This window comes from Diprion similis, chromosome 2 (assembly GCF_021155765.1).
Source record: "Diprion similis isolate iyDipSimi1 chromosome 2, iyDipSimi1.1, whole genome shotgun sequence".
Lineage (NCBI taxonomy): Eukaryota > Metazoa > Arthropoda > Insecta > Hymenoptera > Diprionidae > Diprion > Diprion similis.
The window spans coordinates 112,766-184,854 of record NC_060106.1 but is presented as its reverse complement, the minus strand read 5'-3'; the positions used below and the strand labels follow the sequence as shown (position 1 = coordinate 184,854).

The following is a 72,089-nucleotide window of genomic DNA, read 5'->3' as shown; positions in this document are numbered from 1 at the left end:
GTGATTTTTTGGAATTGTCCCTGCATGTAGTTTCTTATTTTGTGTTCTAGTCTGTGTCTGTATTGCGGGTCTTGGAATGTGTATAGTAGGTCAACCTCGAAGTGCGTCCGTGTTTGCCATTTTCCGCGGTTTAGGCGGTACCAATTTTTCGCGTCTCCGTCTAGAACTGGGGTTAAATTGTCTAGTAGCTGTCTGTCCGTCATGTCGTACCCTGTCTGTAATTCCCTCAGATTTTCAATAAATTCGTATACGTTTTCGTTTGTTCGTCCCGCATATGATATTTTCCATGTTTGGATGGTTCGTATGGGTATTGTTGACTGTTGCGTGTTATTCGTGTTCGTGCGGTATGTGTTTATTGGTTGGTTATGTGTGTGGTGTGTCGTTTGTGTGTCGTCTACCCGTGGTTCGTCGAAGTCTATCAGATTTCGAATTCCTTCTAAGTTGCGGTTATTCGTGCCTATAAATGTATCCGCGCCTATCACTGGTTGTGTTAGTCTGTTTTGGGAGTGAGTGGCCCTGTGTCTGTGTTCGTGTAACGGTGTAATTCTTAGTGTTTGTGTAAGGTCAACTGGTTCGATTCGTCTCGGTTGTATCTGTGTACTGTGTAGTGATTCGCTAATTGGTTCGTTTATCGGTGCATCCATTAAACTTATTTCGTGATTCATTGTGTTTCCGTCGTCTCGAAATGGTTCGTGGACTTGCATACGCTGATAAAATGGGTGTTGTGTGTGTGTCATCTCGCCTGTGTTGTGGGTTTCGCGCGCGTCGCCGTGTATCGTATAGTTTTGGTTTCGCGCCCAGGTGTGTGTGTCTGTGTCGTCGGGTGCCGAGCCGTGCGGCATGCTGTGTCTTCTGTTTGACATTGTTTTGTTTTGGTTCTGTGTATTAGTGTATATGTGTGATTTTAACCGATCCTTTTCAAATGTCTCGAATATTCTCGTCGTGCTTCTAGTTTGTTAGACTGATTAATTTGTGTATTGTATCGTTTCTCGTCTCGATTTTTGGGACTTAATGTGGGTGATTTACGTTGGGCGCCAATTTGTGACGAGAGGTGAATCTCGCACTTATTTGGGGGGGGGAAGAGGAGGGAGACGAGAGACGGGGAAGAGTAACTTCACGTGCCGGCGTTGTGGAAAATCAAGTGTATCTTGTATTTAATATGTGACGAATCTTAAGAGCTAATTGACAAAAGGGGTCGGTCCCGCGTGGCGGTTGGTCACGCCCCAGCCGGTTAGCGTGTTTCTTAAATCTAAATCCTTAAAAACTAGTGAATTAGTGCTAATGAACGTGTGAGTGAAAGGGGTGGGTGTGTGTGTGAGTGTGTGGATGTGTATGGGGAGTGGGGGGGGGGGGGGGGGGGGGGGGCGTGTGTGAGGGGATCTGAGGGATATGCAGTGTGTGGATGCAGTGATTGGCAGTGTCGGTGCAGAGCGTGGTTGGTGCACGGTAAAATGGATCTAGATCAGCTGACCTTTTCGTAGCGCTGTTAGGCAGTCTCCAAGGCGTCCGGCGGCGTTGGTAGCTGGCACAAGAGTGTCTTCTCCGGCCGGCCCGGCGCGTCTTCGGGTGCGCCCGGGCCAGTTCGGTATTGTTCGGCCCCGCTCCGCGGGTTTGGGGCTTATTGTGACGTGCACGCGGGGTGCAACGTCACAATTATTATTAAACGTTTCAGTGCTAGAGTTTGGTGTACTATTTAACTCTATTTTATTTTTTGTATTTCTCAATTTGTTTATAAATCTATTCGTGTCAAAAATTTAAAAATTTCGTTTATTGGCACTCTTGTTTTTTATACATTTCCCATTCAGTTCTATTTTTATCTCTATAATTTCATGATCCGTGATTTTTGGTTTATCGTTAATTTCTACATCTATGTTAATATTACTAAATACAAGATCAATCATCGTCGTTGTACCCTGTTCAATTCTCGTTGCACTTGTTACATGTTGTTTCATACCTCTCTCTGCAAATACGTTAATTAATTTTTTCGCATAATATGACTTTTCTTTTAGATTTATATTAAAATCCCCGATGCATATACAGTTACCATCCTCATATAGATCATCCAGTGTCTTTTCCATAAACTCCATAAACTCAGCATCACTGGCACCCGGCGAATGATATATCGTAACTATCGATCCGGTATATTTTAATGTGTTTATGAGTATTGCTCCGCACCAACAATTTCCATTTCTTTTCTTATTTAACCTTAGCCTATAGTTTATTCCATTTTTAATATACATTGCTATTCCCCCAGTTTTCCTATTTTCACCATCACACCTTACTAATTTATATCCGTCTATTTCAATTTCTGAGTCATCCATTTCTTCTGTGGTCCGAGTCTCCGTTAATGCCAGTATAGCCGGCTCCATTCGTTTTACTACTAGTTGTTCTATTTCGCCAATATTTTTATCAAACTCCGTGCATTCAAATATACAATTTTTCCTTTTGATTCCTTTAGAGTCTCCGATGTTCTGCTCGTTTCCATTCCATCTCTAAAAAATATTGATGTGACGGACAATTCTTATTGGAGGTGTCGTGTTGTATATCCCTTTCCTGTAGGTTCAGTTTCTCCCTGTGATCGCTGCAGCTGGCACATTTTCTGGATTGGAGAGAGAGATAGATAGATAGATAGATAATTTTATTATGCCCTAGTGTTAACTTTGGGGCAAATGAATGTATTACATGTGAAGAACATTGCTCTGTGCATAATAGTAACTTAAGATTAATTTAGATAAGTACATAGATTAAGTGTTGAATAAGTACATAAGAGTAAAATTAAAAATAAAAATAAAAATAAAATATGATGTGATTAAAGATTACATTTCTGAATTTGGTAGTTATCATGAACTTGTGCTTAAAATATAACTTAAAATATAAACTTAAAATATAAATCGTATAAGGAAGATCTAGTTTACCGTCTCAAGCGCAAAGAAATAATTAAAGAGAAGAGTTTTAAATGTCGTTAATGTGGGAGCTGACGTAACAGCTACAGGGAGCGAATGCCGTAAGTGGCAAGCGGAAATAGAGAAGGAATTTCGATACGTAGTCGTACGATGAGCACGAATGCTGAAAGTATGAGCAGGAACTCTGATCGACCTCCGTAGCTCTTCGTCAACACCCTGAAATAAGTTTGATATATAACTGGGAACTCGTTCATGTAGAATTTTGTAAACTAGGATGCCTTGAATTAGCAAACGTCGATTTTTAACTGAGAGCCATTTTAGTCGGTGACGATAAGGGGTGATATGTTCATATCATCGTAAATCAAAAATAAAACGAATACAAGTATTAATTATTTTTTGAAGTTTTACATCCAGTTCATCTGTGAGATTGTGATACACCAAGCAACAATAATCAAGCAGCGGGAAAATTAATGTAGTGACGAGCTTGATAAGAGAGAGAGAGATTGATTGATTGATTGATTGATTGATTCGTTTATTATCGCTCTGGGTGTTAGCCCATAAGAGCAAGATTACACAGAATGTATCGCTTATAAATTATAAATATGGTTATACAATGTGAATATATTTCTTTCCTTATTATCTAGGTTTGTCTCTCAATATATTACTTATGCTACGTGGAGGTGTCTCGAGTATATCACCGATATAGGATTACTGCAAAAAGTATCCTGAACAATCCCGGTTGTGATATTTCAAGAATGATATATTCCGGACGAGCGCAGTAAATATCATGGGACGCGGATAGAATTTTTGAACATAGATTATTACGGATGTATACACCAACCCCCCCACCGCCTCGCCCTTCACGATCACGACGCAGCAGACGGTATCCGGGTAGATCAGCTGTGTTATCAGGATGAGAATTATTTAACCACGTTTCCGATATGGCGATAACATCGTAGCCGCCAGTTCCGATTTTAGCACGAAAGTCGATCATGTGAGCGAGTAGGGACTGGGCATTAACGTGCGCAAATAGCAGTGTATTCCTCGAAGGAGGCGCGTTGCTCACGTGTGTTATGGGGGAGGAAATCAGTTGGCGTCATTCCGTCGGCCCATCAGGGTTACGCATGTCGGCGGCAGCACTTCTCCGAATTCTGATGGTGTCCTTCAGTGCCTCAAGGTCAGATTCGTTACGGATAATAACCGGCTGAGAGCGACCCCTAACGGCGACATGCACCGATGCATCCCGGATACGCACCGACTTTATACAGTCATTGGCACGGGACAAAGTACGCACTGCCTTCTGGAGACCGTAGAGAGCCGTTGGCATGTTGCGGTTTATGAACACCCTCCCACCCCCGAAAGCAGCATTCAAATCCGACGCCACGAGAAGCGGTTTGTTTCTTCGAGCGTTTGTGATGACCTTGTCGCATAGTGTCGAGCTCGGTAGTTTGACGAGTATTTTCGCCGGGTTGTCAGGGCGCGACTTTCCCAAGCGGAAACTCTCAATATCGTTAGATCGGGGGAGCTCCGTATGCGTGGACGCGCATACCTCCCGGAATAGATCGTTTGTAGATTCACCCGCTGTATATGGAACTCCAGAGAGGGTTAATTCACGTGATTTTTCTTTTGACTCGAATTTTATGAGGCGACTCGACAGTTCTGCAATTTGGTTTTTCATATCGAGGGTTGCTCTGCTTAAGTCCTCCGTCTCGGCACGTGTCTCAGCGTTGTCCAATTCTATACCGCGATGCGCTTTCCCATATCATTATGAGAGGAGGCGAGATCGGTCACGTCAGAGCGTAGCTCGGCTATACTCTGCTCGACGCCGGTGAGCTTATTATCGATAGATTCGAGTTTGCTGTGCGCGAGGGCACCCACTTGCTGCATTTGCTGCAGGTGGAGCATTACGTCTTCGAGCGTGACTGCCTTCCTTTTATCACTGCTAGTTTGCCCCGTTTTTTTTGGCGGTTATGCATTCGGTAGACGGCGGGGTTCTCGGTGTGACCATCGAGCGTTTCATGGCGCATGTATCACATCGAAAATCTACATCGATTTCAGGGTCGTATAAATGCTTATCAGTTGCACATTTTGGGTGGAAGGTATCGCCGCAGTCACCGGTGCATTCTAATTTCTCTTCAGTTTTCATGTATCGATTGCAAGATCCACAACGTGTCGCCATCTATACGCCGGGTAGAACTCTGCAGTAGATACGCCGCGAAGATCTATACGCCGCGTAGATCTCAGCAGTAGATATAGTCAGCCACGGCCAAAATCCGCGGTCGATAAAGCAGGGGGCGAGGTCGACGGTCAGCAAGGAAACGAGTGAGGCGTATTATCAGAGCACACGCACTCGGAGATTCGCGGCGCTGATGGGGAGATGGCAGCGCGGTATCGTCGAGTAGGGCGAGTTCGGGAGCGCATGCGCAATTTACGCAATGTAGATCGATGAGAGAGCGGTCAAGCAGTCGATATCGGCGCAGTGTTAGTACGTACGTGCAGGAGCTACGGTAATGTGTGATAGCCTACAAGGCGTGAAGTGGTGGTAGTTGATCCGTAGCGCATGCGTGCTGTGAGGTAACCGTCAAACCGCTCGCTCAAGATGGCCAGAGTGTTCAGTGACGTGCAGGAAATTTTTCGAGACCTTTCATCAACGAAATTCACGAAACGCATGCCATTCAACAAAGCAAACGAGGTGATATCGATGAAAGGCAATTTTAGCAAGCCCAGAAACTGAAACAAAACGCCCGAGGGCAGCCCAAAGCAGATTTGTGCACCGAAAACAGGGAGAGCGATAGAGATAGCGTCTGATATACTCACGAGAGCGGAGAGAGAGAGAGAGAGAGAGATAGATAGATAGATAGATAGATAGATATAGTATTTATTATTCAAATTTGAACAAATGTTGCAGCGAGCTGCGAGAATGACGTAATATAATAAGAAGAAAAAGAAAAAATCGAATAAATCAATTGTTGCAAGAGTGGCAAATGAGAATATGTTGGTGCACTCTCTCTTACATACTAATGTATAGTTTACGATTTACAGTTTACAGGTGGTAAGAGTGAGAATTTGTAAATGGTTCACGACGGACACAGCGCTACTGGGGGCAGGTGACTTGGCACCCAGCAGCCGAGCCAGAAAAGCCGGGCCTCAATCAATCGGGATTGTCGTTCGCGGCTTCCAGCGTGGTGAAATGATTTTTTAGCCGAGATTTGAAAGTAGCGTAAGATGGAGACGATTTGACTGCCTCAGGTAGTGAGTTCCAGATGCATGGACCAGTGACTGCAAACGAGTGACTATATGCATCCGTCCGATATTTAGGGATACACAGCTGAGAGTATTGCTGACTTCTTAACAAACGTCCAGCCTCGTAGCTGACTAGCAAATCCTTGAGGAAATGCTGCGATTCTTGATGAAGGAGCTTGTAGGTCAAGCAGGCCACCGCGTGTTTCCTGGAGTCAGTGACAGACAGCCAGCCTAGTCTGCGGCGATAATGAGATATTGGCGCATCGCGAGGGAGATCGTAAATGTACCTTATTCCTTTGTTGACGAGCCTCTGCAGCTTCAGGTCGTTGACCACTCCAGCTCCCAGGAGGACTGGCGAGCCGTAGTATCCTAGAGGCAAGACGAGCGAACTAACCAGGTTTTTTCGAAGATTTACATTGGTGTAATCGCGAAGTTGTCGTAGCTGGTAAAGAACTCTATTGACCTTGGAGGTGACTCCTGCGATGTGATGACGGAAAGTGAGTTTGGAATCCAGTGTGATGCCAAGGTTTTTGACTGAGGACTCGAAGCGAATACTGATGCTTCCATCTCCTAGGGTGGGTAGATCGTCGAAGTTAATTTGATTGATCAGCCGATTGTTCCCCAACAGAGTAGCCTTAGTTTTCAGTAGGTTAAGTCGTAGCTTGTTACTAGATGCCCAGTCCCGAATGGATTTGATGTCGTTGTTCAGCTCTAGGATGCAGTTGGCCAAGGCATCAGGCGGGCAAGTGGCATAGATTTGCAGGTCGTCGGCAAAAAGTAAGTGTTTGGCAAATCGTATAACCAGTCCGAGGTCATTGATGAACAACGAGAACAGCAGTGGACCCAAAACCGATCCCTGCGGAACTCCCGTGTTGGTCGAGATCCAGTCAGTCAGCGATTCACCTTCGTACTTGACCGCCTGGCGTCGGCCACCGAGATAAGACTCCATCCAGTCGCAGGCCTCTCTGGAGAATCCTAATTTACACAGCTTGCGGAGAAGTAAATCATGTGGAACAGTGTCAAAAGCCTTAGAGAAGTCAAAAAGCACGAGGATAGTGACCTGTCGCCTGTCCATTCCGTGGCTAGTGTCATTCAGGAGCTTTAAGAGAGCCGTGGTCGTGCTATAGCCCGGCCGAAATCCACACTGCCACGGATCCAGGACTGAGTATCGCTTAACGTAGGATGATATTTGGTCGAAAATGAGGCGTTCGAGAACCTTGCTGAGGCAAGAAAGCAAAGATATTGGACGATAATCGCTTGAGGTTTTAGGTGAAGCGACTTTGCTTATTGGAACTATCACTGCCCTCTTCCACAGGGTGGGGAACTGGCAGTCCACGACGGACCGATTGAAGAACAGAACGAGGAAGCCCACCACCGCGGTCAGGATCGGGAGTATCATCCGTTTACCAAGACCATCGGCACCTGTTGCATTGGATTTAGTATCTTGTATCGTTTTTACCACAGTAGCAGCAGAGACAGGTTCAAAGCTTAACTCAGGCCGGGTGAGTAGAGGCAGCACAGCCGGAGCCGCGTCGAGACTAAGTGAGGGTTCACTTATAGAGACCTGGGCAAGCGCAATATTGAGCTCCGCAGCTGGAACCACCAAAGGCGGCGAGCAAGTATCTCCTATAAGGCCCAGCTTGCGGAGCTCGGACCACACAGCAGTCTGCGATAGACCGTCGAGCCTTGAACGGTAATATTCCGCTCTAGCGTCAGTCAGGGAAGAGCGCAGTTCATCTCGTGCCGCACGGTAGGCCAATAGGTCCGACTTTCTCTTATTCCTCCTGTACCGTCGATAGATTGTGGTTACCTCGCGCTGAGAGTTCCTGAGCTCCGATGTGATCCACGGGGCATGCTTCAGACTATTAACTTGGAGAGTTGTGATAGGAGCAATGGAGTCGAGGGAGGCAAAGAATCGTTCGTAAAAGGCATCGAGAGCAGTGTCCACTGTGGGGCCATTCGCAAGCAAATCCCAGTCAACCGTGGCGAACAATTCCCGAGCGGATGGTTCAGCCAACCCACCCAGCCGACGCGTAGTTATCGTCTTGGGAAGTGGCTGGATTCGTTGGATAGCAATGTCGACGAAGATCAAGTGATGGCCAGCCCCTAAGGGAGTATCCGATTTGCCCCATGAGTTGACCCGGTCGGACTCATCGACGAGGCAGAAGTCAAACCATGTTTCCGAAACACCAGTAACGCGTGTGACTCCATGGTCGACCAACCTTAGCGACAGATCCTCCATCAGCGTCCTAATATACTGTGCGTCAAAGTTATTACTCAGTTGGTCGGCATTGAAGTCGCCCATGATTACCTTGTGTGCGTAGTTTTCCATCGCAGACGAGAGCTTTTGTCCCAAGTCCAGGGGAGCAGTAAATGCCACGTGTGGCGGCCGATAGACCACCGCTACGAAAACTGGTGGGGATCCGGGTCTTGTAAGTTCGCACATGATGAATTCGATCGTTCCTGGCGTGCCACCAGTATCAGAGACGGCTATGACCGAGGCAGAAAAAGATTCGTGTACATACAGTGCCACACCCCCGCCATGGATGTTGCGATCGTTCCTAAGTACCATGAAACCCGAGAGCTTGACAATAGAATCCGGAATAGATGATGATAGCCAGGTTTCAGTCACTGCTATGACGTGGTATGTCGAGTTGGTGTCGAGATGCTCCTTCCCAGCAAGCGCAGTTATATAACCATAAGCTAACATTTAGTAAACCCAATATAACGCGTTACATAGCTGGTTAGTAGCCAGCAACTGTCTTGTTGCTTGTAATTTCCCATTCAGTTCAACGTCACAGGCACGTAACATCTATGTCAACATGTCACTTTTGGTTATATTGCCAATACTTGACAATGGCATAACAGTTAGGTAACGCATTCTAACATGTGAGGTAACATTGTGATAAATATGTTAGCAGGTTCCTATGTTTTAAAATCTCGATTTGAATCTATTGAGAGAAGTCCGCGCATGCGTTCGAGCGAATATACCTAATGATTCTGTATTATTAATTTGCTGAACTTTTGTGCACGGACTTCTCACAATAGACTCAAATTGAGATACCAATAAACAGCAATGATGTTTCCCACATGTTTATGTGAATTCGGTGGCTTTATTGAATTTATTTTGCTAATTCTTTTTTATAATATAATCGTGTATAAGCTTCCTTTTATACATCGCAGTGTAATTATATATAACATTATATTATGTGTATTTAAAATAATGTGTTCATTATGCATACATTATCACATCACTTACATATATAATCAGTCAGTATAACCTTATATTTTGAATATGTCATCTATATATATATATATATAGTATAATACTGCTAATCATGTATGCATTTGATATCAGAGCTTTTACTTATCACATGAAATGTATAACCTATATATATACACGCTTTATATCGTGTATGTAATACGCTTTGTTAATTATGTTAATTTTTCTTGATAGTTTTCATATTTATATATATATGGTATAATGTCATAATATAATTATTAGGTAGACTTTTGATATTCTTATAATATTTGGAGGAACTGAGTTATATAACTAACTTTTTTCGTTATTTTTGAAAATATTATTTTGTATTATTATATTATATTATATACTATGTACTATGAAATCACATTAAACTAAACTAACGGTATATATATGTACCAAGTGCAATCATAATTTAGTGTTGCTCAATTATTTTAGGTTTTTACTATAAGAATATGAAGGGTAAGGTCATCTGTGATAGGTAAAAGCTTTCAAGTAGATATATATATATATATATATATATATATATATATATATTATATATATATTATAGCTTTCAAGTAGATATATATATATATATATATATATATATATATATATTATATATATATTATATATATCTACTTGAAAGCTTTTACCTATCACAGATGACCTTACCCTTCATATTCTTATAGTAAAAACCTAAAATAATTGAGCAACACTAAATTATGATTGCACTTGGTACATATATATACCGTTAGTTTAGTTTATGTTTTAAAATCATATATATATATATATCTACTTGAAAGCTTTTACCTATCACAGATGACCTTACCCTTCATATTCTTATAGTAAAAACCTAAAATAATTGAGCAACACTAAATTATGATTGCACTTGGTACATATATATACCGTTAGTTTAGTTTATGTTTTAAAATCATATATATATATATATCTACTTGAAAGCTTTTACCTATCACAGATGACCTTACCCTTCATATTCTTATAGTAAAAACCTAAAATAATTGAGCAACACTAAATTATGATTGCACTTGGTACATATATATACCGTTAGTTTAGTTTAATGTGATTTCATAGTACATATCACGCTTACACCTCTCGGCGATGTCTTTGACCAGCAAAGGAGAGCCACTCCGAAGCCACAGCTCCAAATTCTACTTCTGTGTAATCAGAAAATTTTTGGAATATTGCGCCTGTAAACGTCATGAATATTCTTTCAGTATTATTCATATTCTTTGACTAGATATTTAACTTATATTCCAACTAGCCTTTATCTGTAAAATGTACCTACTCTTCATAATATTTATTATTTTCGATCGAAAAATACCATAGTGGTTTTTGAAACCTTTCCAGGAACACTCCACAGCACAACTGTTCGTGAATGTTAGCTTCAAAGCTCGTTGTACGAAGTCGCGTGGTGAATTTCCACTCGTTCTTACAACTCTTTTCTTCTGTAAAAAGCCAGGTATCATGCATCATAGTCACACACATATGCATGCATCATAGTCAAGATGAAGCTGAAGCTAGCAGCCAGAGTTATCAGCCGAACATGCCAAATTTCTCTCGAATGGGAGAATGGAGTACAATTTCAGATCCATAATTGCAGAAAAGTATTAGCTCTCGATGACGTGGATCTATTTTCTTCGTCTTGGGTCCTTAATGTCTCATTTTCATCGATCGAATCACGTTTTGCTGCTAACTCTGGCTGCTAGCTTCAGCCTCATATAGTCAAGTGATAGTCACACACTTATAGCAAGGTAGTTTCTTATATGTTTATTATCACAGATGCAATGCAACATCTAACTGAATGCACTTCTAACTGAATGAATGGCAATAATTAATATCTTTAGTGGCTTACGTCGAAGACGAATTTTCTACACAAATACATTGAGGACCATAATGAGTATAATGAAGTTGTTTCCTTACGAAAGCTTTTTCTGCGTCTTTTGATTTCGTTAGCAGTTCTTCGAAGAGTTTTATGTCTTCGATGGTTTTTAGAGGTAAAAGTTCTTCAGTGACGTCTGCAATATCATTTTCTGACTCATCTGGTTTGTTAGATTCCAATGCCTTCAAACGTCTATCAATACTTCGAAGGGTAATACTCATGCGAGCTTGACAGCTCAACATTTTTACCAGACACTCTGAAACCATGTCAGTGATCGTATTATGTGAATTCTATTCAGAAAATTACAAAGTTACCGATTGCCAGTACTGAATACTTGATGGATCGAGCTGTAAAAATTACCTTTTATGGAATAGGATTCTGGATTGAAGTTCGTGGGAAGCTCGTCTGACCACATGCTTCTCTTACTATTTTCGGAGTTGTTAAAGCAGGCCTTCTTTGTGGCAACAACAGGTGCAGCACTTTCTGTTGCTAGAACTTGTAAAATACATATTTTTTGCTTATTTGCCTATCACAGTGACAAACGATATCAAGACCACACATACCTAAGGGTTGATCCAAGATTATATCTTCAGTTATCGATAATTTTGATCTTGAATTCTTATTAACAGAGGCCCCTGTTCAAGAGGATCAAATATCAGTGCAAAAACTTTGATCGGGCAAAAAAATAATAATTGTTCTATTAATTTGCTTGAATATCACCTTCGCATTCTGCAATAACAATCGGCATGTGTTCGATTTCTGACTCAAGGTTCAGATCTAACGCCCATGTATTGTTGTTCTTCACTTCATTTCTAGCGTCATTATTGGTCATGGCATTATCAGCTACAGTGTTGTTTGCTGAAATATTTTCGAACATTTACACTATAAATGAACATTATATTCATGACATATGATAATTTTTATTTAATTGCTGGTTCGATATTTGAATAATTTTATTGCTGGAGTATAAGTTGCCTCATTATACTTACAAATTGAAAAACTACTCCCTTGAAATGGTTTAGAAGGGAAGGTTTGTTCCAGTACAGGAGAGTGAGCACAGGTTATTACTTGCATTGAATTAGAGAGTTCCGCCTCCTCTACAAAATTTTAAAATTAAACGCACATAATAAATATAACCTAATTAAGGGAACTTACTGCATATTGAAATCTTGTACAAATTGAACAAATTTAAAAATTCGGTCAAATATGTTTGGACTGTATATAAATGCATCAAAGTACTACCTCGTTGTTCTGATGTAGTAGCAGTGGGGACTACCTTCAGTGAAAAAAAATTGGGGCATGGTGGTGGTGGTTTAGATTTGGGTGGTTTCTTATCTGCAAAACATGAACCGCTAATGATTTTAAGCAAGAAATATAAGTATACATGTTGTTTCTAAAAAATTGACTTCGGATTTGTTAGGCACACTATACAGATGATGTTTTGAGCAAATGATGTAATATGGCAAGCTGGTTCTCAAGCAACGTAATTCTTACTTTGAATTTTTGATCGTACAATGTTTTCTTCGTCACTGAACTCGACTGCAACGTTCATAGCCTTTCGCTTACCTCTACCGAGGTTGTCATCGTCAGTCGTATTATAATCAGAATCAGCTGCTGCACTTCTCGCAGATTTTTGGGATGCTATATAAGGATGAATCTTTTTTTATGAAACATATGAGCATTATTCGAATTTATAATCAATAATTATCTCCAAGGAGTTAAGGGGCTTTATCACAAAGAGAATCATAATTACATACGAATACTTGACAATATGTACTAAATGAATGTAATAACGTACAGCACTTGTCTTTAATAATCTCTACATCGAAGACATCCCATCTTGAAGTTGGTTTGGCGCTCTTGGTTATTAAGTTTGTTATGTTATTAGCATGCGAGGGCCATCGACACTGTGTTTTTACACCATTTCCTTCAATTATCCAGGATTTCGGTACTTCCGAAACAGACCCGTCATCCAAAAATGTTATAACTACATATGTTTCCTTATTAACTTCGTTGTTTGGTGAATCCATTGCTAAACGATCCTGAAAAAATCCTACCAGCAGTTACGTGTACATGAAATTGGATTCATTTTCAACACTTACATGTCTTTGAAAATCTATAGATAAATTAAAGGGCGTATATACACCTTGAAAATGAGTTTTTCAAATCACTATGGTATACTTTACAGGAATAATTTATTGACTCAGTTTTCATACAGTAGGTTACTAGTATTCTAAATTGTTATTCACAGCTATTTTGGATTTTAAGGACTTTGCCTCAGATAGTTGCAGGTGGTTGAAGAAGCGTGGGAGTCATAGAGTACAGGTTGTATCAATCATATAAACCTTTTCAAATTTGCAGGGAAGTTTCTACATTCAAGTCATTTTGAGCCAAGGCAATAATATTCAGAAATGAGATCAACTTCCATAAATGGAAACAGATAACGCAGTTTATTCCCAAACACAAACGAAAAAAAAGCTAAAAATCCGAAAATTTTCTATCCAGGAATTGAATTCATCAAATATCATTGATTGGCTCAAAATACATTGAAGAAAATTCCCTGCAAATTTCAAAAGGTTACAATGACAATACAACCTGTAGCCTACGACAACCATTTTTTCTTCAACTATTTGCAATTATCTACGGCAAAGTCCTCAAAATCCAAAATAGCAATTATACTTTGAAATGCTAGTAATCTGCCGTATGAAAACTGAGTCAATAAACGATTCCTGTAAGGCATACCAGTGACTTAAAAAACTTATTTTCAATACACCCCCTTAATTCTACGAACAGCTGTCGATGCAAAACTAATTATTTATATGTAACAGTGGAATTATTACAAAAGTCCCAGTCGTGTTTGGACATTTTAATTTTATACATTTTCTTTTGATTTGATTAGGTGATATGTTTTTGGTTTCGGATAAGGTTTTCTGGGAAATTACTTTTATGCCAAGTTTTGATGATTCACACGGATTACTGTAAAGTGACTCTGTCCTCGAAAAACATTTGACTGAAACGCATGGTACATTATTTTCCTCGAATATGTCAATTACTTCGGCTAACGAATTATCTTCCAGCAAGCAATACTTATTTTTTTCTGTTTTGGATATTATGAAGGTCTTGTATTGCAAATGAGTAATTAATCTATTTGTTGATAATAAGTTTGGATTTGCTTTACAATGAACAACTGGATACTGAGGTTGAATATTGGAAGTCAGTACTGAAATTTTGTTTTCTTCCAGAAGACGATTTGCAAGTTCCTGTAACGGTTTCCCACAGTTTTTAATTTTTTTTTTTATCTTCTGCATTTTATTTTCAAACTTGAAACAACTAAAATTGTCTAGACAGCCAAAAGTTCTAACATCATCTGGAAGGTGTATTAAGTTATGGACATTGTACGACATATATTCTTGCCCATAGAGCTCCCCATATTTTGAGACAAAATCTGATAATAACCACTGTGCATAATCTACTCCAGATAAACAAAGCTCAGGATCAACCAAAATACGTATCGCGACGCTAGGAGATAAAAAGTGGTCATAGTACTCTTTAGACATGTATGGTTTTAGTAAAACAGGTCCAGTATAAAGCAAAAACTGACGAAACTCTGTAGCCTTCCATCTATCAACATCGTCCAATCCTCTAGGCATTCGTGCAAATTCAGGTGTAATGAAAACCTTCATTTGTCTTAAAATTTCAGATATTGTATTTAATACGGCTGTTGGTAATCTAACATCTTTCTTCCCTTTAGTCCAAAATTGGAGAAGACGCTTCATCACACCTAAACACACTAAATGCATATAATCTAAAGGAATGTGTGATACCATGCCGATGTTAAGATGCTCCAGCTTAGAATCTCCTGTATGATGCTCACCCTGAATCCTATTTTTAAATGACTCATCGCTTCGCAGAGCAGAAATTATCTCTGGATAAGTTACCCTATGCTTTACGTAATCACCTTCTTGTATGCATTTCGAACACGCGAAGTAGCCGCAATGGCCTTTGGTATACGTTATAAATGATCTTGCAGGTGCATCACATAATATTGCGTTGATACTGATTTTACATCTACTATAGCTGTCGACCGATATGCCATCTTGCAATACTTCTCTCATTTCATCAACAAAGGGTGTAAGAAATTCGTTCGCATCTCCAGGTTTAGACATGCCATGAAATATACCGATTACAAAGGGTTCTGTATAACAATCAAGCGATTCTATTGATCCCATTATAGGCCAAAATTGGCTACCCGAACTCTTTGATAGTGGCAAACCATCACAATTGATATTCAATTTTAGGTCTTTTGGTACAAGTGTACTATATTTTTTCAACGACTGTTGTAACTCTGAAACGAGCCCAAAATGTATATATTGACCCCCACAGGTCAAGCTTTGTATTTTTGAAGAAATATGTCGCGATGTTTTCATTAAACTGCGCCCGCTCTTGGGTAATTCCGTATGACCGTGTTGTCGCAAAACTTTCAACAACCTATTAATGGTATTATGTGGGACGTTGCATTCTACGATCAACTTTTGTAAGTCTTGCTTGAGACTCGTCTCTTCGTTAGCCTCAGTATTGGTATTCGGGAATTCTAGACTCATATCCAATGGTGTATTACTATCTTTTGAGTTACGATCATTATTTTCTGCAAAAGTTAATTCTGTCGCCGTATTATCAGAAACATCTGAAAGAACAGACGATCTACTCGACTCGGTAAATGTGAGCAAGCTTTCACTTGCCAATTCCAGTTTTGGAGATTCTGTCGGATTAAATTCATGATGATCAAAACTAGTTGACGGAATGCATGATGCAATAGTTGTCCGAGTAAGTTCAGAAGCGATTTGATTTTTACGTCTTTTCGATAAATAGCGAATATCCTTAGGCATTTTGAATCAATTAGTATCACAGGGCTAGAATGAAGGCGACAGATATATGAAAATATCTATGGAAATTGAGGTTAGAATTCCGTCAGCTAATTCTATACAGAAATTATAGGCATAATATAAAATGATAATTTCATTACCTGCGATTATAGTTACTATCAAAACTCCACGACACAGATCGATGTAATTCTCACTGGGTATGGTCAGCTGCACAATTTATTTAATTCACAGTTTTTCACAAGCCGGCCGGTGCACATGTAACACGCTCGGACGCTTGGGGCACAGGCTTGGGGACGCTGCCGGGATGCTTCCACCACGGCACCGCATTGGACGCATGGCCGAAACGCGGGAATACATAATAAAAATGGCGAAATGATCAACGTGCGCGGGCGGCGCGCGTCATATATATATATATATATATATATATATATATATATATATATATATATATATATATATATATATATATATATATATATATATATATATATATATATATATATATATATATATATATATATATATTCCATGCAAATTAATTGGCGCGCTTTCAAACCGCTAGACGTGACGTAACATCAATATAACATCCACCTAACGGGTTTCACATATACTTAACCGATATTATACGTTATTCTGTGGGGCTCTGATTACATAACAGTGTCATTACATTTGTTATATACGAGTGACCACAGCATGTAATATTACATTGATGTTGATGTAAGGTAACAGATGTAAAGTTGCTTTGTGGGTCCCATGATACGTAACGGAGACGTAACGTGTTTGCTGGGTTGAGTACGTCGAGGTGCGACCGCAAAGAGTTAGCATTTAAACAGCAGCAGCGAAAGCTACTTGAAGACGGTTGAGGATTGGCAGTGGCTGGGTGGGCTGGTCGCTGGCGTCATTCTTTTAAGTTAGAGTACAGCTGCGCTATACGAGGAATGTCGGCTTGGGAATTAACGATCTGTACCAAAGCATTGTCGTGAGCCTTGGCGAAGACCGTCGAGTTTTTGCACCAGACGTGCCTAAAGCCGGCCGCCTTTAGAGTCGTCCTGGCCGCGTTCAGGAGCTTCATAGCATGCGAGGTTAGTAATTCATTGATGTTGATAACAGGGTCACCAGCCTTACCCCTGAGAGAATCACTGTTAGCCACGGAACTCATATCCAGCTGGGAGTATTTGAGCACTCCGTAAGCACGCTTAGCCGAGAATAAGCGAGAGACCAGGGCGGCACTGCCACATACCACGGCAAAACTCGTCTTTGCGGTAGCAGCATCAGGCGTTGCAGATGTGCCTGCTGTTGGAGGAGTGGCTTTCTTACGGAGTAAACGAGCACTGAGAAAGTCGCCAGCCCTCAGTTCGATCTTCAGTCTGCCAGCGATCACTGAGGCTAGTTGGAGTAGGGTGTCATCCGCAACGTTGGGCCCGAATGAGAATCCGGAGACGGTGAATTCGGCGTCGTTCCTGTGGTTCGAGAAAGCCCTCTGAATGCAGAGAGCATTGGCATTTGTCGCCGCCGCAAGCCGAGAGAGGTCGGCCGTCGCTGACACGCCAGGGCCAGCCAGTGATAGTTGGTCGACACGGCCGCTGACCTCCTTGAGGGCCGCCCTTAAGTCTGCATTTTCCCTAGCCAGCTGATCAGTCCTCTCCGTCAGAGTCTGCGTTGAGGTTATAAGCTGATCAGAAGTGGATTTAAGAGTAGTCACGTCTGCACAGACAGACTCAACAGTGGCACGGATTGTCGGAATGTCCTGTAGGAGGGCCTGGTTCGTCGTTTGTGTTTCACGAATAGCCCTGAGCTCGTCCCGAACAGCAGAACCCTCCTGAGCCTGAGACTCCCGGAGGCTTACGAGCTCTTTCAAGAGTATTGACATGGTTACTTTCGGGGGTTTTGAGGGTCGCTTGCAGTCAGGTTTGGATACGTCGCTGTCATCGTCGTCGGCGCCCCTCCCACGCTTTGAGGCTCGCGAGGACACAGAGTCCTCCAATCCTGTGGGTGAAGTCGGGCGAGAGGGCAACAAGCCTTCAACCGTGATACGGTCGGATGCCATAATTGGATAAATAAATAAAATAAAAAAATAATTAGATGCGTGGATACCGCGAGGGGGTCGAGGTCGAAGCGAGGAGTGTAAGCAGCTGGTTGAGAGGTTGCGCCTAGAAACGACAACCCGCCAAGCACGTAAGCACTCGGCCAGCAAACAGCAGAGAGAGAGAGAGAGAGAGAGAGATACGTATTTTATTATACTGAGGCTTTGAAGCCTTTAGATATAAAGTAGCCAGCATGTGTGGTTAACATTTGCAACGAGTTACAATCGACTTAAATTTTAACTTAGATTTAACTTAATTTTAACTTAAGGTTATCTTAAACCTATCGTTTGGTGAGCAAGTTCGTCACCTGCAGTGAACGGTATTATGAGTATCTGAAGTACATACTTGAGAAGTAAATAACAAGTGATAGCGAAGTGATAAGATAAAGAAGTAATAATAAGCGAGTGTGATAACAAATTAGTGATGTGATGGCATGAGCAGCGTATGTTACAATCTAATTATATTATTATATTATATGGTCGCGCTTTGTGTATTTACTATCCTAACTATAGAACTACAGCTCACGCTGGGATTAGGTATTTGGTGTACGCATCCTTAAAGATAGCGAGAGAAGGCGCAGTACGCAGGGCCGGGGGAAGCGAGTTCCACAACCGAACTCCTGACAGTTGCACCGCTTGATCGCTAATGTGAGGCTTGAGCCAAGACTCCGATATGAGAATGATATCATAATAATGCGCAGAGAAATATTGAACGAATTCTGCGTATCGAGGGACAAGCGATTGGATATTTATGTGACCAATTCGGAGTTGCGGTGGAGCTGTGGAGGGGGCTCGAGATTGCGGATTAGTCCGCACATGTCATGCCAGCGATTCGAGTTGGTCGGCATGTGAGATGCGAATAATAGGTGAATCATGATTTTTTTAATATTTACCAAACCATCTCTCACCCACACGTGTTGATAGTGTTTTGTCTTCGCCGCTGTTTTCGCCTGCATTAATAGTTGGTGGAGCTCCGATGGTAAAAATTCATTTATGTGAACAAATTGTGATTCCGGAAAGTTCGCATGAATAAGGTTCGCTTTAACGGATCCAATAGCACGCTTTGCCGATATAATAGAGCCACGTAATGCAGGAGAACTGACAGTTATAAACAGGGAGCGTGGTTTATTTGTGGCTTTCGTGGCTTTTATCCGCCTTAACGCTGTAATTTGAGTGTTGTCGATTGGGACCTTTAAGGCGGTGCAAAGAGCAATAACGTGATTGCGATCATCAATGTCTGATTCGGGCAATCCAGAAATTACAAGATCGGAGGCATGAGTGGCGTATTCCAATTGCCTGAGACGCTCTAAAATACGCGTGTCGGCTACAGGCGCGGCAGTAGCCGGAGCAGGTGCCGGTCTCTGTTCGATAGCGGTTATACGGCGTTTTAAATTAGAATTTGACTCCGATAGCGAGGCTGTTATCTCTTCGACATTGTCGATTCTCGATGAGACGTCGTCTAATTTATCAAGACAACCTCGAACGTCCGAGCGCAACTCATCGAGCCCCAACACCTGATCCTTTATCGTTGTTATATCAGTCAATGCATCTTAAAATTTTTCGAGCCTGTTAGATAGGACAGGAATCAACTGTATGCTAGTATCCAAGGTGTCAATTTTCGCGGAGAGACTCGTGACTATTTTCGTGATACTCTCAAGCTGTTGGAAGAGAGGTGGGGTAGACGACATATCGGGTGGGGGGGTCGACGAGCTAGCAGAGCGCCGAAGACACACAAAGCAACTGACAGCTGAGTTGAGAGGTAGCTCATCGATACTCGAAATATTAAGTTTAGCTTTTAGACAAGAACTATGAAATCCGTGCGCTTCGATTAAACATAGTCGTACAATATCGTCAGCTGCAATAAACTTCGAACAGAGTCCGCAATTAATAGCCGGCATTATTGCGTGCAATCAGCGTGATTTTGAAAGCGAAATAGAGTGATTTTAAAAGCGAAAGAGAGTTAGTAGTATAATGTATACACTCACGCGTCGGGTAATGCAGATAGATGTCTAGTAGCAGTGAAATACGTACAACGAGTAGGCACGAGTGGGGGGAGAGCGCGATCCCACCAGCGGGCACAATAGTAGCACGGTACAGGCAGAGAGACAAGGTAGGCGAGAGCCACAATCTTAAGCGATGAGACGAAGACGGCACCGGTGATAAGGCGATGATCGACAATAGGCATGCGCGTTATGAGCACACCTGTGTGGGTAAGCTACTACCACATGTAGCTGTGAGAATGCTTCGATGACTCGTAGAGCGACGTAGCTGGTAGATGGTGAGCGTGGTGTCTGTGATGTGTGTGTCGTGAATTGCGGTAGTAGAGAAGCCAGATAGCACATGCGCAGTGGGTGAGAAACTCGTAACGGCTCAGCGAGGAAGAAAATCGAGACAGTGACAGAAAAGAATCCTCCAAACTTTTCATCAATTATCAGCTTTTATCGATTGTATTACCAGTGGATTATCAGCTCAATTGATGAAAAGCAAAATTGTGCATGCTTACGTCCTGAAACAAAATTGCCCGGAGGCAGAACGCAGCAGTATCGTGCCGAAAAGACAGGAGCGATTAAAATGACGTCCGTTCGTACTTACAGGCAGAGAGAGAGAGAAAGAGAGAGAGAGAGATTGATTGATTGATAATTTTTATTATGCCCTAGCACGCTATGGGGCAAAAAAAAAAAAAAGATAGATAAGTATACATGTGTTATTACATAATGAAAGTATGAGGATTTTTGATAGTATTTATATCGTTTAATCTTAACCTAACTTAATAACTAAACTACAACTAAATTTGGAGTTACGATCGAAATAGACTTAAATTATGGTTACATAAGTAATATAATGAATTTTTACTATAATTACTTTAAATGGAAAATGTGAGAGAATTACAGATAAAACAAAATTCAGAATGAGGTTCACCTTTGTACAAGTTCAGATTGCAGGAGATAGGCGAAGAGCCGCACCTTGAATAATTCTAGAGATGGGGAAGAAGAAATATCAGACGGAAGAGAGTGCCAAAGGTAGGATGCTGATAGTCGAAATGAGCGGTGATAAGTAGTAGTGCGATGGATAGGGATGTGAAAAGTTGAGGACGATTGTGGAAAACGTGAAGGGCGCCGATCGTCGTGAATTACTCGCGGTAGTAGTTCGGCAAGATAGGTCGGGGAATTCATATACAGTATGCGGTATGTAGTTAAAGCTAGGAAGTAGTTCCGCCGATTTTTCACTGACAGCCAACCTAAGCGATGGCGGTATGGCGTGATGTGTTCATCCCGACGAAGATTGAAGATAAATCTGATGCAACAGTTTATTAGCTTCTGGAGCTTCGCATTAAGTTCCTCCGTAACGTCGTGATATACAAGGCAACACGAGTCAAGGAGGGGGAAGACAAGTGTGACGATGAGTTTAGCTCTGAGTTCTGTCGAGAGTACATTTTTGTGGTATTTTAATTTGTGAAGCGTAGCATGTACTCTTTGAGACAATAAGGATACGTGCTTATTCCACGATAGATTAGCGGAAAATTGAACTCCCAAGTATCGAACATCTAATGAGAAAGCCAATGGATTATCGTTGATCGCAACCTGAGACAATTCAGGTAAGTTCAGAGTTCGAACATAAGCTCTGCTGCCGAGGATAAGGGCCTTCGATTTAGCCACATTGAGAGTAAGTCCGTTGATGTTAGCGAAGTCAGATATAACGTTGGCATCATGAGAGACTCTTGCTATCGCTTCATTGAGCTCAGAGGGAAAACAATGTAGGTAGATCTGCGTATCGTCCGCGAAAATCATTCTATTGGTGTACACTAAATTTTTCCCTATGTCATTAATAAATAACATGAAAAGTAGTGGCCCCAGAACTGAACCTTGCGGTACTCCCATCGTTGTGCCAATCAAGTCCGAGAGACGACCTTGCTCATCGATTACCGCCTGAGATCTACCCGTTAAATACGAGTAGAACCACGTGAGAGATTTGTCTGAGAATCCTAATTTTTTAAGTTTGACTAATAGGTTTAAGTGGGGGACCTTATCGAAAGCTTTGCTGAAATCAAAAAGCACTAATATTGTGAGCTTCCCCTCATCTACGCCCTGTCGAATGTCATCTGTAACTCGCAATAAAGCTGTTTGAGTGCCAAAAAATGGACGAAAACCTGATTGCCTGGGATCCAACAAGTTGTGATTTGTGACAAACGACATGACTTGATTGTGTACTAATCTTTCGAAGATCTTCGATAGTTCAGGTAGGTTGGCAATTGGCCTAGTGTCAGAGGGTACACGAGGGGTTTTCACCTTAGATAGTGGTCGAATAATCGCCTTTTTCCACTGAGATGGAAAAAACGAGTGCTCAATCGAGTGATTGAAGATGGCAGAAAGATGCTTTGAGATTGATTTTCGAGCTTTGGCTATGCAGAACAGGGATATCCCGTCAGTACCAGCACTGAGTGATGAGGAAGTAAGAGCATCGAGGTCGTTTACTATGGATTCGGCGGTGGTTGGCAGGAGAGAGAAGACAGGCTCGGATACTGGCACTTGTGCAATGTTTGCAGCGAAATTCTCCGGTAGGAGAGGGGGATCGACACCCGAGATAGAGGCATAGTAAGTGTTGAGTTGATCTGGAGTAAAAAAATGTAATGGTGAGGAGAGTTTCGATTTGATTAGTCCCAGATTCGCGAGCTCTTTCCACATTCGTGACGGATCGTTAATGAAATTAAGTTTTGCTGATAAATATTGGTTTTTTGCTTGCCGCAGGTCGGTCGTAACTTGGTCCCGATATTCGCGATAGATCGCAAAGTTTAGCACATAGTTCGTTCTCTTGGCATGCTTATAAAGATTATTTTTGTTACGGATCCTTGCTTTTAGCTCGGCTGTAAGCCATGGTGTGGGGGGTTTACGGACTGGAAAAGTACGTAACGGCGCATGGATGTTAAATGCCGAAGTTAGCGAATGAGACAGAGAATCAACAAGGTTATCAACCTGATTATGCAAGGGTGGAGGAAAATAGCTTGGATTTGAGGGAGCCGAGAGTAGTGCATCTACAGTGTCGCAGAATTCCCTATCATTGAATCGATTTATGCAACGTCTCGTGATCGTTTGTGCGATGTTAGATGGTATGTCGAAAGCATAGGAGAGCTCAAGTAAATCATGTCCGGCTATAAACGGGGCTGCAGATTTATTGAAAGAGAGAAGTTTGTCTTCGGAGTCGAGGATGATGACGTCAAGTCTAGTGTCGCAGTACGAGGTGTGATAGGTGGCCCCTGACGGGACAAGGAAAAGGGAAAGAGAGAAAACTAGATCGTTAAGAAATTGTGATTCGAAATTATTGGTGAGCAAATTACAATTTAAGTCTCCCGCTATAATAATATTTTTGTAGGCGTGCGCAAGGCGATTAAAACTAACTAAATAATCTTGAAAAAGCTGGCATTTAGGCCGCCTGTACATTGAGGTGAATAAAACAGATTCACCGTTCGGGACCGAAATCTCGACGATGATAAATTCCGGCAAATTCATAAAACGACTGGGCGAGGCGTCAAGTAATTTTGCTTTGAGAGAACAGTGAATGTAACAAGCCACGCCTCCTCCAACTTTGCCCTTGCGATCATTTCGTATTATAAAATAGTCCTTAATATCAATTAGATCATCTAGAATACCTGAATGTAGCCAAGTTTCGGATATGGAAATAATATGAAAAAAATTCGAATAAAAATAAAGCCTGATTAAGTCAATATGCGCGAGCATTGAGTTAGCGTTAAACTGGGCTACCTTAAGGTGCAAGGACAATCCTTCAGGGCGAGATGTTCGGATATTTTCGTTGCGCGACGAAATTTGATCAAGAGCGGGTAGTCAGACAAGTTTTGAGAGTTCATCGGCCGAGGAAATAGTACGAGTTGGTTGACCGTTTTCTTTACGCACATAAATCACACCGTTTTTGTGCCATACGCTATTGTATTTATGACTTTTCGCACGAGCTTTGGTAAGGCGGAGCAGCTTATATACCGCTGCTGGAAGGAATTCATTTACGAAGATGTTACCGTATTCATCCGGGCCAAAAACGTTTTTGATTGATAGTGTTTTGATAGTGCGTTTTTTATTTAATATAAAATCTCTAACCTGTTGAGACTTCAATGTGAGAATAAACGATTTTTTTTTTATATTGCCACTGGGGCCCGATGGAGTTGAAGTAGCAACGTCGCTCGCCGCTGAATTTGATTTTTTGTCTAAACTACGGATCTCTAAAATATCACTAATCAGGTCAGGAACCCCGAGCGCAAAGAAAACCTTGTCAACAATCCCTTGTGGCGTATCGACAATAGAAAGGGGTACACCGGTAATCGTGATCTCAGTAAAGAGGGGGGGGGGGGGGGGGGTAAATGTAGCCGGGTTGCCCGCTTGTAATAAATGAAGTGCGCGAGATAATTCAGTGTTTTGCTCGATCAGTTTTGCATTGCTTGCTTCTAATTGCGTGATTCTTTCATCGTGCGCCTGGAGTAATCGAGTATGATTCTGAATACTTTCCAGTTTTCTTGTATGATCAGTATTCACCGCGGTCTGTTGTGCAAAAAAAGCCGAAAGATTTTTATTCATTATTAATAAAAGTTCTCTGTCCGAAGAATCGAAAGATTGATCGTGAGTCACATTTATTTGCCCCTGATTGGCGAGGGGGGGACTGGCAGGGTTAGTAAGCGTTGAGGGCATATTATTATTATGCGGAGGTGTGCGAGGTGTGATACCTGATCGGTGCATCGCGCAGGGGTCACAGTGAAAATTTGACATTTGATCGTTGGGATCGATATTAAATTTTTTAACCGCGCAAGTTTTGTGAAATATCTCACCGCAGCCGCCGATACATTCGATAGTCTCGCCTCCTCTCCCCGCAAGACGACCACACAGAGCACACCGTTGCGACATCTAAACTCCGTGGTGATGAATCCAATCTCAATTGGTAATCGATACGCACCGCAGTCCTCGAATAAGATCAATGGATAAATGGAGTAATGGTGCTCGATCGATGTATAAATAGAGTGATGGTGCTCGGTGATAATCAATGATCGATAATAGTGAAGATGGGCTGCGCTGCGGTCAATTTATGGTAGATGGCGACAGCGGCTTAACTCGTAGGCAATAGGTTCTAGTGACTGTGCTATCACATGCTATCGGTGGTATCGATGGACGATATAGCCAGGCGGGTGAAGAGAGCGCATGCGCTGATTATGATGACAAGCGTAATCACATCGCCGATCGTATTTAAAGAGTAGGCGAGCACACAGTGATAGATCGAGAGTAGGTGAGCACACAGTGACAGATCGAGAAATAGTGGTGGAATTTGCCCATGCGCAGATTGTCCGAAGCAGGTGAAGAACCGTTGTGACAGCCAAGACCGAAGAAAGATTAAAAGTGATTTTGTACTTTTCATCTAATCCTCTGTGCTGGATACCGAATTGCAGAGATGCAGTTAGAGAGGACGATGAAAAGCAAATTTGGGCGTGCTTTAGCTCTGAAACAAGAGTCGCCCGAAGGCAGAACGAAGCAGAATCGAGTGGAATATTGGAGAGCGATATGAAAGTCAACCAGTAGTACTCACAGGAAGAGACAGAGAGAGAGAGAGGGAGAGAGAGAGAGAGATTGATTGATTGATAGTTTAATATGCCCTAGCACGCTATGGGGCAACATATAATACATAGATTAGTATAAAGGATTTTCATAATAACAATAGATGATAGTACTAATGTAATAGCAACTTAAAACTAAACTTAAAATAATTCTTATGAATATATCAATATTATACGCAAATAAAGCAAATAAAACATGACAGAGAAGTATAGTCTCAGCAAATTAATTTCTGGATAATAATTGTAATTATAATAGTATAAAATATTTGGATATAGAAATAACAAAATAGTAAAGATATATGGGAATCGAATACAGAGTAGTTTGAATTATATAATTAATGTTGAGCTCTTAGGACTAAATTTAAAAAGAATATTCTCACAATAATATCTAGCTATCTGCAGACCTAAGACAAGCCAAGAAGAAATCGAAATTCACTCACAGTGAATTTGACGATTGAATTTATTTTGTCTAAGATCATTGCAAACTCCGCTCTTGCTGCAAAAGATATGCAAAGAGTTGTGATTTGAACAAATCTAGAGTGGGGGATGAGGTTATATTAGCTGGTAAGGAGTGCCAAAGATATGCTGCAGAGAGTCGAAATGAGCGGTGGTATGTTACCGTTCTATGAATAGGGATATGAAAAATAGAGGAAGAAGGAAGTCGAGAAGAACGACGCAGATCAGGGTCAAGTTTGGGAAGGAGAAGCTTTAGATAGAGAGGTGATTTTAAAAAGAGGATACGGTACGTCATTATACCAAGAAAATACAGTCGACGATTTCTCACGTTTAGTCAGTTCAGCTGTAGACGGTAAGGAGTAATGTGTTCATCACGACGTAAATTATAAATGAACCGAATGCACGAGTTTATTAAACGTTGAAGTTTAGTGTTTAGTTCTTCAGTTAGGTCATTGTATACCAGACAACAGTAGTCTAAGTGCGGGAATACGAGAGTCATAATCAATTTAATACGGAGCTGTACAGAAAGTGAGTTCTTGTGATGTTTTAGTTTATGTAGTATCGCATATATTTTCTGAGATATCGAAGAAATGTGGTGATTCGATGATAGATCATCATCAAGGAGGATACCTAGATTACGGACATTCGATACATAAGGTAGGGGATTGTTGCCAATGGAAATGGATGATAGAGTAGACAAATCAAGGTTGCGAACATATGCATTGCTGCCAAGAATAATAGCTTTCGATTTTGAAATATTTAAAGCAAGACCATTCGAACGTGCAAACTCTGCAATGACCTCGGCATCGTGAGAAACCTTAGCAATCGCCTCATTTATCTCAGATGGTAAACAGTGCAAGTAGATCTGAGTGTCATCAGCAAAGATCATTCGCTGACAATAACGCAGATTGTTTCCAATGTCATTTAAGAAAAGGGTGAAAAGCAGTGGGCCGAGCACTGAACCCTGTGGTACCCCAGCTGTAGTATTGAGCCAGTTAGAAGAACCATCCCGATCATCTATAACAGCTTGCGATCTACCCGTCAAGTACGAGAAAAACCATGTGAGAGCTGAATCAGAAAAGCCTTACTTCTTTAGTTTTGAGAGAAGTTGTAAATGAGGGACCGTGTCAAAGGCTTTGCTGAAATCAAATAGTAATAAAATAGTTAGTTTTCGCTCATCGATGGCTAGCCTGACATCGTCAGAAACTTTTAAGAGCGCTGTTTGAGTGCTAAATGAGCTTCGGTAAGCTGATTGTCGATTATCAATGATGTCATGTAGTTGAAGAAAGTTAACAATCTGGCTATGAATTATTCTCTCAAAGAGCTTGGAAAATTCGGGAAGATTGGCGATTGGTCGGGTGTCGGACGGTGAGCGAGGTGTTTTAATTTTTGATAATGGTCTGATGAGCGCTCGCTTCCAACTGCTCGGAAAATGAGAGTGGTTAATCGAGAGATTGAAAATAGATGTAAGATGTGAAACTAACTTAGGTAGCGCTTTGGAGATACAGAACAAGGAGATACCATCCGCACCGGACGCAAGTGAGTTAGGTAGCTCAGAATGAAGATATTGAGACACTGTATCAATAGAAATCGGCGTAAATGAGAAAGATAGGAGCGACTGGGGGATTTCAATGAGCATAGCTAAGAACGATGGAAATGTTAACGGAGGATTTACTCCAGAGACTGAAACGAAATGGGTATTTAACTGTTCGGGAGAAAAGAAATGAAGTGGAGAAGAAAGGGTAGATTTTGTGATACCTAAGTTTGCAAGTTCCCTCCACATTCGAGCCGGCTCATCAATAGTGCTCAGTTTATTATAAAGGTACTCATTTTTTGCTTGTCTGAGGTCGGTAGTCAGCTTGTCTCTGTATTGACGATAAATCGCGTATCCTAAGAGACTGTTCGTACGCTTCGCATGTTTGAAGAGTTTATTTCTATCACGTATTCTTGATCTAAACTCAGGAGTGAGCCATGGTGATACTTTTCTCTTTGCGACGAACGAACGATTAGGAGCATGTAAGTCGAATGCTGAGTAAAGAGATAAAGTCAGTGCCTGCACTCGTGCATTTACATCAATTACAGAAGTAATCGGCTGAGGAAAGAGAACAGGTTCGATTGGAGGTAATAGATTCTAGATTGGAGATAATAGAGCTAGATACGCGTATTGAGAAAATCTCGTTGACTAAAAGTTTTGATGCAGCGCCTTGTTATTTGACGTTGTGAAGGTACAGATACATCGAACGCAAAACTGAGTTCAAGAAGATCATGGCCTACAGTGAAGGGAGCAGACGACTTAGAGTATGATAAAAGTTTTTCTTCACTATCCAAGATCAACACATCGAGCCAAGAATCAGAGTGCGAAGTATGAAATGTAGCATCAGAAGGGACTAGAAAGAGGGAGTGAGAAAAAACCAAGTTTCTCAAAGAAAGCGCTTCGAAATTGTCAGATAGAAGATTACAATTTAGATCGCCGGCTATAATAATGTTTTTATACGCATGCGCAAAACGATCAAGGCTCGAGGTGAAATCATGAAAGAGATGACCTTTCGGTCTCCTATGTATAGAATTAAATAAAATAGATTCGCCATTAGGTTGAAATATATCGAGAATGAGGAATTGAGGTGAGTTTGAGAATTGACTGGGGGAGGCATAGAGGATATTAGCTTTGAGTGAAGTATGAATATAAACTGCCACTCCGCCCCCTTCTTTGCCTTCCCGATCGTTTCTGATAATAAAATAATTATTAATATTAATAAGATCATCATGAATATGAGAGTGCAGCCATGTCTCAGAAACAGAAATAATGTGAAAGAAATTTGATTCGAAAAACGATCTGACAAGATCAATATGAGCAAGCAAGGAGTTGGCATTGAATTGAGCAATTTTTATATGAGATGATGCATATTGAGTATGCGGAGAAAGATTTGATATAGACTTATTCTGCTGAGGCAGTCAAATAAGTTGCTCGAGATCATTAATTGTGCGAATAATGAACGGTTGCTGACCATTTCCTTTCTTAGCAAAAATCGTTAAATTTTTAACCCAAACATAATCGTAAGAGGTTTGTTTCGCACGGGCTTTGGTCTGGCGCAAAAGTTTATACAAATCTGCCGGCAAGAACTCGTTAACAAAAATATTACCGGAAAAATTTGAGCCAAGAACTTCGCTGATTTTTAAGTCACGTTTAGCGCGCTTGCTGTCGATAACTGCTTCCCTGACTGCAGCAGAAGTGAGGGTAACGACAAGAGAGAGAGACGTACGTGTTTAATCTAAGAAATCATTCGAATGTCGCGCGCTTTGTGCAGAAAGAGAAGGGAAAAATGTACGCACTAGCGCCAGTGAGGAGAAGAAAAAATAAAACAAGATGGCTGCGAGACACGAACACGAGCTGAGGCACGTGGAAGCACGCTCGAGAAAAAATATATATATCCGCGAAAGAAACGTAAAATGTAATCAAAATTTTTATTAAAGTAAAGTGACATAAGCAACTGTGTAATATCATTTCACGTAACCTCCGTTTACCTCATCCAAGGGTAGACGAAACAGTACGCATGGATGAATTCGCGCCGGACGGAAGCAGCTCACGATTTGTCGCATTGTTTTTCTTTTGCATTACTCGAACAGCAAGGATATGGGATATCAAGTCGGTAACGCCGAGCGCGTTAAAAACTTTTTGAGCAAGAGAAACCGGAGTGTCAAGTAAACTCGTGGGAAGGCCAGCTACAACAATCTTGTTTGACGTATCATTTTGTTGAAAATTTAGAGCTTCAATTTTCGAATTTAACTTCAAGATCTCTTGATTTACATGAGCATTGGCATTTTCCAAACGGACTATTTTTTCAGAATGCACAGTGACAGTTCGAATAAGTTTTGGTATTTCACTCACTGAAGTATTGATATTATGAATTGCTTGTCTCTGTTCTGTTGCAAAAGCAGCAAAATTCGCTTCAGAATTTCGTAACATAGCCATAATTGACTGAAGTGTAACTTGATCATTCTGTATAATCGGTGAAGGAGTTGTAACTGTACCAGAATTAAGCTGAGATGAATTTGAATTATTACCAAACATCGTAGTAAGATAAATTAGACAACAGCTATTCACTGATCGGTAAGCTAGGTAACTTTTACAACAGCCTGGATGAAATTGACGGCCACACTGAGAGCACGATAACGATTGATTTGCTATCGACTTCTTACACTTAAAGCAGAGAGGGGGAGACATACAGAGTCTCTGCGTGACGCTGTTGCAGTAGAGATGGTAGCTACGACGTCGACACTATAGATGGCAGCAGCAGCCAGTCTTGCGGATCATCGAGTTTATCGATAGATGAATCGATGAGCAATTAGTAGTGTTGCCGGATAGTATAGCCGTCATGCGCGGAAAAGCAGTACCGAAAGCGCATGCGCAACGGCTCTCAGGGACATTGAATCCTCTTGATAAATATGGCCAGCCAAGATAGAGGTTAGGAAAAGTGACAAACTTTACATCCACAAAACTCACATGCAGTTAAAGTTTCAGCAGAAATAGTGCAGTTATAGGATGAAAAGCAATAGGTTGCATGCTTCGAACCTGAAACAAGACGCCCGTAGGCAGAATGCGGCAGAAAATAGTTCGAATAGCAGGAGCGAAAAATAACGTGTCCAGTCCTACTTACAGAGAGATTTGATTTGATTTGATTTGTTTATTTTATGCCCTAGTAAACTTTGGGGCAACAAAAAGCATTAGCGAAATACATAGTAATATAAAACAAGAAACGACGAAGAAAATACAACAATCAAGATCGCAGTAGAAAAACATTGAAGCACACAATAGAGTGAAAATAGATTTTTAACGAAGCATATGTAAAGCATTATATGAATTATATGTAAAGTAATATTTTAACTGCTACTCGATTGTGCTTAAAAATAAATACTTAAAGTTAATTAATCGATTACCACTATGACTATTTTCGTTACTATTGACGCTTACTCACAGCACATCTAATATAGTAGATCGACGATTACATGATTAATATACAATATGACTTCACAAACTCTCTCAAATACATTCTCTGCGCAATATTTGGTGCGTGGCCTGTTTTATATCGATACTAAATTTGATCAGATATTTATACATATACGCTGAAATTTGAGTCTTATTTCTAAGCACTAACCTAGGGCAGATATTTCCATTCGAAACAAATACGCGAATAGCCTGGTTTTAAAGAGTTCGATTGAGGAGGCAGACACCACCTCTACTGGTAGAGAGTGCCATAAGTATACAGCCGATAGGTGGAATGAATTTCGATAGGTAGAAGTTCTGTGTGGCGGGATGTGGAACGTTTGCGGGACAAAGCGTGACGATCTACGGAGCGTTATATCAGGACGCTCAAAGAGTTCCTCTATATACGATGGCGCATGTCCTTGTAGCATTTGGAAAGTATTTATCCCTAAAAAATAGTTTCGTCTACTTCCGACCGATAGCCACCTCAGCTGGTGCCTGTACGGGGTGATGTGTACATCTCTCGTTAAATTGAATATGAATCTAATGCCACAGTTTATCAGTCTTTGCAATTTGGTGTTGAGCTCGTCCGTTACATCATAGTACACAAGACAACAATAATCTAAGATGGGAAAAATGAGAGTTGATATTAGTTTAGTTTTGAGCTCAAGTGAAAGTGCATTCCGGTGATATTTGAGCTTATGGAGTGTGAAATGCACACTCCGTGAAATGGTTGAAACATGACTTGCCCATGAAAGATTTGCACACATCACGACTCCCAAATTTCGTGCTTCACGCACATAAGGCAAAGCTGTGTCATTCAGTGCTATACGAGGAAGTGTTGTAAGGTCAAGTGAATTTACATTGCCACTGCTGCCCAATATGAGGATTTTTGATTTTTTTAGATTGAGTGTCAGTTTGTTGACTTCAGCGTACTCTGCTATTGCGACGACGTCTTGTTCAATCTTTTGTAAGCCCAGATGGATCTTAGACGGTTCACAACTCAAGTAAATTTGAGTGTCATCCGCAAATATCATGTGATTGGAATGTTTAAGTGAATTACAGATGTCATTTATGAATAGGGAGAAAAGTAAAGGTCCTAGGACTGATCCTTGAGGTACCCCCGATGTAGTCGATCTCCATTCTGACCAAACTCCATCATCATCTACCACAGCCTGAGTGCGTCCCGAGAGATAGGCAAAGATCCAGCTCATAGCTGAATCACTGAAACCATACCCTCTAAGCTTACGCATTAGGAGAACATGAGAGACCTTGTCGAACGCTTTACTAAAATCGAAAAGGACAAGTAATGTGACTTATCCCTTATCAATAGCCCGTCTCACATCATCGCAAATACGAAGTAATGCGGATTGCGTGCCATAGCCAGACCGATAACCCGACTGGCGTGGATCAAGTATATTGTTTGCGTTTAGAAATGCAGTTATTTGCTCATGAGCAATTCTTTCACACATCTTCGATAACTCACAGAGATTAGCGATCGGTCGAGTGTCCGATGGAGAGAGGGGAGCATTTATCTTAGAGAGCGGACGAATAAAGGCTTTCTTCCATTGAGTAGGAAAATATGAAAATTCAAAGCAATAATTGAAGAGAGTAGCCAAGTAAGCACTCGTCTCGGACAACGACTTTCGAAGTACAAAAGCTGAGATTCCATCAGGTCCTGCTGAATGAGACAACTTTGCCTTAGAAAGAATAATTGTTGAGATTTTGTGTGCAGAGACATTACGAAAATTGAACAATGCACCTGGGGGATGTAAGGTATTAATGATAGATCGTAGATCGTCCGCAGAACAGGGCAATTGAGTATTGGATATAGAGACAAAGAAATTATTGAGTTCATCGGCAGAAAAGAAACGGAGTGGAGAGGAGAAGGATGGTTTGACAAGTCCAAGGTTCGACAGCTCTCTCCACAGTTGATTAGTATTTGTTATGCTCATTAATCTCTGGTTGTGATATGTATCTCTCGCTTGTCGTAAATCAGTGGTCAACGCATTTCTGAATTGCCTATAGATGGAATAACAGAGTACACTATTCGTGCGTCGAGCATGCTTGTAGAGAGTATTACGTTCCTTTATCCTATTTCTCGGGAGATTTGTGAGCCAGGGCGCCGCAGGTTTACGCACTTTTAGAGGTCACAGAGGTGCATGAACATCCAAAGAATCCAATAGAGAATTATTTAAAACATTGAGAAACTCATCGATGTCTGATGTGCTTGATGTGCAGGACAGAAAGTCGAGACCATTATCGATTACTAAATTTCGAAGCGATATGATAAACTCGTTTTCATCGAAGTTTCTGAAACTACGGCGCACAATATTTTTTGATTCTTGCTCAGGTCTATTTATTTTGAAAGAAAGTGAGAGTAGATCGTGACCCGCAATAAATGGAGCACTAGATTTAGTAAATGATCGTAATTTTTCTGGACTATCGATAATTAATACATCTAACCAAGAGTCGGAATATGCTGTGTGAAACGTAGTGTCAGATTGCACTAAGTGCATCGCAAGCGATGTCACGACCTCTCTGAGGCTCCGTGATTCAAAATTGTCTGTTAACAAGCTGCAATTTAAGTCACCACTGATAATAATATTTGAGTACGCATGGGAGAATCTAGCAAAAATCGTTAAAAAATCGTTAAATAATTGTGCCTTGGGTCGCCTGTAAATAGACGAAAAAAGTATCGAGTCAGAGTTTGGAAAAGAGATATCCAATATCAAAAATTCAGGAGAATTTGAGTACTGACTAGGAGACATTGCAAGAACTTTTGCCTTCAGCGACTTATGAATATAACAGGCAACACCGCCGCCTTCTTTACCTTCACGATCATTGCGAATTAAAAAATAATCACTAATTTGAACTAGCTTATCAGAAATATGTGAATGAAGCCAAGTCTCAGAAATTGAAATTATGTGAAAAAAATGATGCTCGAAAAATATTCTGACTTGATCGATATGTGCGAGTAGAGAGTTGGCGTTGAATTGAGCGATATCTACATGATTTTTCACTTGGGGTTGATGCAGCGCTTCTTCTCGGATTGGAAGTCATTGCAATGTGTTCAGATCAGACTCGCTGCAGATTTTAATTGCAGGTTGTCCATCAGATTTTCGCATATATATTTGACGTGATCGATGCCACACATACTGAAAACCAATGCTCGCAGCTTTAGCTTTTGATTTCCTTAGGAGATTATACATCGCTGCCGATAAAAACTCATTTACGAAAACGCGACCACGCTGATTTATACCAAAAACTTCTCGGATTGAAAGTTCTTTGACTGAGCGTCGCTTGTTAATTATGAAGTCTCGTACTAACGATGATTTTAGTTGAATAATGAGTGATTGTATTGAAGTTAACTCGCTGGTTGACGCTTGAGCGTTGTTCGGGTTAGTTTTCTTTGTTACTGTACGAATATCTAAAACATCACTCATAAGTTCCGGAATGCCCAAAGCTTGAAATACTTTAGAAACAATCGAGCGTGGTTCATCCTGAACAGCTACTGGGATGCCTCCAAGTATAATTTCTGCAGATAAAGTCATGGAATTCTGAGGTAAAGCAGTGCGGAAATTATGGAAATCTTTTTGAAGTGCAATTTGATTAGCTTCGAGGCGTAGGATTCTCTCCTGATTTTCTTTTACAGTTTTCGAAAGATTCTGAATATCAGCGAGCCGCTTTGAAATATCGACATTTACTTCTCGCTGTTGAGCCATGAAAGTTTTGAGATCTGCGTTATTCTTATCAAGTTTATCACTAAGGATTTTGAAAAACTGTTCTGCCATGTTTTCTTCTTCGTTAGGCTTAGTAGTAAAATCTATAAAATCTTGATCTGCTATTGCGTTGAGACTCGACTCAATACTAGATAAATTTTTTATGCAGCAAGAATTTGCGCTCTTGAATTTCAAATAGGCTTTACAACAACCTGGATGAAACTTACGTAAACACGATGAGCAGCTATCTACCTCACCGGCTATATTGCGATTACATTTAAAACATAAATTAGACATGAAGCACGTAGTCTATTTAACCTACTGATGCTAGAATTTTATTGTTATCGGCAGAAGATATCTGACTGTATTTTCAATAAGGATAATCCGTGAGAATCATAATATTAAGCAACTAGCCACTAGAGCGAGCGTTGAGCAATACGAAAGCTTCTGTAGGTCGCCAGAAGTATTGCCGTGAAAACTCAAGAACCAATTAATTTAGTGCGTTCTCTGCGCATGCGTCTATAGTCACAATCGATACTCGGGTCGATAATCACTCACAGAATTATGCGTGGTGCTGGTAGTGTCGTTGTCCAAGTGGAAAGCCTTCGAGTGATGTGCTTGTACTATACACTAGATAAGCAGTGTGGTGGTGGTAGAGCCGTTATCCAAATGGAAAACACAGAAGTGATGAGCATGCGCTGTACACTAGAGAAGCAGCCGTCGAGCGAACAACACACACGAAGCTAAAGGCGCAGAGAACAGCTGGCCAGTAGTAGCAAACCTCCACGAGATGTCCACGATGTGTGAGCCGTTCCTTGTGACAGGCAGCGCATGCGTGGTAGGCGAAAAATCCCGTAACGGCTCGGTGAGGAAGAATGATCCAAAGTGCCAAAGAAAAATCACCCAACGATTTTTCGACTTATTTATGCTTCCATCAATTATTCTTCCTATGGATTATTAGCTTAATTGATGAAAAGCATAGTTTTGCGTGCTTTCGTCCTATAACAAAAACGCCCGCAGGCAGAAAGCAGCAGAATCAAGCCCAAATTGACAGGAGCGATGTGAAAGACGTGCGTGCGTACTTACAGAGAGAGAGAGAGAGAGAGAGAGAGAGAGAGAGAGAGAGAGATTTAAGAGATTTGGTAGCTTTCGCTACTTTGATTATTACATACATTATTTCTACTTTACATCATCTAATCTTACATTAACGCTTGTTCTTATTCTAGTTTTACATAAATTTATATATTGTTACGCAACTCTCCTTATTTCTATTTTCAATAATCTTTTAAATTCCAATATGTTTCGTGCGGCTTTTGTCTCTTCACTAAGTTTATTGTACATTTCAAATCCTTTGTACGTCAAGCTCTTTTGCCCTTCACTCGTTCTGCTAAATTTTACATTTATATTGCCTTTCTGTCTCGTATTGTACTTATGTCTTTCCTCTATTAATTTTATTTGCTCACACAAATACCTTGGCATCATTTTATTTACTACTTTAAAAACAAATAAACACACATTATATTCCATCCTCTGTCGTACATTCATAAAACCTAGTGCTTCCAGCATATCATCTATTCTTGTATATCTGTCACATTTTAAAATGGCTCTCATGGCCCTATTTTGAGTTTTTTGTAAAATGTCCATCCAGTATTTATTGACATTCAGTAACAATGTATTACAATATTCGAAATGTGGTGCAACAATACTTTTATATATTGTAACTAGTGTATTCGAACTTACATATCTACTTACTCTATACATAAAATTTATTTTCTTCGCAATTTTTTTAACCATATATGCCGCCAAATTACTAAATCTCATATTCTCGTCTAATATTATACCAAGGTACTTCATTTCCGTAACCTCATTTATTTTATCACCTTTTACTCTTATATCACAACTATTTTGTATATATTTTTTCCTCTCATCCCGTATCATCATGAACTTTGTTTTTGTCGTATTTAGTGTGAGTGCATTTACTTGTAACCAGTTCGCTATTCTTTCCAAGTCTTTGTTTAACTTATTTTCTATAATACTGCTATCTTTGTCACTTACGTATATTATTGTATCATCCGCAAAACACTTACATGACGCGAACTCTAATTTCTTTATAATGTCATTTATATATATTACAAATAGTAAAGGGCCAAGGACCGATCCCTGTGGAACCCCATGTCTCGTATTTTTTTTCTCAGATTTACTATGCCCAAATTTTACCTCTTGCTTTCGATTTGTTAGGTAAGATTTTATCCATTCATAAACTTTACCTTTTATGCCATATTTATACAGTTTTTTCATCAATACCTCCCTATTTATTGTTTCAAATGCTCGCTTAAAATCTAAAAATACCACTCCTATAAATTTACTTTCATCCAAAGCTTTCCTCCACTCAATTACCGTATTTTGCAACGCTGTTTCGCAAGAGTAATTTTTCCGGAATCCAGACTGGTCATCAATAAGAATATTGTTGCTTTCAATATACTCTATTATTTGATTTTTTGCTGCTACTTCTAATATTTTTTCATAAATTGGTAACATATTTATCGGTCTACGATCTTGTAATTTTATACTTCTCGCTACTTTTGGGATCGGTAAGATTGTTGATGTTTTCCACCTTTCTGGAAAAATTCCTTCTTTTAAAGATTTATTTACCATCGTTAACATTATATTCCCAATACTTTTCCATGCTAGTTTTATAAATTTCGTGCTAATCCCTTCATCTGTTCCTTTCCTATTTTCCAAATTTCGTATTATCAAATCTATTTCCTTTTTAGTTACCTGTTTAAAATTTTCGAACGTTGTTTCTGTCTCTATTTCTATTTCATTATTTTCCCCCGCTTCCGTTTCTTTTACTATATCATCTATACTTTTTAGGAAATACTTGTTAAATTTGTTTGCTATTATTACATCGTCAGTATATATTTATCCATTATAACTCACACCTTTTGTATTTTCCTTTTTATTTCCTATTAGTTCTTTTAATGTACTCCACATTCTTTTAGGATTTGTTTTTACCTCGTCAATATTTTGTTCATAAAAATTTCTCTTACTTCTTCTAGATAATGCTACTGCTATATTTCTCATTCTTTTAAATTCGTCCCACTTCCATCGTAAATTAGTCCGTACTGCGTTTTTGTATGCCAAGTCTTTTTGTTTGTTTGCTTCTCTCACTTCCTTTGTAATCCACGGTTTTTCTTTCCACCGTAACGGTATTATTTTAACTTTTTTTGGTGCTACAATGTCTATCGTTTCAACCATACATTTTATAATACTGTTTGCTAACTCATTTGTGTCACTGTTTCTATCACAGTTATTTTTTATCATATTTTGTAAAATAGTTGTTATTCGTTCTTCATTTAAATTCTTAAAATCTCTTGTTTCATATTTTATCATTTTATTCTTCGATGTCTCATTTGTTAAAATGTTTATCTGTATCATCTGATGATCAGTAATTTTGGGTGCCATTAACACTTCCGTTTTTACATAGAAGTTTGAGAATACTAAATCTATTTGAGTTTTAGATATTTCTGTTATTCTTGTATAATTATCTACATATTGTTTCAGCCCTAGGCATCGTAAATTTTGAATAAGACGCTTAGAGTAATGACCTTCCTTGCTCACATCAATATTAAAATCTCCCAACACTATTATGTGTCCTCTATCAACTATTGTTTCACATTCTTCCGTTATTTTCTGTATAAATTCTCCATCACTTTTATTTGGTGAATGGTACACATTACAAATTATTAAGCCTTTATATATTCCCAATAACTGAACAGTACTGATCCAGGTATTTTCTTCAATATTTTTTATTGCAACATTTTTATATTTTATATCTCGTTGAATAAAGGTCATTACTCCACCCGTTCTCCTATTTGTCGAATCACATCGTATACACTCATAATTATCTATTTTTAACTCTTCATCATCTATATCCTCTGTTACGTGAGTCTCTGTCACACACAATATTTTTGGCCTTAAACTTATTACCATACTTTCAATTTGATCCTTGTTATTTATAAATCCTTGTGAGTTTAAGAGTAATATTAAAGAACTTTTATTGTAGCCTATATTATTTTTTGGTTGCTATTCTTCACCATATTCGATGTTTCTTTTATTTCTGTTTAATATTCTTTGGTATGACTCACAGTTTATATTAGTCGCTTCATGATCCATTTCAATCCCATCTAACTGAAATTTAGTTACCATTCTACAACAGTTTGCGCAGTTCTCTTTTTCCGACGTACAATCTTGAACTTCGTGCGCCCCTCCACATCTTCTACAAGTTATTTCGTTTTGACAATCCTTTGAGAAGTGGTTGAAACCCCAGCAATTAAAACAACGCAGTACACTTACGTAGTCGTAGACCGGACAGTTTTTCCAGCCTACTTTTATCCTCGCTTTCTCGGTGAAGGACTTGTGGGTTTCCGGATCGACTTCAACTATTATTGTTGATTCTCTTTTATTTTTTGCATGTCTCTTCACTATCCTCATCTTAAAGTTTTCTCGTTGCATATGAATCTCATTTTGTTTCCTCACTTTATCTATAAATATTTCTTCTTCTTCCCGTCTTATTTCTTCCTCTACGCCGACAATTTTCATCATGGGTAATCTCTTTTTTGGAGCGTAGATTTTGTACTGCGTTCCGATGGACTCTTTTAGCGCCCCTGTGAGTAAATTTCTGTCACTTCTTTTCTGACATCCTACGATGACTTTTCCATTTGCTCCTTTTACGATATTATTTACTCCTACTCCGAGTTCCATTATATTTACGTTACTCTTTATAGTTCCTACTGTCTTTTCACTCGTTTGTTTCTCAATCGGTTTTATTATTATTTCTTTCCTACGACTTGCCTTTGCTATTTTTGCATACGATTTTTTTTGGGTTTTTTCTTGTTCTATCTTGTCCCCTACCACTTTTTCAGTTGCGAGCTTTCTATTTTCTTGTCTCATTTGTACTATTTCTTCGTGTAGCTTGCTTATTTCCTTTGTGAAAATTTTTACGACTTTTTGAATTTCCTCTTGTATTATTTTTCCGATCGTTTCTTGTACTCTTTTGTTTACTATTGCCGCAATTTCTTCTCTATTTGTTTTGATCATACCGTCCCATTTAACATGTTCCTTGGTTCCTACCTTCACCTCTTCCCCTACTCCTTCGTATTCGTTTAGGTCCTCATCTATTCCATCCCCACTCTTTTGCCCCTCTTCACGCCTTCCTTTTCTCTCATTTTTCTTTCCTTCGATTATTTCCAAGACTGCTTTGCATGGTACAAGCTCTTCTTTATGATTCAAAACGTTATGTCCGTGTGTACAGCCCGGATGAAAATATTTTATACACACCGGACAGTATAGTCTAGTTTGCGATATTTCTTTTTTGCATTTACTACACTTTGGATTGCTCATTTTGCTTTAATACATACGCAGGACACTTTTCTCACACCTCGGAGCACGGACTCAATAAAATAGTGTACCCAGTTTAAAAGTCCAAAAGCGCAGTCACGATGTATAGTGTCTTTATTTTGACTTCAAAAGCAAAACAAAAACAATAACATATGGTGAGATATCGTCTCTGCTTATTCGGTGACAGGTTTACGGTATGGTACCGGTGATTTAGGCGCACAAATCACATAGGCGATTTGTAAACACAGTTTATATCCACGCCACGGCTTATACCCATACACCAATGTATCCACTGTTCACACAGATGTACACCTACGTATATACACGGTGCGCGGCAAAGCAGCGCGATCACTTTAACGGTTTATTTGGGATACCCAGCAAACTTAACGATGATACAAACGTCATTTTAAAGTTGCAGAAATCACACTACTGCACAATTGCAGGGCCACGAAACTGCGGCCACTGCCTCTCACGACTTTTATCTTTCTATCGATGCACTCCGAATTTATTTTTTACTTATTTGACTCAGCGTACCTAGATTATAGCACGGAGCTCACTTTGACACATCCGACCATATCTCATCAGATTTAAGAGATCTCATCAGAGAGAGAGAGAGAGAGAGAGAGAGAGAGAGAGAGAGAGAGAAAGAGAGAGAGAGATTGATTGATGGTTTATTAATGCCCTGGTTATACCTTGGGGCAAATTATAATATACATTTTGTAACAATATTGTTTGAGAAATTATATGAAATTTGATATTACTAATGATAATTATTTAGTGCGGATTGATAGATAATTGAGTGCGCCGAGCGACGAAGTTTTTCAGATTTTAACTCTGAGATTCTCTGACTTAAACCTAACTTAAACTAAATTGCGATTAATACAGTAGAAATTATAATCATATAAAGTATAATGAAATAACAGAATCGTAGAATAATAGAATAATAGTGTAATAGCATAATAGCACTCTCACAATGTGAAGTGAATAACTTTTTCAATTATCTTAAGTAGTAACGCTTCTGGCAGCTTAATCATATCACAATTTTTAGCACAGCCTAGGTGACAACGTTGCCAACTAGAATATTATAATTTAAGATCTCAGATTCAAGCAAATGGGCGAACAATCTGCTTTTGAGGACTTGCAGAGTAGGAGACGATTTGATAGTTAGAGGTAGAGAATGCCAAAAATACGCTGCCAATAGGTGAAAAGAATTTCGGTAAGTAGCAGTTCTGTGGATCGGAACATGAAACGTTGGAAGAGCACGACGCTCCGATTGACGCAGTCCTTCAGCTGGCCGCAGGAAGAGTTCACTAATATAAGTTGGCACTTCACTCTCGAGGATTTTAAAAACAGTAATTCCCAAAAAATATAATCGCCTGTTTTCTGCCGATAACCATCCTAGTCTAAGCCTGTAAGGGGTAATGTGTTCGTCTCTCCTGAGATTGAAGACAAACCTGACGCTAGTGTTTATCAGACGTTGTAGCTTCGTTTTGAGTTCATCAGTAACGTCATTATACACCAGGCAGCAATAATCTAAGAGAGGGAAAATCAAAGTCGTGACGAGTTTGGCCTTTAGTTCACGAGATAGAGCATTCCGATGATACTTAATTTTGTGAAGTGTATAATGGACTCTGCGCGAGATGGTTGAAACATGTCTAGACCAGGAGAGATTCGAACACATGACCACTCCCAGGTTTTTGGCTTCATTAACATACGGGATAGCTACTCCGTTGATGGCAATAACTGGTAGAGAGTTAACATCTATGGCATTGACGTTTGCCCCACTTCCCTGAATTAAGATTTTTGACTTGCCCAGATTAAGGGAGAGTTCGTTCGCTGTGGCAAACTCGGAGATGGCAACTACATCACGCGTAATTTTTTGTAATCCCACGAGGATCTCGGCTGGCGAGCACTGCAGATAGATCTGAGTGTCGTCAGCAAAAATCATGTGGTCTGAATACTTGAGCGAAGACCCGATATCGTTGATAAATATGGAGAACAACAGAGGCCCCAAAACCGAGCCCTGCGGAACTCCTGCTGCAGTAAATTGCCATCTAGAAGTACGACCTGACTCGTCTACTACTGCCTGGGATCTGCCTCATAGATACGAAAAAATCCACGCAAGTGCTGTGTCACCAAAACCACACATTCTAAGTTTTCGTAGTAGGCGAAGATGCGACACCGTATCGAACGCCTTGCTAAAATCGAACAAGACTAAGATCGTGATTAGGCCCATATCAACACCTTTTCTGACATCATGACAAATGCGAAGTAAAGCAGATTGGGTGCTGAACCGTGTTCTGTAACCTGATTGCCGCGGGTCTAGAATAGAGTTACGTTTAATGTAATCCGTGATTTGTTTTTGGGCTACTCTCTCGTATACCTTGGATAGTTCACTGAGATTGGCAATGGGTCGCGTGTCGGATGGTGTTCGCGGAGCGTTGACTTTAGATAACGGGCGAATATAAGCTCGTTTCCATTCTGACGGGAAATAGGAATTAGAAAAACATTGATTGAATAAAGACGTGATGAATGTCTTGATTGCCGTTAATGACTTACGAAGTAAGAACGACGAGATTTTATCTGGTCCCGAAGAGTGGGATAGCGTTGTAGACGAGAGAATGATATTAGCGACTTCGTCAACGGAAACATTCGTGAACGTGAACGGGTGATCGTTACTAGGGATTATGTGGAGAAGATTTTCAATTTCATTCCATGTACAAGGCTGTTGAGAGTTAGAGATGGCTACGTAATGATTGTTTAATTCGTCTGCTGAGAAAAAATGGAGGGGTGATGAAAAAGCTGAACGAATTAATCCTAAGTTGGATAGTTCTCTCCACATGAATCCTGTGTCGGTAATATTTGACAATCTTTGCAAGTGGTAGTTATTCCTTGCCAGCCTTAAGTCGTGTGTCAAAGCATCTCTGTAATTTCTATAGATCTGAAGACCTAATAGACTGTTCGCCCTTTTTGCTTGCTTGTATAGAGAATTTCGCTGTTTAATTCTATTTTTTAACTCAAGCGATAGCCAGGGGGCCGTTGGTTTATGAACTTTGAAAGTACGTAATGGCGCATGATTATCGTATTCAGATAATAGAAGATTATCTAGGCTATTGAGGAGAGAGTCAACATCACATGAGTTACAGTGATTAGGGATCTGCAATTTCTGTACATCCATACAACGACTGAGCGATGTGACGAATAAGTCATCAACAAAGTTCTTGAGAGACCGACGTTCGATTTGACGCTCGATATTGGGTAGTCTCGCAAATTTATACGCTAAAGAAATGAGGTCGTGTCCCGCAATGAATGGAGCATCTGACTTATGAAAAGCACATAATTTTTCTAAACTGTCTATGATAAAGACATCGAGCCATGAATCAGAGCTCGCCGTGTGATACGTTGAGTCCGACTGTACAATGTCCATCGCGAGAGACGACACCATTTCTTTTAAGAACGACGATTCATGGTTGATAGTTGATAAGTTGCAGTTTAGATCTCCTCCTATGACAATATTAGGGTATGCATGAGAAAATCGTGAAAGTGTGTTGAGATATTCATTAAAAAGTAAACCCTTAGGGCGCCGATAGATGGATGAAAAAAGAATAGACTCAGAGTCGGATAAGTGTATATCAAGAATTAAAAATTCAGGTGAATTCGAGAATTCGCTAGGGGACATAGCAAGAACTTTGACTTTTAAGGAATTGTGTATATAACATGCCACACCGCCTCCTTCTCTACCCTCTCGATCATTTCTTATTAGAAAGTAATTGTTTAACCTGACTACATCGTCTGATATGTACGAATGCAGCCATGTTTCGGATATAGATATAATATGGTAAAAGTTTTGCTCGAAAAATATTTTTATTTGATCGATATGGCCGAGAAGCGAATTTGCATTAAATTGCGCGATATTAATTTGTGAAATGCGTTGCTGCTTTTTCAAACTTGTAGGAGAGTATTGATGCTCGGATGACCGTCAATTTATTTTAGCCAAATCTGACTCGTTAGAAATGGTTACTGCTGGTTCTCATTCGCCAGAGAGAGAGAGAGAGAGAGAGATTGATTGATTGATTGATTGATTGATTGATTGATTGATTGATTGATTGATTGATTGATTGATTGATTGATTGGTTTTATTGATGCCCTAGCTAACTATGGGGCACAAATGAAGAACAGCGATACAACGGAATGAAATACATGGAACTTGCAAGTCACATAAGAGGGTGTAAGAGTTGGGAGAAAACCGCATCTTAAGCGAGTGTACATTATGAAATACCAAAACTAACAGAATAGAGGTGGTGTACAATTAAACATAAACTAACTAAATTTAAGGTTAAAATACAACAAGTGCTGTAATTGCATATATAAAGTCGATGAGATAAATAAATAAATGGGATAAAGTATAATATAAATATAATATAAATATAAAATATAAAATATAAAACATGATATAAAGTATAAAATATAAAATATAAAATATAAAACATGATATAAAGTATAAAATATAAAATATAAAATAGGTGACACTATGAGAAAAGGATGGACGAAAACAGGTATAAAAATAAAAACAGAAAAATTGACTGAGCTACGCTAGGTCTTATCTGGGTGCCAATGCTAAGGAAGAACCAGTTTCAAGAGAGAAGAGATAGGAGTGAAGGTCAACTTTGAAGGAATTGAAGGCGAGAATAGAAACGAGAGAAGGGGGTAGGGAATGCCAGAAATAGATAGCAGATAGAAGAAACGAATTGCGATAGGTGACAGTTCGGTGATTCGGGATGAGGAAATGCGGAGAAGGTGCAGCAACGCGTTGAGGACGGCTAATACTGGGACGGATGAAAAGCTCAGAGATGTAGGACGGAGAAACTGAGTTGCACACCTTAAACATAAAACACCCGAGAAAATACAGTCTACGGCTGGTGACATTTAGCCATCGTAATTGACGTCTGTAAGGCGTAATATGTTCATCGCGCCTGAGATCAAAGATGAATCTAATCCCGCAATTCACAAGCCGCTGTAGCTTTAAATCAAGTTCAGCTGTGGTGTCGTGGTACACAAAACAACAATAATCTAAAATTGGAAGAAGAAGCGAGGATACCAGCTTGATTCTGAGGTGAGTTGACAAAGAGTTTTTATGGTATTTAAGTCGGTATAAAGTCAAATTGACACGCTGTGAGATGTGTGAAACGTGACCATTCCACGACAGATTGGCGCGCATGACCACACCAAGATTCCTCACCTCAGACACGAACGGAAGCCTTACGTCATTGACGACGATGGGAGCGAGATTCACCAGGTCGACGGAATTCACAAAAGGAGTACTACCACAGATCATCACCTTGGACTTCGAGAGGTTAAGAGTCAAACCATTGACGGACGCATAACGTGCAATCGCCTCCGCATCTCTAGCAATCAAGGCAAGACCAGCAGTGAGCTCCGAGGGATAACAGCTAAGATATATCTGAGTGTCATCGGCGAAAACCATGTGATTGGAGTGAATTAGTGATGCCGAGATGTCGTTGATGAATAAAGAGAAGAGCAATGGCCCTAAAACTGAGCCCTGCGGTACACCAGATGAAGTAGGTTGTGGGGATGAATAAAAGTTTGTATCGCTTGCAACGACTTGTGAGCGACCAGTAAGGTAAGAGTGAAACCAAGTCAAGGCTGAGCTGGAAAACCCAAGTTTTCGTAGTTTGGTAAGGAGAATGCGATGCGAGACAGTGTCAAACGCCTTACTAAAATCAAAGAGAATGAGGATAGTGATACGGCGTTCATCAATATTTCTCCTGATATCATCCAAAACTCTAAGCAAGGCCGTCTGTGTGCTGTAGCCAATCCTGTAACCCGACTGGCGCGCGTCCAGAATGCTATGCGTGTCAATAAAGTGTGAAAGTTGCTTGTGAACGATTTTTTCGAAGATCTTAGAGAGCTCTGGAAGATTAGCAATGGGACGGGTATCGGAAGGCGATAGAGGCGACGGAATCTTTAACAATGGACGGACGACGGCTGTTTTCCATGCGCAAGGGAAGATCGAAAGCTCGATGGATTTATTGTACACAGATGTTAAAAACTCAGCAATCTCCGGGAGAGCGCTACGTATGCTGAAGAGAGAAATTCCGTCGAAGCCAGCGTTAAAAGACTGAGCAGGCAATGAATCAATGAGCTGGACCACGGCACTACTAGTGATCGGAGTGAGAGAGAACTCATGGAGTGGAAGAGCAACAGAAGAGAGGATAGTAGAAAGATCATCTGGGGAACAGGAAGGAGAAGAGTTGGAAATGGAGGAGTAATAAAGATTGAGCTGATCGGCGGTGAAGAAATGAAGAGGAGAGGATAAGGTGGATTTAACTAGTCCAAGCCGTGAGAGCTCTTTCCAGATCTTGGCCGGATCATTGATCGAATTTAAACTGGTGTACTGATATGCTGCTTTGGCCGCCTTGATGTCAATCGTAAGACGATCCCTGAACTCTCTGTAAATCGCAAAGCCGAGCAAACTATTGGCTCGTCTAGCACGTTTATACAAGGCGTCCCTGTGGTGCATACGGAGTCTAAGTTCATTAGACAACCATGGAGAAGGAGGTTTGGTAACCTTGAAGGAACGGAGTGGAGCATGCTCATCTAATGCAGAGTAAATTACACGTGTGAGCGAGGAAACAAGGCAGTCGAAATCGTGGTGGGTCGAACAATTAAGCATCGAACGAATGTCTAAGGAAACTGCATTGGATCGCACTGATACGAGGAACTCGGGTAGATGCAGTGTTCTGTAACTCAGACGAACTATGCGTTGCTCTACTGCCACGGGGGAATCAAATCGATAGGTTAAATCGAGACGATCATGCCCCGCTATAAAGGGAGAACATGATTTAGAAAAATTGACAATTTTATCGGAATCGTCTACAACAATGACATCGAGCAAAGAATCAGAGGTAGCCGTGTGGTGAGTGGGTTCAGAATTCACAGTGTGTAGAGACAGAGACGACACCATGTCACGAAGATAATTTGACTCGAAATTGTTGCGAAGCAGGTTACAATTCAGATCACCCGCTAGTATTATATTTTTATACAAGTGCATGTGCGACGTAAGCTTCGTAGTGAAATCATCGAAGAGACAGCCTTTCGGGCGTCGGTAAATTGAGGCAAAAAGTAAAACGTCCTTTGCAGACACGCGTATATCCAATAGCAGGTACTCCGGTTTATTATCGAATTCGCCAGATGATGCTGCGAGAATGTTCGCGGTTAACGTGTTGCTGATGTAGCAAGCAACACCACCACCAGTTTTACCCACTCGATCGTTACGAATTAGAAAATATCCAGGGATCTTGACGAGTTCATTGGAAACACGAGAGTGCAACCAAGTTTCAGAAACAGCGATAATATGTACTGGATCCGATTGGAAGTGCAGTCGAACAATGTCAATATGAGCCAGTAATGAATTAGCATTGAACTGGGTTACACGTAAATGAGACTGTCTAGTATTGCAGGGCCGGAGTGTTGGAGACCGAGAAGAATACGACTGCGGTTGTAGTCAGGAAAGCTCGTTTAGGTCACGTTCAGAGTCGATGAAAATTATCGGCTGGCCGTTGTCCCGACGCACAGAAATGCGCCCAGACTGAACCCAAACAAACTTGAAGGAATTAGCAGCAGCCTTGGCTTTCGTGCTTCGCAAAAGTTTATAAGTTTCTTGCGGTAGGAGTTCGTTCACGTATATTAAACCAGATGAGTTATCCGAGAAGACATCCGCGGCTCTGAGATTTGGAGATTTTATTTTTGCTGCAATGATGAAGTCACGAACAGGCGCAGATTTTAGCGTAACCACATAAGATATTGTTGTGTTTCGTGCATCCGACATCGAGCGCGACTGGTCACGTGACTCCCGCCTCTTAAGAACCCGTGCACTAAGAATATCTGATACCAGATGCTGCACATTTAATGCTTGAAATATTAATTGGGTGATTACGATAGGAGTGCACGTAGTTGTGGACGGAATGCCTGACAGAATGAGTTCCGTGGTGGGAGGAGGCAGCAGAGGTGTCACCTGCCCCGTACCAGCCGCATCACGAGAAAGACGCTCAACCCGCTCGTCGAGATTTCGAATCCGCTCGTCATGTTCGATTAATTTTGTAGAGATGTCTGATAAACAGTCAAGTTTTGATGAAATCTCAGCATTGATTTTCTCTTGCTGCGTCATAAATTTGTCAAATTTATCGCTGACCTTGTCAAGCTTATCTAGTTTAGCCAGAATTTTTTCAAGTAAAACGTCGGTGTTAGATGGAGGGGTGGAAGAGTTTCCAGAGCTCGGCGGAGAGCGCGAAATGTTCGGCATAGCGAATAAATTAGATTGACAACACACACGGGCAGATTTGTATGTTATGTAGGATTTCCCGCAGCCAGGGTGGTAGGCTTTGAGGCAAATCGAGCAAGTAACTTTATCCTTTGCTATGGACTTACAACACTTGTCGCATAAAGTGTCAGACATTCAGAACAGAAAGTTTGTAATCTTAAAGATAGACAGAAGCATAAGTAACTCCCTCTCTCAGGTTAACGAGTAGACACACATGAATGAAAGTAAATAGTGGGTAATGTAGAGACAAGAATAGTATAAATACGTGTGGGCCGATTCGGATGATAACATAGACGAAGGTCGATGAAGTAACTATGGTTGTCAGCCGCGCCAGGCTGAGGAAGACACTAGAGCGGTGTTTGTTGTCGTCCGTCACAGGCGCGAGGGCAAATCCCCAGATTTTGCTTACGTAGAGACGAACTCAGCCAGAAACAATGAACACCAATGATTGAACGGCTCCAACGGACTACGACGATATGAGATGGCAGCCGAACCAGTCGAGGAAGAATAACCCGCCAGAAAACATTGCAGGTTATGTAGGACCAGTCTTCAGTTAATTGCTTGCATCCCGTAGCTCTAAATCAGAGCATCCACAAGTTAAGCTCAAAAAGTTGCCTGAGCGACGGGGCAAGCAAAGAACCTAAAATCAGAGCCCGAAAACGGGCAGAAAGCAACAGAAAAGATCCAAAAACGCGGACTGACAGAAACACGTAGCAAAAGTACTCACAGAGAGAGAGAGAGGGAGAGAGAGAGAGAGAGAGAGAGAGAGAGAGAGAGAGAGAGAGAGAGAGAGAGAGAGAGATTGATTGATTGATTGGTACTTTATTTAGCCATTCGGCTACTTTCATCATTACATTCTTTCTTCCTCCCACTTATTGCATTAATATCAGATTTTATATCCTATTCTATCATTTCTTATCTTACTTTATTATCGGCGCCCTTGTCTTCACATATATGCTCAGTTCTCTCTTAAATCCACACATCGTTTCTTCTACTTTTATTCCTTCGGGTATTTCATTGTACATTTTGAAGCCACTATATATTAAGGATTTTTCCGCCGTTTTTGTTCTGCAGTATTCTATATCTAACGCATTTCTATTTCTTGTATAATACTGGTGTCTCATATTTACTCTCTTTATCGCTCTGTTCATATAATCTGGGGCATTTCCTTTTACCATATTATGTACCATTATGCACACATTGTAACACATCCTTTGATACACACTCATAAAACATAAGGCATCTAGCATTTCATAAATTGGTGTATATTTATTGCACCTCAGTACCGCTCTCATTGCTCTGTTTTGCACTTTTTGCAACATTCGCATACTGTACCCATTTAAATTTAACAATATACTACTGCAGTAGTCAAAGTGTGGCGCTATTATTGTCTTGTAAATTGTTACCCTCGTGTATATTGATATATGTTTATTTATTCTATATAACCAATTTACTTTTTTTGCCACTTTCTTCGCTACATATTCTGTGTGTTGGTTAAACGTTAAATTTTCGTCTATGATTATTCCCAAGTATTTTGTTTCTTTTATTTCTGCTATTCTATTCCCATCTATACCTATATTACATTTATTATCGACTATCATTTTTCTTGGGTCGCGTATTAGCATAAAGTGTGTCTTCTTAATATTTAATTTCAATCCATTTGCCCTTAACCATGTTGTCATATTCGTCAAATCACTGTTTATCTTATATTCTATTCGGTCCGAGTTATCGTCGTTTATATATATAATCATATCGTCGGCGAACATATTACACTTACAATGATTTAATTTTTGCTTTATGTCATTTATATATACTAGAAATAGAAGAGGTCCAAGGACTGATCCTTGGGGCACCCCATATTTAACAATTTTCTCTTCCGACAGTACTTGTTTATAGTTAGTTTTTTGTTTTCTGTTATTTAAGTAAGATTGCAGCCATTTAAGTACTTTACCTCCTATTCCATATTCGTTTAATTTTTCGATAAGCTTTTTCCTATTCACCGTCTCAAAAGCTCTTTTAAAGTCTATATATACTACTCCTATCATTTCACTTTTGTTTAAACTATCTCTCCATTCTATTAACGTTTTTTGCAGCGCCGTTTCGCATGATAGGCCACTTCTGAATCCGGATTGTTCTTCGTTAATTATTTTTTCTCTTTCTAGATATTCTTCTAATTGCTTCTTAACGACCTTTTCAATGACTTTTTCATAAGTGGGTAGTATGTTGATAGGCCTATAGTCTTCTGCCTTTTTGCTACCTTGAACTTTCTTTATTGGTACGATGGTAGAAGTCTTCCAATTTTCAGGAAAAACTCCTTCCTCAAGCGATTTATTTATAATAGTAACTATTTCTTCTTTTGTCGCTTTCCACGCCATTTTTAAGATTTCCGTTGTTATTCCTTCTTCTGTTCCTCTTTTATTTTCCAGTTTTGTGATAATTTCATCAATTTAGTTAATTGTTTCATTCCTTACGTCCTCTTCTCTATCATCTGTTTCATTTACTATTTCATCGATACTGTTTATGAAAAAGTTATTAAATTGTTCTGCAATATCAGCCGCATCTGCGCATCGTATCCCATTAAAAATAATATCCCCGTCCTGTTTTATTTGTTTGTTGTTGCCGATTATTTCTTTCATTGTCTTCCACATCTTTTTTGAGTTCGACTTATATTTATCAATGTTGTCCTCATAATATTGTTTTTTACTTTTTCTTATTTCTTGTACTACCTTATTTCTATTAACTTTATACTGTTCCCAATCATTGCGGTTATTTGTCCGTATTGCTTTATTGTATGCTTTATCCCTATTTTTACTACTATTTCTAACAGATTCATTGATCCATGGTTTATTTTTCCATTTCGCTTTGACCATTTTTTTGGACAATGGAGCTATCTCGTTTATTGTATTTTTTACTGAGTCAATGTATTTGTCAGCAAGGTCATTCGTATCGTCATTATTGTCCATTCCTACTCTTTCTAGGTGTCTTTTTAATGTTATTTCAAATAGTTCTTTTGTCATTTTTGTATAGTCACGTTTTAAAACCTCCATTTCAATTTCGTCATTTACATTTTCATAGGGCATGTCAATTTGTACAATTTGGTGGTCAGTAATTTTTGGTGTCTGTAATACCTCCGTCTTGATATAAAAATTTGAGTATGCTAAGTCAATTATCGTGTTTGAGTTTTCAGTTATTCTTGTCGGTTTTTTTACAAATTGTTTCATTCCTAAGCGTGCGAGGTTTCGTTCTAGCCTTTTTGCGTATCCTGTTACTGTTGTCATGTCAATGTTAAAATCCCCCACTAAGATTACCCATCCTTCATCCACATTATTATCACTTTCCTCCGTAATTAAATCAATAAACTTTCCATCGTCGGTGCTTGGTGAATGGTATGTATTACACACTATTACCTTCTGCTCATTATATAATACTTTAGTCGTGCATATCCAAGTATTTTGTTCAATATTTTTGGTCGTCATTATTTCATATTTTATGTCTATTTTTATGTACGTTAAAACCCCTCCCGTTCTACTGTTGTTAGTGTCGCATCGTATTACATTATAATTTTCTATAGCTAGTTCATTATCATTAATTTCACATGTTATATGTGTTTCTGTTAGGCATAATACGTCTGGTTTGTTTGTGATTACCATATTTTCTATTTCATCCTTATGTTTTAAGAAGCCTTGCGCATTTAATAGTAACAAGAATGATTTTTTGTTTCTTACCGAAGAATTCCTTCTTTGCTATTCGTACTGTGTATTTCTTTGCGCTCTTTCCCTCATTCTTTTGTACGTTTCACAATTTACATCGTAAGCTTCATGGTCAGTCGCTATGTCACTTAAATTATATTTTTACACCATTTTCAAACAATTTATGCACATTTTATATATTTCTCTACATTCTCTTCCATTATGGTTTCCCGCGCATTTCCGACAGTTAGTTTCATTCCGACAATCTTTGTACTTGTGGTTAAAGCCACAGCACTTGTAGCATCTCAATACGCTTACATGGTCGTACACTCTACAGTTTTCCCACCCAATCTTTATTCTACCCGCTTCAATCACTTGCTTGTGCGTACACGGATCCATTTCCATAATCATCGTTCCCTGCCTTCCTTCTGCCTGTAGATATTTTATTATTTTTATCTTGTAGTCAGATCTGTCCGTTTCTAGTCTGTTTTGTATCCCAATCTTTTTTATCAATTCCTCCTCATTTATTTCATTTAGTTTATCCCCAATCCCCACTATCTTTACCTTTGGGAAATTCCGCTTTGGTACATGTATTTTATATTTTTCTCCTAAATTCTTTCTTAATTCTTCGCTGAGTGTTGTAACAGATTTTTTTGTTTCTATTACAACACTAATGAAATATGATAAAAGAAATAAGAAAAGTATAAATAACATGTATACCATATATAATTTTATTTTAATTTTTCCATTTATGATTACTCTTTCTTTATTTTTTTTATGTTTGGTTTCAAGATGAAAAAAGCTCAATAAATCAGAAAAGAAAACACAGTATTAATAATATTAATAAATAAGTCGGTTTTATATTGTGTTAAATATGGTGTAAATTGGCGAAAATATGTATAGAGATATGTGTATATGAGTGTAAATAAGACAGGTTTATGTATATAGATGTGTGTATAAGTGTAAATTAACAAGGTTGTATATAGAAACGTGTATATGAATGTATATAAGCTAGGTTTGTATGTAGATTGGTGTATATGGGTGTAAATGTTTTAAAAATGTATAATAAAGAATAAATGTCGGTGAAAATATAGTATATAAATGTAGAAATAAAACTTATCGTTGATATGCCTAGCAGATTTGCGCCTCGTTATCGTCCATTAATATTCGTTTAATTTCCATTATGTTCTCTCGTTTTCGTTTTCGTAAATCGTTCAATTTTGCGTCGTTTTATTATCCTCGTTCGTTTTGATATATTTATATAGCACTTTTATAAAAGGTTTTGAATATTTTTCGTTAACTTTCAAATAAATTATTAAGATATGTTATGTACTTTTCGTTTTCGACGAGCTCACTTAATATGGATGGTTTCACATGTTATTATATCAGGCGTCGACGAGAGAGTGAGAACGAGGAACGGTCACGACGGAACTCGTGAACACCTGACGACAGTGATCAAATTTGGCTTAAAATCTACTATACTAGTCATTTATATTAGGCGGGCTTATTCAAACCGTTACAGTGTTTCTCTATCCTCTTTTCGTTGGCAGTCAAGGATAATTCTCCCTCCAGGTCCTTTAGCTATTCTTTCTACTCCTATCCCCAATTCCATAATGTCGATTCGGTTTTCTATTTCCCCTTCAGTTTCATCACTCGTCTGTGCCCTGGCCGGTTCAACTACTACCTTTTCCTTCCGATTTTTCCCTGCTTTCACTGCATACGTTTCTTTGCCTTGTTCCCGTGTATTTTCCCACCTTATATTTTCATCTCTTTTATCCCCCCTTCCTGTTTCCCTTTTATATTTTTCTATTTGTACTTGCACTTCACTCGTTACAATTTTTTTGATCGTTATTTCCATATCTGTTTTCACTTTTATAATTTCTTCTTTAAATATCGCTACCGCTTTTTGTATTTCTTCTCTAACAATTACTTCTAGTTTCTTCTTGATTTTATTTGCTTCATATACCTCTACCTTTACATTCTGAACAGTTTTCAATATTACATCAATTTTTTCTTCCATACTCCACTCTTGCTCTCTTTCGTCTTCCTCTCTCCTGTCATCTCTTCTTTTCTTCACTCCCCTCTCCTCGCCGCTGTTTGGTGCATCTTTTCGTTGATTTTCTTGATATATTTCTATTTCTCCATCACATTTTACTAATTCATTTTTGCTATTGTACGCTTTATGTATTGCCGCGCATGACGGGTGATAATATTTTAGGCACCTTTTACACTCGTGGTATATCGTCTTTATTATTTTCCCACACGGGCACTTAGGTTGATTTACCCCCGCCATCTCCAGCTATGCCTATCATACATACGATGTTTTTGCTCGTCGACCGAGAAGACAATATACAGCTGATTTGTGTATCGTCTGCGTATCAATCTTATATCGTTGTTATTATGATCACAAGATAGTCGTCTGTTTTCACTGTGATTTATACTTTCGATTACATAGGCGAATAGTAAACAAAGTTTATACGCACACACCGAGTAACATATTGTTCACACAGGTGTGCACAAACACTTGTACAGGTTGCGCAATGGTGCGGCGCGATAACTCTCACGGCTCATCGGAATACATACTCGTTTAAACGTGTATAATATTAACGATGATGCGCAATGATTCTGCGCGTTAACCGAGAAACCGTCACTGGGTTTTTCTGTTCCGAATTCAGTCAGAATTGCAATATAACCGGCTTTGTAGTTGCACTATGTTCACATTTTTCACAGTCAGTGCACACCAGATCCACAACCATCCTTGTGGCTACTTAGCTTAATTTTTTGTGATGTTTTGACACATATAATTTGACAATTTACGGAGCTCCATCCAACTCGCGTCTACTCACTTCTAGAGAGAGAGAGGGAGAGGGAGAGGGAGAGGGAGAGGGAGAGGGAGAGGGAGAGGGAGAGGGAGAGGGAGAGGGAGAGGGAGAGGGAGAGGGAGAGGGAGAGGGAGAGGGAGAGGGAGAGGGAGAGGGAGAGGGAGAGGGAGAGGGAGAGGGAGAGGGAGAGGGAGAGGGAGAGGGAGAGGGAGAGGGAGAGGGAGAGGGAGAGGGAGAGGGAGAGGGAGAGGGAGAGGGAGAGGGAGAGGGAGAGGGAGAGATTGATTGATTGATTGATTTATTACTTATGCCATGGCAAGCCTTTGGCAAAAAATAAGATAACAAGAGAAAAAAAAATGTATAAAGATAGATAGAACATAGAATATGATTACTTATACTAGAAACTAATACTATACTAGAAACTAATACTATAAAGAGAAGTTTAGAGCTGTTAGATATTCTCTCACGGTTGCATGAAACAGTAAATGGTTGATTAGCACGAAAATTACAATTTAAATAAGAAACTAAAATTAAGATTAAAAATTATAAATTAGATGCAAATAGCAGTTTCTTAGAATTAGAGCATGAAACCTCGATAATGAGAAATTCCGGTGCGTTGGAATATTGACTGGGTGACTTAGCTAATATTTTCGCATTTAGAGACTTGTGAATATAGCAGGCCACCCCAGCCCCTTCCTTGCCTTCCCGATCGTTACGTATAAGGAAATAATTATTCAACCGAACTAAGTCATCTGAGACTGTAACGTGGCATTTTTTTTTGATGCTCGTTACAAGTGGCTCCCCGAACCTTAGGAGGGACTCTAACAAGGGATTTCGCGACAAGAATGATTATCTAATTCCTAAAGAGCGCCAGGACAAGGGTCACGCATCCGAAACACTGAGAGGGGACCCTTTACAGGCTAGCGAATAGAGTATTACAGGGTCTTTTTGTTTGATTTTGTTTTGAGTATTTGCGACACCAACCAGGGAGATAGACGACGAATTCGAGAGTGTGGAACCGGCCGTAAAGAGAGACCTCAACGAAGGATACACCGCGAGCGAAGGGTCCCACACGAGGCTACGGAGGGAGCGCCAACGCCGAGCTCTGCCACGAGGGAAACCAAGGCGGACGAGAATCCCGCTGTTGGCCAGCGAACCGTAGCCTGCCTTCCTCGCGATACACCATCATGCCAACGATCGTGCTGCCTCTACGCCACTGACGAGGACTGAACACCGGAGAGTCCAACGACCAATCTGCGAGCCGTGACAGCGGAAACCGACGTTAGCGATAGGCTAGAATTTAAGAGACGCGTAATTCGATACCCAATAAGATTCGTCAAATTTCGGAAACGACAACGCCTCGGTTTGAATTCTTGGCTCGGTGTGACGGAGCAGGACACTTGCGTCCTGGTGCTGAATCTAGCGAAGGCTGCGAAAATTTTGTAAAGATAGTTTTTTTTGGGTTATTGAGAGAGTCGAGCGATTGGTGTTAAAATTTTGGGATTCGCGGAAGACGGAACCATTGTCCAATTATCGTGACGGAGATTTTTCTGGTCTGGATTCATTGCGGTAAGCGCTATCGCTTTTCTGCGGACTAATTTCGAAAACGAGTTAGAACGGCGCACCGAGTAACGGTTGGCCATTGTAAGACTGGATTGCGAAATTACTCGAAATTCGTTTGCCGACTTCCTTGTTGGTGGCCGGAGCTTGATCTTGATTTTGTTTTGTTTTGCGATAACGTATCGAGTCAATTTTGGCTATTGTACATGTTGAGTAGAGTCATTCGTTTCGTTATTTGCGAGCAGCCCAAATTCCGCTGCACAGGGTCAAGTCACGTTCGCGTGTTCAGAAAGTGTCACCTCTCGTGTAGGTCGCGTATCGCTAAGTGTGAGCGCTCTGTTTGGCTGGGTTCTTATTTTTAGTTTCCTTGTTTGATTTGTTTCGGAAGATAGTGAAGTTTCGGATGCGTCACGATTAATCGCCTCAATTTAAGTTGTTAAGTAAGAATTACTGTCGAGTACTTGTAGGGTATGTTTTGCGATTAGCGCGATAACTCTGTTAGGGTTTGGCGAATAGCGCCGATATTTATAATTAAAGGAAGGACGATCACGAGTAGCGTGTTCGTATTGTTGTCGATTTTCTGTATTTTGATTTTTGTTTTGTTGATCCCGTTGAGACGAGGAACGCGACTAGCGCACGTAGATTTAAGGTTTAGTTAAGATTTGATTTTCTTTCTATTTTGTTTGTGGAATCGCGGGAGGCGAATTGAGTATCTGTTTCTTTTTCCTTTTGTTTTGTGTCGCTTCGAATTTTTTTTTAATATATTATTTTATTCTATTTTGTTAAATTCTGTATCGTGTCGAGTGTCCGTTCTTTCTCTCCGCAAAACTACCCACCCCCCTCTCCGCGGTACTGAGCTACCTGGCATAGAGAAGGATAGCCGAGGAATTGCGAAGGTAAAGATTCGAGGCGTGTTTATCACGCCAGGCGCCCAACAAAATTTCGCGATAGCTTTGGTAAGCTGCAGAGTGCATCGCGGGTTGCCGAATCATTGTGCACCAGGTTAACTCTTGGGAACTTCTCCGGGTGAACAAGAGCGGCAAAAAACCTCGTCACAAATTGGCGCCCAACGTGGGGCCTTCGAGAAATTTCCGCGGTAAATTTTCGAGTTAGATAGTAGCGTTGTGCGCTTCGGAAATTTCGAGTTGGTAACGTCGAGCGTAGAGGTAGAGACAGCGGCGGCCGGAGATTAGGAGAGAGAGGTCGCGACACGCCTCGGTCAAGTTGTTGATGTTTGGGATACAGCTGTAATGTTTCGTATGCTTGGCAAGAAATAAGACCGTATACAAAGGTTGACGAATAATACGGAATATTGCGAATTTAAAAATCAAGCTGCGAGGTCGCGAATGTACCGGGTGGTATTTAAGTACACCGCGTACATTCACGCATCCACTATCTGCTTGCGATAGATCAAGCTTGGCGCACCAGTATTATCACTATTATTTTTGCCTTTGAATGAGGTTTTGAATTTGGATCTTTCTTTTTTTGTTTTGCAAAATTTTTTTTTTGGGTTTTGTTTGGTTGTGGTTCATTTATTTCAGGAGTGCGGTTGATTTTTTTTTGTTGCGGGTGCAACAAACATTTTTTTTTCAGCCCGAGTCTTTTACGTTATTTGTGTTTTGCTTATCCGATTATTTTCTGTTATTGTGCTTTGTATCCTGTTCGAGTAGCCGCGTTGTCGGCGACAATTTCTGCCTATTGGCTTATGCGAGGGAACACCTCCCTCACTCTCTACTGCTGCTCTGGGGTGGAGACTAATAAAATAAAACTTCATTCTATCATCATCGCGCCTGCGTGAACTGATACCGCTTTGTAAGTTGACATATCGTTGCGATAAATAAAAGATGGCAGAGGTAACTGTCGGAGCATGGTTGTATGAGATGACAAATGACGAATTAGAGGCGGCATTAGTTAATGTGAGGGTAAACTCCACGGGTACCTTGCTGGTACGTCGCGATCGTTACCTACGACACCTCCTGCGGGATCGCGGGGACTTGACAGTGACTTGGGAACCAGAAGATGAGGATGTTTTCGCGGGTTTTGCGGATTTGACAGCGGCATCGAGACCAACGGGAGGCGCGCCGCGTAGAGCTAGTGACTCTCAGCTCCTGGAGCCGAGGAATATTGCGATCTCGACGCGGCTGATAACCGCAGCGACGACGAGTACAAGAACGAGCGTGGCGGTATCGACAGTGACGACGACTACCTCCGCGATTTACGGAAGCACCGTGCGGCCGACGGCGCGTCAGGTGCCCACACAAGCGCAGCTGTACCCCGTCCCCGTAATAGAGGCGCAGCGAATTCAGGAACATTGGGGGGAAGCCTCCCCAATTTTGAGTCGGCGACCAGGGACAGGGCCGCCGATAGTCGACTCCACACGATTGGTCGGCGGAATTTCAAGGCCGCGTTTTGAACCTCAGTCATTGCCGGTCGACCCTCCCCTGGAGCCACGTGGTCTAGCACCCACCGCGACGTCTGTGTGGCACCGGGACTCGGGGTTGGACTCGCGATCGAGGGTTAGGGACATTCCGAAGGCATTGCGTGGGTGGAATTTAAAGTTTTCAGGTAGCGGGGAGCCCAGCGCTGAAGATTTTTTGACGCGTCTAGAAGAGTGGCGTGAATTAGCGGATTTAAGTGAGGCGGAGGTTTTAAGCGCTCTAACTATGGTTTTTTCGGGTGTGGCTCTCGAATGGTTGCGGTGCGAGAGAGACAGCTGGTCCTCGTACGGGGAGTTTCAGGCGGCGTTGCGACAATGGTTTGGGGATGTGACGGTGGGAAGTAGAGTGGAGGATCAGGCGAAGTCGCGTACACAGGGACCAGGGGAACCGGTAACGGAATACCTATCGTGTATTCGCGGACTGTTGCGACGCATGTCACGGCCGTATGCCCTAGACCATCAATTAGATGTCGCGTTTAGAAATTTGCGTCCAGATATTCGGGAAATGTTGAGAAGGCGAGAGTTTCGAACTTGGAGTGAACTGGTGAGTCTCGCGACCGAGCGGGAACGAGACCTCGCGTTGTCGAGGGAATATCGCCCTCCGCCCGCGCCAAAGGACTCCTTCATTTCAGAATTAGCGTGCAAGAATAAGGCGCCGACACCCGCTCGCGGAGCGCCCGGATTAGCTGCGATTGCGGAAAGTGGAGCCGGAAATCTAGAAAAGTCGGTGACGAAGAATTTAGAGAAGATGTTGTTGGAGCAGGTTAAAGCGTTAGAGGAAAAGTTGATGAAGACAGTAGCGGCAGCGAGTCTGGCGGGGGGAAGCGGCAGTGCGCCGCAAGGTAGCGGAGCTCCGGCTCAAGCGAGGCCAGTCGCGCGGCGACAACCCGCCAGCGGTACGGGGGGAGTAGCGGCAGCATCAGCTGGCCGACCGGCATCGAGCGTACCGCGCGCGGTACAGTTTCGCGGAGATCCCGTGTGGGATGAGCGGCTATGCATGAATTGTCTGTTGTCACCGCCCGGGACACAAATTCAACAGCTGTCCCGATCCTTTGCGTGTATTCTGTTTCGTTTGCGGTTTGGACGACGTCTACTCAACCGATTGTCCGCGGTGCTCGGGAAACTAGGGCGGGCAGCCTCGCTAAGTGTCGACGCGGCGCCCCGCTCTACAGACACCAAATTAGGTAGCGTTCGCGATGATTTAGAGTCATGTTTTCCGTTGCAGACTATAGAGTTGGGTAAGAGATGGTTTTTGGGAGTTTGTATTGGGAATAAATGGGTTAGCGCGCTATTGGACACCGGCTCGTCGCGAACATTTCTCGGGGCAGTCGGAACGAAATTAGCTTTAGAATTTGGGCGGCAAGTTAAACCACCGCGTTGTTCAGGCGTAGTTTTGGCGAATGGATCAGTCGAGACGGTAATCGGGGAAGTAGAGCTTCCGATAACTTTACTGGGCATCGCGCACGATTTTTCGATGCGGATTATTCCCACCTTAATCGGAGATTGCGTCCTCGGCATGGATTTCATTCGAGCCTTCGGTTTGGTGATTGACGGTGCGCGCGGGTCATGGAGGTTAACTGAACTTCCCGAGTATGAACAAACTTTTGACGATCATCGGGAAATGTTTGTTGAGGAGGGTGCAGGGTGTTGCGGTATCGCAGAATTAGCGGATTTTGAGACTCGCGAGTTGCAGGAATTTTTAGCGAAAGAATTACCGAAAGTTTCAGGGAAATTGGGTCTTACGCACCTCGCGGAACACGCAATTGAAGTACAGGGGCATACGCCAATTAAACAGCGATACTATCTCGTCTCTCCGAAGGTACAGGAGGCTATCCACGAAGAGGTGGATCGTATGCTTGCGGACAAGGTCATTGAGCCGTCACAGAGTTCGTGGTCAACTCCCATAGTAATGGTGAAAAAGCCAAACGGGAAGTATCGATTTTGTTTGGATTTTCGGAAAGTGAATAGCGTTTCAAAGAAGGACGCGTATCCTATTCCATTTATGAATGGCATTCTCGATAAGTTGCGATCCGCGAAATATATATCGACTATTGATTTGAGTCAGGCTTACCATCAGATTCCGCTAACGCCAGAGAGTCGCGAAATCACAGCCTTTACGGTGCCGGGTCGCGGATTATTCCAATTCGTGCGAATGCCATACGGACTTACCGGAGCCCCGGCCACATTTCAGCGATTAATTGATAAATTAATCACCCCTGAAATGGAACCGCATGCCTTCGCGTATCTGGACGATATTATCGTCGTAACCACCGATTTTAAATCACATTTATTATGGCTTTCTCGCGTTCTGGAACGAATCGTACTCGCCGGGCTAACCATCAACCCGGAAAAGTGTGAATTTTGTCGCGATGAGGTTCGATATTTGGGATTTAAAGTCAATCGGGACGGATTACAGGTCGATGCGGACAAGATCGAACCGATCCTGAAATATCCCGCGCCCAGGAACTTGAAGCAGTTGAGAAGGTTTTTAGGTATGGCCTCGTGGTATCGGCGGTTCATTCCGAGTTTCGCGAGTGTAGCCGAGCCCTTGACGCGGTTATCAAGGAAAGGTAAGAAGTGGGAATGGCGGGATGAACAGGAGGAGTCGTTCGAACTGATTAAGACCGCGTTAATGTCGGCTCCAATCTTAGCGTGTCCCGATTTTGAATATGAATTTGTGGTGCAGACTGATGCAAGCAGTTTTGGTATCGGAGCTGTCTTGACACAGACGATTGACGAAGTAGAGCGTGTGGTCGCGTACGCGAGTCGAACCATGTCGGACGCGGAGAGGAAATATTCTACGACCGAACAGGAATGTCTCGCGGTAATTTGGGCAGTAAAGAAATTTCGAGCTTACCTGGAAGGCTATCACTTCACGGTGATAACCGACCACGCGAGCTTGAAATGGTTGAAAGAATTGCGGAATCCAACGGGTCGGTTAGCCAGGTGGGCGCTCGATTTACTCGAGTATGATTGCGAAATTCTACATCGAAAGGGGGCGATGCATCACGTGCCGGATGCATTATCGCGGATGTACGAAGGCGAGGAAGAGGGGACTGAGCAGCTAGCCGCCCTTGACGTCGCTGGAGATGACGGACCAGGGACTGAGCGTAAGGCCGCCTGTGAAGTCGTCGACGATCCGTGGTACCGGCGTCGCGTGCAAGACGTCGAAAACTACCCGCAAAAGTTTCGCGATTGGTCAATAGTCGAGGGGCGTCTGTATTTCCGGAGAACCGACCCGCTAGTTGAGCCAATACTTGGCGAATTATCGCCATGGAAACTAGTGCTTCCCGCAGAGCAACGGTCGCGTATCTTTGCGGAAATTCACGAAAACCCACAGGCGGGGCATCTTGGAGTAGAGAAAACTTACGCACGGGCAAGAGCCGAGTACTATTGGCCGGGCATGTATCGCGATATCGTTTTGATGGTTCGAGCTTGTGAACGTTGTCAGGAAGGCAAAGTGCAGCAAGTGCAGCCAGCCGGTCTAATGGGTCGACGAGTTGTCGACAGGCCATGGGCGGTGGTTGCAGCTGATGTTATGGGTCCCTTTCCTAGGAGTCGCGCCGGTTACGAATACTTATTGGTTTTCGAGGACTTGTTTACGCGATGGATAGAGATAGCTCCGATGCGAAAATCGAACGCGAAAAATATTCTGGTGGCGTTTGAAGATCTCGTACTTTCGCGGTGGGGTACCCCGGAAGTACTTTTGACGGATAATGGGACTGAATTTGCTAATCGAGCAGTCAACGACTTATGCGCAGCGTATAATATCGTCCACACTCACGTACCGCCGTATCACGCACAGGCGAACCCAGTGGAAAGGGTTAATCGCGTTCTCAAGACTATGATCGTGGCGTATATCGAGACAGATCACCGTGACTGGGACGTCCATGTCCACGAGTTTCGTTTTGCGCATAATACCGCTCGGCATAGTTCGTTAAAGGTAAGCCCCGCGTTTCTGAATCTCGGGCGCGATCCGAAACCGCGAATGCAGTTGCGTCGGCAAACGGAGGGTCCAGCGGAGATTCCGGTGCCGCGTCCAGAGGCCTGGACCGAAAGAATGAGGAAGTTAGAGGAATTGCGAGATTTAGTGACGAAACACCTAGAGGAAGCTCACGACAGGCAGGCGCGATATTATAATCGCGGGCATCGGGACGTTCGCTTCGAAGTGGATGATTTGGTATGGAAGAGGAATCGGGTTCTGTCGTCAGCGGCTCAAAACGTTGCGGCGAAATTGGCCCCTAAATTCGCGGGCCCGTTTCGCGTCACAAGAGTACTTTCAGATGTCGTCTACGAGATCGAGAATAGCGACGGGAAGGATCTTGGTAGACATCACGTCAAAGATTTGAAGCCGTATATGGAGTCGGACGAAGCATCGAGTGGCGACGAAGAGTAGCGTAGTTGTCGTACGATTTCAGGTCCACCAGACAACAAGAGCGTTCACAACGGCGCAGATGCCGCTGGAAAAGGGACCAGTACTCTACGAGACATGACCCGGAGTCATAGGTTGAGAAAAGTTTTAGTAGATTCTTGGTTTGGTATAGAAGTTTAATTTTTTTGTTTTGTTTGTTAATATTCTGAATTGCCGTATGACGCATGGCCGTCAATGACTATAAGCTAGCGGTCACCTCGAGGAGTTCGGCCCGCGGGATGTAGCGCTGGCGCTCTGTCACCCCACGTTCCGTCTAGGGGGGGGGGAGTTGTAACGTGGCATTTTTTTTTGATGCTCGTTACAAGTGGCTCCCCGAACCTTAGGAGGGACTCTAACAAGGGATTTCGCGACAAGAATGATTATCTAATTCCTAAAGAGCGCCAGGACAAGGGTCACGCATCCGAAACACTGAGAGGGGACCCTTTACAGGCTAGCAAATAGAGTATTACAGGGTCTTTTTGTTTGATTTTGTTTTGAGTATTTGCGACACCAACCAGGGAGATAGACGACGAATTCGAGAGTGTGGAACCGGCCGTAAAGAGAGACCTCAACGAAGGATACACCGCGAGCGAAGGGTCCCACACGAGGCTACGGAGGGAGCGCCAACGCCGAGCTCTGCCGCGAGGGAAACCAAGGCGGACGAGATTCCCGCTGTTGGCCAGCGAACCGTAGCCTGCCTTCCTCGCGATACACCATCATGCCAACGATCGTGCTGCCTCTACGCCACTGACGAGGACTGAACACCGGAGAGTCCAACGACCAATCTGCGAGCCGTGACAGCGGAAACCGACGTTAGCGATAGGCTAGAATTTAAGAGACGCGTAATTCGATACCCAATAAGATTCGTCAAATTTCGGAAACGACAACGCCTCGGTTTGAATTCTTGGCTCGGTGTGACGGAGCAGGACACTTGCGTCCTGGTGCTGAATCTAGCGAAGGCTGCGAAAATTTTGTAAAGATAGTTTTTTTTGGGTTATTGAGAGAGTCGAGCGATTGGTGTTAAAATTTTGGGATTCGCGGAAGACGGAACCATTGTCCAATTATCGTGACGGAGATTTTTCTGGTCTGGATTCATTGCGGTAAGCGCTATCGCTTTTCTGCGGACTAATTTCGAAAACGAGTTAGAACGGCGCACCGAGTAACGGTTGGCCATTGTAAGACTGGATTGCGAAATTACTCGAAATTCGTTTGCCGACTTCCTTGTTGGTGGCCGGAGCTTGATCTTGATTTTGTTTTGTTTTGCGATAACGTATCGAGTCAATTTTGGCTATTGTACATGTTGAGTAGAGTCATTCGTTTCGTTATTTGCGAGCAGCCCAAATTCCGCTGCACAGGGTCAAGTCACGTTCGCGTGTTCAGAAAGTGTCACCTCTCGTGTAGGTCGCGTATCGCTAAGTGTGAGCGCTCTGTTTGGCTGGGTTATTATTTTTAGTTTCCTTGTTTGATTTGTTTCGGAAGATAGTGAAGTTTCGGTCGCGTCACGATTAATCGCCTCAATTTAAGTTGTTAAGTAAGAATTACTGTCGAGTACTTGTAGGGTATGTTTTGCGATTAGCGCGATAACTCTGTTAGGGTTTGGCGAATAGCGCCGATAGTTATAATTAAAGGAAGGACGATCACGAGTAGCGTGTTCGTATTGTTGTCGATTTTCTGTATTTTGATTTTTGTTTTGTTGATCCCGTTGAGACGAGGAACGCGACTAGCGCACGTAGATTTAAGGTTTAGTTAAGATTTGATTTTCTTTCTATTTTGTTTGTGGAATCGCGGGAGGCGAATTGAGTATCTGTTTCTTTTTCCTTTTGTTTTGTATCGCTTCGAATTTTTTTTTGATATATTATTTTATTCTATTTTGTTAAATTCTGTATCGTGTCGAGTGTCCGTTCTTTCTCTCCGCAAAACTACCCACCCCCCTCTCCGCGGTACTGAGCTACCTGGCATAGAGAAGGATAGCCGAGGAATTGCGAAGGTAAAGATTCGAGGCGTGTTTATCACGCCAGGCGCCCAACAAAATTTCGCGATAGCTTTGGTAAGCTGCAGAGTGCATCGCGGGTTGCCGAATCATTGTGCACCAGGTTAACTCTTGGGAACTTCTCCGGGTGAACAAGAGCGGCAAAAAACCTCGTCACAAGACATAGGAATGAAGCCAAGTTTCTGATAAGGAAATAATATGAAAATTACAATCGAGCAAGGTCGATTGCACGATCTCAATATGACTACGGATAGAATTGGCATTGAATTGAGCGATTTTTATGAAAGGCAACGAGGGGGTGGGGCGTAAATCGTTACAACGAGCAGGTGGTAGTCAAACTAATTTATCGAGGTCAGCCTCAGAATGTATGATGATAGGAGTTTGGCTGTCGTTTTTCCGTGCAAAAATGGTACCAGATCGATACCAGGCGGATTTGTATCCGTTGCTACTCGCTCGAGCTTTAGTAAGACGCAGTAGATTGTAAAGCGGAGCCGGTAAAAATTCGTTAACGAAAATATTAACGCGTTCGATAGTACCAAAAATCTCTCTCGATGATAGATCTTTTATGGCTCTCTTTTTGCTTATGATATAATCTCTGACCTGATGAGATTTTGAAGTGATAATAAAAGATTTCTTTTTATTGTTATTGCTAGTGCTAGACGAGGGATGCGAGGCGTTGACTGGTGCATTTGCTGTATTAGATTTCTTATCAAGACTACGAATTTCGAGAATGTAACTAAATCGGGTATTCCGAGAGCATGGAAGACTTTGTCGACTATCACTTGAGGTGAGTCGACAACAGACAACGGCACTCCGGAGATGGTGATTTCAGCGGAGAGTGGCGGGGTAACCGACACAGCCGGAGCGCCGGCTTTCAAAGATCGTATCTCGCGAGTCAATTCGGTATTTTGTTCGATTAATTTCGCATTACTGACTTCAAGACGCGTGATTCTTTCGTCGTGAACTTGAAGGAGCCGTGTGTGATTTTCAATGTTATTCAATTTATTCGTGAGGTCTTCGTTTACCACGGTTTGCTGAGCGATAAAAGATGAGAGATTATAACTCATCGATAAGAGAAGCTCACGGTCGGAGGAAAGGGAGAGGGAAGGTTGACGCGCTGACTGAGAATCATGTTGATTTGAGGGGGGAGGGTCATGAGAGTTGGACAAGGAGGGGGGTGAAAAATTATCTAGCGGTGGTGTACGAGGAGTAATGCCTGAGCGGTGCGTGGCGCAAGGATCGCAACGAAAGCTCGTGTTAATATCACTAGGGTCGAAGGAAAATTTTTTGATTGCACAGTCTGTATGGAAAACACCGCGACAATCCCCTGTACAACGAACGGTCTCGCCTCCTCGATCTGCGAGTCGACCACACGAAGCGCAACGTGACGACATCTTTTCGCTTAATCACTAAGTCAGATCTCAGGTGATAATCAATAGATCGTAATTGCAGTATACGATGGATAACTGAATACGGAGATAAAGTAGGCTCGATAATAGATCGATAAGAGCGGTAGCGGTGATATGTGATTATAGCGAAGACAGACGGTAACGGTAGATGGCAGTAGTAGGATGATTGATCGGCGATATGTAAATTTTGTCATAGACGTGCGTGAGAGAGAGAGTAGTATACGTCACTTGGGCGAAGAGCGCGTGCGCAGCTTGTGTGGAAGTGAGCAATCGACGTCTGATCACACCATAGATCACAGTTGCGGAATAGGAGAGAGTGTAGTGACGTGATAAGAAAAGAGGTGGAACTTGCCCATGCGCATCACGATGAAAGCGGAAGAACACCGTTGATGACAGACTGAGACCGTAGAAAAGTAGAAATTGTTGTTGTGCTTTTCAATCGATACCTCGGTAAAAACAGTTGGATAGAGCCGTTCTAATTATCAAGGAAGATGAAAAGCAGATTTGTGCATGCTTTTGAGAGAGAGAGAGAGAGAGAGAGAGAGAGAGAGTAGAATAGAATAGAATAGAATTTATTTCCATGGGACATGTCCACTAGGAGGCGTAACTTAGGTCAGTACAGAAACATCGAAAATGAGGAAATAATTACAATACAGAAATTATTGACCAAAGAATATCACAAAAATAATCAACGCGTAATAGATAGGATAAATTGGACGTACAGATGTACCCAACTGTAGTATATAGAGATAATGATCACCTACAGCGGGAATGTCTTATCGTAGAAGTACAGCTAATCAATTAATATAGTGTTTGTAGGAGATACGATTAATCATCATGAATTATGATTACATAAATAAATTAACATAGTTGGCCAATAATGCGACGTTCTTGCGCAATCATCATCTCTTTCTCATCACCTTCGATTTCGGTCAATCATATATTCTATTATATTTTATTTTATTTTTATTCTTATATTTTGATGTTCTGATTGTATTGTATTTCTTTTATTACTCATACTCTACCTTAAGCATTATTCGAGTTTAAGTTAAATATTATTTTATCCTATCTCTATACGCATTAATACTCTTTGTTATCTTTACTTCTAATTCCAGCTTATCTATATTCTTATTTTAGTAGTGTTACTATTATATTGTTTTATTTTTATTTTTATTTTAATTTTATTTTCATTCGAATTTATTCCAATTATTACCAAAACTATTCCTGCTAAGTCTTACTCTTCTCTCGTATTCAAAAACTGTAATTCTGTATTTTAATCTTTGCCTCAAGGTTTAACCAAGGCATAACAAACGAATCAAATCAAATCAGGTGTGAGTACAGTTTGGATCTGAAGGTTGGCAATGATTTACATGAGGTAATATCTGGAGGAAGAGAGTTCCAGAGGTAAATCGCAGTTACGCGAAAGAGTTCTGGTAAACTGAGGTCTGGCAATGGGGAACAACAAGCTGGTTTATCCGCATCGAGGATCGTGTACTATGATCACGCTCATGCTGAGGTGATTGAAAGGATCGTGACAAGTAACTTGGCCTACCACTATTGAGTATGCAATAGAGGAGGCAGCCTAAAAGGTAAAGGCGGCGATTCTTAAGTGTAAGCCAGCCTAATTTGAGACGATACGGCGTGGTGTGCTCCCTGCACCCAGCACCAGTTACAAAACGTACACAAGAATTTACAAGGCGTTGGAGCCTCAGGTCAAGAGTACCTGTGAGGTCATTATACACACCAGAGCTATAATCGATATGTGGGAATACAAGTGATGTGACGAGACTCTTACGGAGCTGAGGTGATAGCAGGTCCCTGTTAACTTTCAGATGGTGAAGTGTCATGTTAACTTTTCTAGAAATAGCTGTAATGTGCTCATTCCAGTTGAGCTTGCAGTTCAAAAGGATACCGAGATTACGTACAGTAGTTACAAAGGGAACGGCTACCCCCTCAACCTCAAAGGACGGTGAAGATATCAACTCCAGCTGATTCATCACCCTAGCATTACCAAAATTGTGGCCTTCGTTTTGCTACTATTTAGTAATAACGAGTTGGCCTTAATCCAGTCGGTGATTGCCCTGACATCTTCATTTATACGCCTGATACCATCAGCCAAGAGGAAAGCCTCACAGGACAGATATATCTGGAGGTCATCAGCATAGTAAATGTGCTTACAGTTTCGGAACGACAGTGGGAGGTCATTAACAAAGATTGAGAAAAGAAGGGGGCCGAGCACAGATCCCTGAGGTACTCCAGTGGTCAATTTTCCCCACGAAAAAAGCGAGCAATTTGGACCTCGAACCGCCTGCTGTCGATCCGAAAGGTAGGAACGGAACCAGTTCAAGACAGAAGCAGAGCAACCAAGAGTCTGCAATTTAACCAGCAAAATATCGTGACGCACCAGGTCGAAGGCCTTCGAAAAGTCGAACAATACGACAACAGTCACCATGCGAGCATCAATAGCGAACCTGATATCGTCAGTAAGCTTAAGCATAGCTGTTTGGGTGCTATAACCTTTGCGGAAACCGGACTGCATTTCATCAAGTAGATTATTTTCCTCAAGGTAGCCTGTGAGCTGGTGATGAACGATCCTTTCGAGGACCTTTGATACTGCGCATCGAATAGAAATAGGACGAAAGTCAGAAAGCTCTTCGGGGTGTTTGACTTTGCTCACTGGTTGGACTAATGCCTTTTTCCAGGTAGTTGGAAAGATGGAGTTAGCCAAGGAAGTGTTAAGCACTTCAAGCAGGAAGGGGAATATGACAGGCATGACGAGTCGCAGGTAACTGGTAGGCATTAGGTCAATTCCACGAGCTTCAGTGCTATACATAAGATTGATTGATTGATTGAATATATTTCGCTCTGGGTGTTAGCCCATGGAGCAGATGAGATGTGAAATCAACATTGGCGATTATAATTTTACTTACATACTATTTACTTAGGTGCTACGATGTTTTGATTGAGCTGAGAGTGTGACTATATAGATCATATTTCTTACATACCACTGACTGACTGCTGACTTAGGTGGCTAGATGTATTAATTTAGATACAGTTTTTTGATGTTCGAGATATGACAGTGGGTACAGAGTAGATAACAAAGTAGATAACAGGGTTAAGTGGTAGTATGTTATACATTTATATTTTCGTTTCCTATAGTTATATATTCATTTCGCTTCTTAGTAAGTGAGCAAGGAGCCGATTTTTAAACATATTTAGGGACGTTGCTGAGCGCACAGATAGGGGGAGACTGTTCCAGAGCGAGACAGCTCTGTAATCGAAGGAGCCTTGGCCTATGACTGTTCGATAGTATGGCAAAGAGAGGTCAAGGCCTGTGCCGCGAATGGGTCGGTTTACCACCTCATTGCGGAACAACAGTGATTCTCGAAGATGAGACGGGACGGAACTTTGTAGCACCGAGCACGTCAGAGCGTCGGGGTGATCTGGTTTTAACCAGGATTCAGATACAGCGATGATGTCGAAACTATCGTTTTCCATGTTGATGCAGAAATCTGCGAGATGGCCGAGCAGTGACTGAGCGTTAACGTGGGCGCATTTGAGTGTACGATGGGTAGGTCGTGCCAGTAGTGGTGAGGACGGCGTGGGGATCGGGTAGAGTCAGCTGCTAGACGCGGTTTCATCTGCGAAGTCGGCCTTGAGGTTGTCGAGGTCACTCATGGTTCGAAGGACAATTTGCTCAGAGTTTCTCAGGTATACTACGTTACTCCGAAATCGAACCGACAAGATGTCCGGCCGAGATCGAGCCCAAGAGCGAGCAGCTTTTTGCAGAGCATATACGGCGCTCGGCAAATTACGATTTAAGAAAACTCTGGCACCACCGAAAGCACTATCTACGTCCGAGGCGACGAGTGTCGGTTTATTCTGGCGAGCGCACGCCATTAGTCGGTCGCACAGATGACTGTTTGCGCGCTGGACCAGAATCTTAGCTGGATTTTGAGGCCGAGAAGTCTCGAGTCGAAAGGCACTGAGTATGCTGTTTGAGGAAATGTCAGCTCGGGCAGCAGTGCATATACTCTCAACGAGATCGTAAGCTGACTCCCCCTCAGCATAAGGCACTCCAGCAATGGTAAGCTCGTTTGATTTTTCGTGCGCCTCAACCGTGTTCAGCCGGCTAGAGAGTTCGCTGATTTGGCTTTTTAGTGCGAGATTTTCCTCTCTCACGGCAGATATGTCGCGCCAAGCACATTCAGAGCTCCTTTCAAGAGACTCGATACGACCCACCATCGCTTTCTGAGATGCAGTCAACTTCGTGACATCGCCTCGCAGCTCAGTCATAAGATTGATTGGTTTATTGATTTAATATTAGCCTTCTCGGCTATTTCCCATTCATTCATTCGTTATTTACATATCGTTTTACATTTCTTTCTTCTTTCTATTTCTATCCTGATTTCTTTTTCCTTAATCTAAATAGAGTTTAACTTGAATTTAAATTTAGATTTAAGTTGAATATTTCCTATCTTTCCTTTTCCTTTTGTCTTGAAACCTATTACAGTTACCTTTTTAACACATAATTTTTCACCTCTGTTTTAAAGCATTCCATATTTTCAATTTCTCTTATTCTACGCGGAACCGCATTATAAATTTGGACTCCTCTATACATAATGCTTTTTTGCGCTACTGTCGTTCTTCTAAGTTCCGTACTAATATTTTCAGCTTGTCTCGTTCTTCGCCGTGTGTTTACTTCGTCCTCCGTTATTGCTGCCCTATCACCTTCGGACCGCTGCCTCGTTACCATTTTGTATGTAAATAATATCACATTATATTGCAGCCTCTGTCGTATTGACATAAACTGCAGCGCTTCTAGCATACGTATTACGCTAGTGTACCGGCTTACTTGGAGAATAGTCCGCATTGCTCTATTTTGTGCCTTCTGTAATCTATCAATTTCTGTTTCTCCCATATTTATCATTACCGTTGAACAGTATTCGAAGTGCTGCCCAACTATGGATTTGTATACCGTACACCTCGCATATCCTGATATATAATGT

General features: G+C 41.4%; 1 protein-coding gene across 1 annotated transcript; it reads right to left on the bottom strand.

Annotated features, from left to right (window-relative positions):
* Positions 1-41,475: 41,475 nt before the first annotated feature.
* LOC124413491 lies at positions 41,476-44,673 on the bottom strand. Its single transcript, XM_046894113.1, has 4 exons — positions 44,578-44,673; positions 42,981-44,358; positions 42,569-42,902; positions 41,476-42,514 (listed from the first exon to the last, which is right to left on the bottom strand). Exons 1-4 carry the CDS (start codon positions 44,671-44,673, stop codon positions 41,476-41,478), a joined length of 2,847 nt encoding a protein of 948 aa, XP_046750069.1.
* Positions 44,674-72,089: the final 27,416 nt, after the last annotated feature.

What these genes read in the sequence shown, in the direction of transcription:
- LOC124413491 (XM_046894113.1), bottom strand. Translation starts at nt 44,673, where the DNA reads ATGCGGTTTTCTCCCAACTCTTACACCCTCTTATGTGACTTGCAAGTT. An exon ending in TTCTTCATTTGTGCCCCATA is followed by an intron (nt 44,359 to 44,577) that starts GTTAGCTAGGGC and finishes AGTTTGAAAAAG; the next exon opens with CAGCAACGCATTTCACAAAT. An exon ending in AATCTCGTCGTTCTTACTTC is followed by an intron (nt 42,903 to 42,980) that starts GTAAGTCATTAA and finishes ATTTCCCGTCAG; the next exon opens with AATGGAAACGAGCTTATATT.